Source organism: Oryza glaberrima, chromosome 3, assembly GCF_000147395.1.
Source record: "Oryza glaberrima chromosome 3, OglaRS2, whole genome shotgun sequence".
Taxonomy (NCBI): domain Eukaryota; kingdom Viridiplantae; phylum Streptophyta; class Magnoliopsida; order Poales; family Poaceae; genus Oryza; species Oryza glaberrima.
In genome coordinates, this window is record NC_068328.1 from 6,406,862 (window position 1) to 6,477,441 (window position 70,580).

A 70,580-nucleotide genomic window follows, 5' to 3' on the forward strand; every position below is an offset into this window, starting at 1 on the left:
CGGGCGAGCGGGCGGTCGACCCGGACTGCGGCACTCTCATGGCGGCGCGGTGGCAGTGGCGGGGCGTGGCGGAGACGCGGACGATGACTAGAGGCGGCGGCGAGGCAGGGCCGTGGCGGAAAGGCAGGTGGCGAGGCGCGCCGACCCAGCTCCGGCCACGGCCGCCACCGTGCGTGCCGCCATGAGCGCCCTGTCTGCGCCGACTGCCTGCGCCTGCCGCACCGCCCATCCCGCGCCGCCGACCAGCTCCTGCCCCTACGTGCCGCCCCATGAGAGAGAGAGTGTGTGTGTGAAGAGATAAAGGAAGAGGGGAAGAGGAGAATTACAGGTGGGTCCCATATTTTTTTAATAAATAAAATACTGACTGGATTACCACGCATACGCAATGTAGGATAAAACCGCTCATGGATTAGGTTGAGGGGGTAATTCGTCCGGTATTAAAAGTTCAGGGTAAGCAATGTCTGGTTTTTAGGTTTATGGGGGTAATTCGGTCGCCGCGATAGTTTAGGAGGTAATTTTTTTATTTTGAGACAATGGAGTAAAGCACTTGCACTGTAAATGCGTAGCAGAGCACCGCCACATGCCACGACGAAAACCACTCAACCGTCCCCGGCCAGATCAACACGAAGCCATCAGTCGCGTAGGGAGCGTATCAACGTTTGGTCAGGGACGACATTGCCTTTTTAAAACATCGTGTCACTTATACATTACGCCAAACACAATTTAAACCCCCCCAAAAGCAACAACATTATCAAACGCTGGATCCCGGCCGGGCGCGTTAAACGAACCAAAAAATGTACACCGTGTGTGTCGAGGGAGAAAAATGTCAGCTGCTCATCATCATCATCGCCACATCGACCTGTCCAAGTCATCGGCTCCGACCTTCTCCGACATGAGCAACGGCCGCGTGTTGTTTGGCGACGTCCGGTGCGTCGCCCTCGGCGACCGGTGCTCCTGCAAGATGCAGCTGCCTTTAGCTCGCAATCAAGTGGAGTATATGACTTGCGCCATTAGCGCATCTGAAGCAGCTCTTCGAACATAAAGTTAGAGAGATGTAGGGCCTGCTTAGCGATCTTAAAATTCTGAGAAACAGCTGATTGAAAGCCAGTTTCTAAGAATCTGGAAAAGCTGGGTTTCTCAGCTTCTAGCTTCTAGTTCATTTTCTGTATTCTACAACTACAACTTCTCATAATCTGGATCAAAAGCTGGATTGTCTGAGAAAACTTTTGATTCTGCGAGAAGCCACCGTAGCTAGAAGCTCCCCAAACATGCTCATAAATCGTTAACAGGTGGGTTCACCCCATGAACCCACAGACACGTCTCTTTTACGTATGTTAGAGGAGCCCCGTCACTCACACGTGGACACACTTACCGTGCGGAAGGGGAACTCGTCGCCTTCGAGCATGTGCACGATCTGCCCCATCTTGGGCCGCTTGTGCGCGTCGGAGTCGATGCAACGGAGGCACACCAGCAGCACCCTGTTCAGCGCCCTCGCCCCCGGCGGATCCTCGATCCGCGGGTCGACCAGCTGCTCCACCCGCCTGCTCCCCACCATCCCCTTGAACCACTCCACCAAGTTCACCTGCACGGCGCGCTCCAACACAATATATGTCAGCCACCTACAAATGCCAGATTGACTGACGCACCCCCATCTGCTGTGACATAGATCGATCACCTCGCCGACAGACTTGCTGTAGTCCACGGGTCTCTTCCCGGAGATGAGCTCCATCAGCAGCACGCCGAAGCTGTAGATGTCGCTGCTCTCGTTCAGCATGCCCGTCGAAGCGTACTCAGGCGCGACATAGCTAGCGAAGTATACAAAAAATTGCAGATCAACAACGGAGCGGCGGTGAGACAGTGAGCGTGTGTCACGACGTGTGCGTGTACATACCCGAACGTGCCCATGACACGGGTGGTCACGTAGCTGGATCCGGAGCCGAGCACCTTGGCCATCCCGAAGTCGGACACCTTGGGGTTCCACTTCTTGTCCAGGAGGATGTTGCTCGACTTGATGTCTCGGTGCACAACTTTGGGCTCCAGGCCTTCGTGCAGGTACGCTATTCTGCAATGGACAATATCAGCATCCACAATGTCAGATCAGTCACCTGCCGATACGGAAGAGCGAGAGATGGAAATTCAGGGCAAATCGACACCGGTCATCACCCTTTGGCCGTTCCGACGGCGATCTTCATCCGAATGTCCCATGTCAGCGGGCTGACCGGGCCAACGTCGCCGTGCAGCCACTGCTCCAGGTTGCCGTTCTCGACGAACTCGTACACGAGCATCCTGTGAGCACGGAGTGATGATGGCATTGATTATTTGCATCGCTGCATTGTCCCCCGTTTTCACTTCTGCTGAATTATTAATGCTCAGAACTCATCGAGGATTCAGAGCTGGTGGCATCACTTACCGTTTGGGCCCTTCCGCGCAGTAACCAACGAGACCAACCAGATGCTTGTGCCTCACCTTGCCGATCGCCTCTACCTCCACCTTGAATTCCTTCTCTGCTTGACCCCTGAAAAGGACAGTTTAATTCCAGATCAGCAGGCATCCCTAATTTCTTCAGACATGATTATCCGTACGTGATATAATAAACCTATAATTCATCAACTTCTCTTGCTGCTCATTATAAACCATTTGCATAGAAATCTCACTGATCCATTTCACATTTGGCGTTGGCAGAGAAAAAACAAACATACTGTTGCTGTCCCTGAGCCAATCCTCGTGCGTGCACTTGATTTACTTGAAAGCTAAACTCAAACTGCGTCAAAGCTAATAACCCTATAAATTTTCTTGCCTATGTCTAGGATCAGAAAAGGAAAAGCATGGTCATCGGCTCATCGCTTTGGCTTTCTCTTGCTTTATCTTTTCTTGAAAGAAAGGATAGATCGGTGCATATGACTGCCAACGAGCTCTACCAACTAAGTAGATGGATATATACTATCCATCACACAAAAGCACAAAAAGAGCCACCAACTGATATCACAGGCACATGAATCGGAAAAAAATGAAGCAGAGAACTAGAAAGGAAGAAAAGAAAAAATAACTATTCTTTGCAACATTGACTTAAAAGTAGCAGTATTTCTCTATGGACATTAATCTGAACAGAATTGACTGGTTCACATGAGCTTCTTGATTTAGTACAATGTAAGAAATTCATCAATAATTCGCAGAAACCTAGGACATCGGTACTACCATAGTCATACTTATATATAATGCAAGTTCAGGGTGCAAGAACCTCTGCATTGCTTACTATATATTTCTGCAAGAAAAAATAGGTTCTCTAATGACTTTTGTCTGGCCAGTCAAAATGACAACTGAAGATTATGAACCACACTTATTTAAGAAAGCTTTCAAAGGCCCGGCAAAAAAAAGAAGAAAGCTTTCAAAGGCCTGGCAAAAAAAAAAAAAGAAAGAAAGAAAGAAAAAAAAGAAAGGGATAATATGGAAAGAATGCAACAATCGGGTTTTCAATCAGCAACAAAGGGCTTGGATCGACATTGCGAGAGGAATGGTGGAAGAAGCAGCGCTCTGGCGTCAAACAAACCCAGTAAGTCTAGCCCTGCTATTCAGAAGGATGCTTGGTCGCGAGAATTTAGTGTGAGAGATAGGACTATGAATTTTTGTTCCTGTTTCGGTCCCCTGCTGCTCTTTTCTTTCATGTAAATAACTATTTATTTCACTTAATACAAAAGAAATGCTCCTTGCGTATTCCCCCCCCCCCACCCCCACCCCCCCCCCCCCCCCCCCTAAAAAAAAGAAAGAAAGCTCGCAAAGACCTACCCTTTGTTTTTGGCAAAGACAAAAAAGAGTTTCTCTACAATATTTACTGGGTGTACTTTTGAAATAAAAATAAAATAAATTCTGCATCAGTTAGTTGTTTCATACTTCCCAGGAATAAAACCGCACTAGATCTATTAGTTGACAATTTGCCACCGAACAACGGTAGGTTGCTAATCAGTCCATCAGCTGCTTTCATAAGTTGCGCGATTACACTTTTTACTAGAAAACAATCATCCACTCAAGCACCGTCCATCCGGTAGTTTGAGCCTTGAAATTTCCCCAGGTTTTTCCAGAGTATTTGAACTAGGACATTTGCTGAATAGTAATCAATAAATAATTCTTTCAGGGGAATAGGTCCGTAAAATTCTGTTGCATTTTGACAAACTACATATGTCATGGATGCGTTCCATTGGCTGCTAAAATTCGGAGGCAGGCTTTACAAACTTCATGAAAACCCTCCCATAGAGAAATTAATAGTACACATGACAATGATGCATTGCTATTAACTCTAGGACAGATTTTGCGTTTAAGCTAATATAAGTCGACATGTATGCATATCTTCCCAATGATATGACCATAATAACTGGCATACTTAAAGCCATATCAACAACACAACTACAACCACCACCCCACTTATTGTGACAAATTAACAACAAATGCAATTAATCAAGAAAAGCATCAAGTACACCAAACTAGACCAAAATCCAAATATGATGCCGAATACAACAAACTTGTACGCATTCATATATTTAAACTAGTGAAAAAATCTCTAATAAAATAAGGTAACAAGGGTGCAAAAAAAAAATTACTGCTACTGCTTAGGTTGATTTTCTTTTACAGTTGCCATCTTTTTATCTGGAATGACTGGAAATTATAATGCCCGTTTTGACCGTGCCAACTACAGTACAAAAGGTGAACAGTAACAACGACGAACAAAAAAAAACAAAAACTGTGAGTACTCACTTGTGATCGAGCAAGTTCTTGACAGCGACCACCTCGCCGCCGGCGAGCACGCCGCGGTAGACTGTGCCGTAGCCTCCCTCGCCGACCACGTTCTCCTCGCTGAAGCCGCCGGTCGCCGCCTCCAGCTCCTCCAGGTCGTACCACCGCCCCCAGCCCATGTCCATCGCCGCGGCGCAGCTGATCCTCTCCGGCTTCCGCCTCACCGGCGACTCCAGGTAGCTGGCCGCGGCCGACGAGCTGGCCACGTCGGAGGAGCTCGTGCCGGTGCCGGTGCCCGCCCCGGCCTCCGCGTGGTCCTTCTCCTTGGGAGCGGACGACGACGACGCCTGGCGGAGCGAGCCGGAGGAGGGCGCGTGCTCGACGCGCGACATCGACAGGTGCTTCGCACCCCGCCGCCGCCGCGCGCAGAGCCTGGCGGTGCCGGCCGCCACGAGGACGACGACGAGGACCAGCGCTGCCGCCCCCGCCGCCACCAAGGCGGACGTGGACAGTCCGAAGAAGGTCGTCGTCCTCGCGCCGCCGGAGCCGGTGCCGCCGTCGACGTCGGAGCCTACTGCGGTCGGCGGCGGCGGTGGTCCGGCGGCGTCCATCGTCGGCGGTGGGTCCGGCCTGTCACGACGAGGGAGTGGAGGGTGGTGGTGGCGAGGTGGAGGAGAGGCGGAATGGGAGCGTGGCTGCGTGCTTGCAGCTTGCGTTATATGGGAGCCCTTTGTTTTTGCGCCTCGCTAACGTTGCTGGACTCGGTGTACCGTGGTCCCGACCCACGCACGGGCGCCTCCGGTGGTCGGCGTCCACACGACGAGGCCGCGGCGTGTATTTTCTCCTCCCCGTATGCCGTTCGACGGGACGCGTGTGGTTTTTGTTTTGGTGCGCCATGCGTGAAACGGTCGTTGGGTGGGTGGGCCCACCCGGCCAAAGAGCGGGACCCACCTGGGAAGCGGGGCCCCGTGACTCTTTGCTCAGCCCATCGCCACAATCCGTGTGCCGCGCGGCGTGAGTCCCATCGGCCATCGCTCCTCTCCTCCATGCCTGAAGCCATTTATACGTGTACAGACTACAGATACTCTGTTCATCCATCTATTTACAGATTGCAACCTGAGATCTAAAATCACGCGGTTACATTTTGAATTGATTTATGCATCACCTCCCTCAGTTTCCGATCACGATCAGTTTGTTTGCTGCAGACTGCTAACCGCTACACGGTCACTTCAGATCTTCATTCTTCAGTGTTCATTCACATGGACGACACCATCTTACGGCGACGGAGAACACGGCAAAAAGCTACTACCGACAGTATCCGACGGGAGAGAGGCCATCTCAACAAACCGACGGCCCGCCATTCCTGTGTCCATTGCACACCTCACTATCGATCGATCCCTTCATCAGGTTGTCAATTCGCTACAATCTCGAATTCTCGATCGACAGTGTAATAATCTTTTCAGCCGTCAGAGTCTGAGAGAAACTTTGGGGCCCAAAATAATTAAGAAGCGCTTAATCCCACTTCGACCGAAGATCAACTACCGAATTAACTATAGTGGATCTTACGAAATTCAGAGATTCAGATAGTGACCTGCAGGCTACAGTGAATGATCAAAGCTTGGATCATCTCTTTGGCGTGAGCGCGGTGGAGTAATAATGTTTTTTTTTCTCATCAGCAACGTTCTGGAGGTTCTTAGTTAGGTTAAGCATGGCTGCCTTGGAAAGCGACGAGGCCAAAGAGATGAACCGAACGGAATTGGCTTGGCTTGGAAAGCAAGTGTGGAAAAGAACAATAAAAGATGGAGGTGTGTGCCCATGCATATGCCCGTGACTTAATTTAGCTCAAATTGGAATTAGGGACCGAATTTAAAATCTAGGCAATCATGTAGTAGAAGTCTGATCATATAAAATTTTAGAACGTTGGTGCATGAACTTCTTCAATGCTGAGCGCCACGCCTGTCTTGTGGCCTTGTGGCTGTCTCCACCGAACTTGTACATTGAAATGTTTTTGTTTAAGCACAGTGTCCTTTTTTGGATGAAGCATAGTGTCCTTTAAGAAACATTGGAAAACAATATCTTTACCTGCAACATCCATCCCCGCAAAAAAAAGTTATACCCTTCGTCTCAAAATATAATATTAATTAGACACAATTTAGTACTCCCTCCGTTTTAAAATGTAAGCCATTCTAGCATTTCCTATATTCATTTTTACAGAGGGAGTACTACGAATCTAAATATCTAATAGATTTTTTAAGCAGATTTATTGAAGCGATTTTCAGCATGTACCTCTTCTCTTAGAAATAGGGTACTTGAATTGTTATAGTTTGGAACGGGGAAGTTTCATCCCGCAAAAGAAAATGTTGCAATTTTCATTACCATTTTATGAATGTAATGCAGAGTTCCACTGTTGTGTTCTGTTCAGGAAAGAATGAGAAAAACAGTCCAGGTTATGGATTATTGTTTTTCTTTTACCACTGGTCACGAATTAGTTACTACAGTAACTTACTACTCCACCGATGAAACTGTTCTCAAGCTCTTATTTCGCCATAAGTTCCGTGCTGTGCAATATCAGTAATCAAAGCATTGATTGACAGCTCACGTATTTCAGTATTTGTATAAAGTGACTTCTGAACAGACATCCGAACTAGAAGTACTATACACTGAACAATTTGGCAAGCGTTTTTCTTTTTCTTTTTGAAGGTACCACTTTATGCTTGCTATTTTTACCTTTATAAATATATATAGAGGGGGAAGCAAATGTACAGTACAATATTCAGCTAAGGCTGTGTTTAGATTTAGGGTGTAAAGTTTTGGCGTGTCATATCCGATATACGGACACACGTTTGAAGTATTAAACGTAGTCTAATAACAAACAAATTATAGAATCCGCATGTAAACCGCAAGACGAATTTATTAAGTTAAGCATAATTAATCCATCATTAGCAAATGTTTACTGTAGCACTATATTGTCAAATCATGACGCAATTAGGCTTAAAAGATTCGTCTCGCAATTTACACGCAATATGTGTAATTAGTTATTTCTTTCGTCTATATTTAATACTTCATGCATGTGTCAAACATTAGATGTGATAGGGTGTAAAATTTTGCCAGGGGATGTAAACAGGGCCAAAGGCTGAGAAGAAGATGAGAAAAAAAATAGAGGCAAGCAACATCTGCAAAATGTTCTAGGGTGGGACTGCAGCAATAAATTTTGCTAATGAATCGCATCATCCTGTCCTAATTTGGCAGATGGTTAATTATCAGCAAAAAATAAAAAACGTTATCCGAAATTCGTAGTGCTCCCCACGTCAAATATCAAACAGTCAAACTCATATAGTCGATTAGTCGTTCTCCAATAGGTTTAATATATTTTGCCTGTCTTATTCCTTAAGAAACAGTTTTTGGTTTCCTTTGCCCGGTAGGCGCCTGTAGGAGCCTAGGAGGGTAATAGGGCGATGATGTGCAGTCTTTAATTTTCAGCAGTTGTTCTGGACAGTAGCAACGAAACCTTTACAGCAAGGAATTTTAAGCAAGCAATACTCGTCATATTCATATCCTTCATCCGTACCCTTGTCATCAAATACTATTTTTTATAAACTTTTACAGCCTTTTTCTTAAATAAGTTTAAATATTTAAAAATATATTATATTATCAACATACTTAATCCATCTCAAAATAAACTAAAATAATACAGGATGTGATACATACTAGTACTATAATATATTTCTGTCTAGATCGAGTATTAGGCTGTGTTATATTCTGTGGTAGTAGGTTTGTTTATTTTAGAATGAAAATAACACTTAACATGGTGGTGTTTGAATCTCCTGAAGATGAAGATAAAGATTAAGTGTTTCACGCAAAACGAGGTGATAATGGCGTGTGATTAATTATTTCAAACTTGAAAATGGATTAATCTAATATTTTAGAACAACTTTCATATGGAAAGTTTTTTGCACAAAACGCACCGATTAGCAGTTTGAAAAGCGTGTCACTTTAATCCAAAATTTCATCCACCATTTTCATAGGATTCGAACGGGGCCTTAAATATAACTATATTTGAGTTCATCGAAACAGTGTAATTCAGAAGTTTTAATTGTCAGAAATGAAACCTGAATGGTCACGGCATACATTGCCCGGGGGTCCATGATCTACTGGTTTGTCAGTCTCCTCCCCTGGCCGACTCAGGAACAGAAAAGAATAACCTTGCGGCTAGCTATCGGTTACGTTACTCTATGCCAACTTCATGGCTGTGTCTAGATCCAAAGTTCAGTCTTTTTTCATCACATCAACCTGTCATACATACATAATTTTTTAGTCACATCATTTTCAATTTTAACTAAAATACAAACTTTATGCTGAACTAAACACAACCCATATATGAGTATTTACCGGCTTTTTATTAGAAAAATTGAGAGGCTGATGCATGGGGCCATGGCAGTTACATTCAGGTAGTAGTGGTTCTCTTTTACCTTTTTGCGAGGACATTCAGGTAGGTTGATGCATTAACATCCACATAATGCTAGTCACGACAAATAACAGTATTAACTAGTATTAAGTGGCTATGTAGTCTCTACTACACGGCAAAAAAAAATTACTGGCCATGGTGATTTTGTATCAAGTATATGATCACGAACCATATGCTAAAACCTCATAGTACAAACCAAGACGCGCCAACTGCCAAATGCAGTCACAAAACTCGGAATTGTTCAGGTTGGTGTTGGTGTTGTTGGTGGCGTACATCTGGGCCGGGAAATGAAGGCATCGGTTTGTGTCAGCCCTTCCTTTCGTTCCTGTGAAGATTCATAGATGCTGAGCAGTGCAGGAGAAAGTAACGCAAATCTTCCAATTCAGGTTAGCTTTCTTTTCCAGTTTTTTTTTTGGTGATCTAAATTAGCGGTCCTCTTTGTCATGACGTCGACTCTCTACTGTGGATCGAGAAATCTCTCCAAACCAAGACGATCTTGTATGCGTTTCTGAGGCCGTGAGCTCTCGTGAGAAAACCCCGATTAATTAAAGGCCAACCAGATTGTTGCTAATTTATTGCCTTTGTTATGCACCAAAAGAAATCCATATACTGTATCGATACGTCGACACTTGCATATCCTGGCACTAAATTTTGTTGTTTCTGCTCGATTATTACATACAGCCAAGGTCATTTTCGCCCCAGGTTGCAGGATCTTGGACCAAGATCAACGACCCTAAATCAAAATGGAGCTATCTATCGTCATACAGATACAGTAACACATGCTACTAGCTTTGTCGGCCATGGCGCACACATCGCACATGTGAAACCTAACCAAGAACACGCGCGTACCCCCGGCATGGATGCAACCGTGCAGGGGATGCACAGTGTGTAATCAATACGTGCACTAAAGGCAACCCCCCCCCCCTCCCCTTCCCCTCCACACCCCAAACACACACACTCGATACTGTGCTGTGGTTGGGAGCTTTAGCTGATTAAAAGCCAGTTTTTAAAAAACTGAAAAAGTTGGATTTTTCAGTTTTTGACTTCTAATTTATTTTTTCATCTTATCATAATCTAAATGAAAACTGAACTGTTTAGAAAAACTTCTGATTCTAAAAGAAGTTGCAGTTGTCAGAAGCTCCTCAAACAGACCCTTAATAGCCTTAGATTTTCTAAACAATCTAGCTTTTTTACCAAGATTGGAAGAATCAAAAGTTATAAAACTGTAAAAATAAACTAACCAAAAGCTGAATAGATAAGCTTTTTCATATTCACATTGTCTCGTAAAATCTCATTGAATTTTCAGCTATCCAAATAAGGACTGAAATGACCGTGCGTGGACTCGCAATTAAGCAGAGGCGGCCATGCATGGCCTCTGCCTCTCTTTATCTCTGATCTCTGATCCCTGGTCGTTGGCGGAGAGATCATGTCACCACTACTTTAGCCCAGCTACTCGCTGTGATGCGAAATGGGAGCTAACACGTACAGCCCCCGAATTAAATTACACCAAGGTGAGGTGCCTGCCTGCTCATCGCTCGATCGATCGATCGAACAATGTACCCAGCTAGTAGTACATACTGTACGTACTAGCTCGGATCATGTGCAGAAAAGTAAGGACAATTATACCGTTGTAGTTGTACGTGCATTGTCATCGCACAGGGATGTTCTGTTGTCAAGTCAGATTGTTTGATCGTTCGGATTTCTTTCTTCCTGTTTGGTCAGCTAAGGTTTGCACAGCAACACAGTAGTCAGTAGATAAGCACCGAAAGGGTCTCTTGCTTTGGTTTTGGCTTTGTTGCTGCCTTGGCTGTGTAGTAGCTTCAGGGTAAAGGCAGCAGCTGCAACCTGCAAGAGATTCTTGGCATCTTTAGTTCTTTACCCTTTGATTCGTTGTGGGCATCTTCAGTTTTGCAGTGGCCTTGTTCTGGGAGCAGGCAGACATGGATCAGGATGCATCCAAAACGATCAGATTTTGGCATTATCATGCATGTTTAATTTGGCGGTCAGCCGTCCGCATCGGCAAACCAATCTTGCCCGAACAAGAATAAAAACAGAAGAATGAAGAAGCGATTAAAAATACGCACACGCCGGCAAATCTATAAATTTTCAATAATCCATAGCTTCAAACCATCACAGCATCGATCGGTTGGTGTCCGTGTCTTTGGGATGCTGTGCATATCCAACAAGAATGCACACACCCCCAACGAACTCCCAAAACGAGTAACCTCCTTGAGAGATGACACGATACCCACCCCCCCAATATATCTGCAAATTATGAGGGGCTTGAACCGAATCAATGTTGAGCTTGACGTCTCAAGTTCCGACGTCTCAAGTTCCCCAGCCTTCAGTGCTTTGATTGGATCTGGACAGTGAGCAATGAGAAAAATTCCTAAAGTTATTGGGCATCTCCAATCCCCTTGGCCTCGGGCACCTATATATGCTCACCCGTACGACAGGAACAGCTGCGTAAATTGAACACTTAACCGCTGGTTGAATCGTACTGCCACGATTTAATTGCGTGTGTGCTAGCTCGTCTCTCTGCACAATTGTACTGGCAGTTGCTGGGAGGAAATCCTGGGATCCACAGGTCAAAAGCCCATTGCTGTTGAAAGGTCAGTTTCAGATATTCCTTACCAGGGTTCAGAACTCACAGATTGAAGCTTGTGACTGTGGGTGTCAGTACATTTTGGCAGTGTCATTTTATTGTTCAATTTGGGGAATTTTTCTAGGGTTAGCCTACTCAGCTCACCCCTTCCTCATCTATTCTATTAGCATAACACTTTACAGATAGGTCCTTGGTACAATACATATTTACACCAACACTCCCTCTCAAGATGGGCAAAAGATATCAATCATACCCATCTTGTTACATATTGATTGAATCTCACTAGGACCTAACCCCTTTGTTAGACAATCAGCTAGTTGTTCACATGACTTAATATACTCCAACCTAAGCACCCCGCTATCAATCTTCTCCTTAATGAAGAACCTATCAATCTCCACATGTTTAGTGCGATCATGCTGAACAGGGTTGTTTGCAATGCTGATAGCTGATTTATTGTCACAATGAAGCATCACAATGTCACTTCTTAGCACTCGCAATTCAGTCAACAAGCTCCTCATCCACAACATCTCACTCAAGCTCAAAGCCATAGCTCTGTATTCTGCTTCTGCGGTAGACCGAGCCACCACTGCCTGCTTCTTGCTTCGTCAAGAAACAAGATTACCACCAACAAACACACAATAACCTGATGTAGATCTTCTATCATCCATACTACTCGCCCAATCAGCATCACAATATCCTTCCACATTTAGATGCCCATTCTTCCTAAACCACAATCCCTTTCCAGGAGTCCCTTTCAGATATCTGAGAATCTTATGAACAACATCCAAGTGACCAGTTCGAGGATCATGCATATACCTACTCACAACACTAACCGCATAGGAAATATCAGGTCTTGTATGGCAAAGATAGATCAAGCGTCCCACCAGTCTTTGGTATGCTTCCTTATCAACGGGATCACCTGATTGAGCACACAATTGGTGATTCCTATCAATAGGCGTAGTACTTGCACGACACCCAAGCATTCCTGTATCTGTCAACAGATCCAAAACATACTTCCTCTGAGAGAGAACAATCCCCTTTGATGAACGAGCAATTTCAATTCCAAGGAAGTAGCGAAGAGGACCAAGATCCTTCACCTCACATGCCTTTCCCAGCCTTTCCTTTAGACACCTGATTTCTTCTACATCATCACCAGTGATCACTATATCATCAACATACACAGCCAAGATGGTGATGTGTGTCCCCCTATGTTTGTAAAAGACAGTGTGATCTCCATTACATTGAGAATACCCCATATCACACACAGCATGCCTGAACCTATCAAACCATGCACGTGGAGACTGCTTCAACCCATACAAGGATTTCTTGAGTTTACATACTTTTCCAACTGTCTGGCTATTCCCAAATCCTGGAGGGATCTCCATGTAGACCTCCTCATGTAAATCACCATGGAGAAATGCATTTTTCACATCAAGCTGATGAAGGGGCCACCCAAAGTTCACCGCACAAGATACCAAAGCTCTCACTGTACCCATTTTTGCCACCGGTGCAAATGTCTCATCATAGTTAATTCCATATGTTTGACTGTAGCCTTTTGCGACTAACCTTGCTTTATACCTATCCACCTTCCCTTCAGGGGTTTGCTTCACTATAAAGACCCACTTACATCCCACTGCCCTTTTTTCTGGTGGAAGTTTTACAAGCTCCCAAGTCTTATTCTTCACAAGGGCATTCAACTCTTCTTTCATTGCATCTTTCCACTTTGGATCCTGCTTTGCACACTTCCAATCCTTTGGTATAGGCACTGTCTGTAATGATGCAATAAATGTTTTGTATGCTGGTGAAACATGAGAATATGTGATATAGTTTGCAATGTCATGCATAGAACTAAGATGCTCAAAACCAAGACGTATAGGAGGTCTACTAGCATTGGATCTAGTCTCTCTACGTTGTGCAAGAGGTAATTCTACATGTTCAAGAGTTGGAGAAGTATTACCAATTGTCTCAAGAGAAGCCAAGGAGGCTGGAGGAGAGAGACTCTGGGAGGATTCAGGGACTGGACATTTTGGGTGTGGTAACTCTTCAATTTGACTTTGCACTAACCCTTTTCTTTTCTCCCCCTGACTATCAAACCGCCTCCTTTGGTAAACTAGCACATCCTTTTGTTTCACCCTTTCGGCTCCCTCCATAGGACATGGAATTGTCCCAACAACTACTTCTCCCTCTTCTCCATCCTCTTCATGAGGGACCATTTCTCTATCCTCATCTTGTGTATCTTCAATGACTTCCACTACTTCTTTACTCGCATCATCAATAGAGCATGGTATTGATCCAATCACTACTGCCTCTCCATTCTTGTCACCAACATTTTTTTCATGTATGTCACCTCTCTCTCTCTCCCCCTCTCGACTATCAACCTCCATGACAGTCGAGAATTCCTCAAGAAATTGGTCAAGATCTCCTTTACTTTTATAATAGGGCTCAAACTCACGAAATGTCACATCCATACTCACAAACAGTCTTCTCCCAATGGGATCCCAACATTTATACCCCTTCTGACTCGAAGCATAGCCAACAAACACACACTTTACTGCATGAGGATCTAACTTGCCAACAGAAGGTCGGTGATCTCGCACAAAACAAACACAGCCAAACACCTTTGGAGGAACCTTGAACTCTCGCTTACCCAATAACAGTTCGGCAGGAGACTTCATACCAAGTATTCTGGAAGGCATGCGATTGATAAGATATGCTGCTGTCATCACAGCCTCACTCCATAGATACTTTGGTACATTCATCTGGAACATCAGAGATCTTGCCACTTCTAGCAAATGCCGATTCTTTCTCTCAGCTACACCATTTTGAGGAGGGGTGCCAGGACAAGTAGTCTGGTGAATAATCCCCTCATCTGAGACATATGACACAAATTCATTATTGATATATTCTGTTCCATTATCAGTCCGAATAATCTTAACTTTTGCATCAAACTGAGTTGTCACTAATTTATGAAAGTCCTGGAAGCAACGAAGGACCTCACTTTTGTGTTTAAGCATATAAATCCAAGTCATACGAGTGTGACAATCAATAAAGGTGACAAACCACTTGAAACCACTCACAGAAGTAACTGGGCATGGTCCCCAAACATCAGAATGTATTAATATGAAGGGCTCACATTTACGAAGACCAATTCCAACATATGTAGAGCGAGTATGTTTGCCAAGCTCACAAGCATCACACACCAATCTATGCTTATCCACTCTACTAAAGAGGTCTGGATACAACTTACTCAAAATCTCAAAAGATGGATGTCCTAACTGACAGTGAAGCAAACTGATCTCCTTCTCAACATCTCCAACCACCGCAGCTAGTCCCAGTTCCTCATGATTGATGTACCACAAACCATCACGCCTGACTCCAGTCCCAATCCTCCTCCCAGTCCCCTTCTCCTGGAACAGACAAGAATTCTCATCAAATACAACAATGCACTTGAGTTGATCAATAGCCGAGCTAATTGAGAGAAGGTTAACTGGAAAGGAAGGAACATGCAGAACAGAAGACAAGTTCATTGATGATGTGCACTCTACCGACCCTATACCATGAATAGGCTTGGATGTACCATCAGCGATTTGGATAGTTTCAGAGTGGATATAAGGGGTGTATGATGTGAAAGTATTATGCAATCCTGTGACATGCTTTGATGCTCCTGAGTCTATGATCCAATCTATAGGATGTCTATATGTAGATGCAAGTGCCTGTGCCTGAGTACCTTCGCCCACTTGGGCGTAGTTGGCGAAGTTACCAAAGTGAGTGGTGGTGTTAGAGCTCTTATTGGTCTTGTTCTTCTGCCATTCCTCCCATTGTGTCACTTGTTCACCTATTAGGGTAACAGCTTTCCCATCCTCCATAGCTGCATTGGCCTGAGGAACACCTCTGCCCCTACCACGACCTCCAACACGACCTCCACGATCACCTCCTCTACCACCACGATTTCCCCCACAACCACCATGGTCTCCTCCAAATCCACCACGAGTTCCACCATGCCCTCCTCGAATCGATCCCCTACCACCAATGTTCCGGGAAGTGGGACAATTGTAGCTCACATGACCCACTTGCCCACAATTGTAGCATTCCCTATTATCAGCTGCAATGTATGCTGATCTTATAGGATTTGTACCTCTCATCAACCTCAATCTCATCTCTTCCTGCACCATTGCTGAAATGGCCTCTTCCATAGTGGGCAATGTAGCTTGGTGGAACATAGCTGCTCTCCTATCCTCAAACTCCTTGTTCAACTCCTTCAAGAAATGAATGACTCTTCGCCTCTGCAGCCATTTATTTCCAATCACAATGTCATCCTCATGTTTCAATTGCAGGGGATCATAGTGATCAAGATCTGCCCATAACTGTTGCAGCTCGCTAGCGTACTCTTGGACTGTTCTCCCCTCTTGCTTCAAATTCTCCACTTTGTTCTGAGCCTCAACCATCATCATTACATTTCCCTCTCCTGAATACATGTTGCTCAGCGTCTTCCATACAACTGCAGCATTCTGGATAGCTTCTATCATCCTGCCAATAGAAGGAGCCACCGAGGTCATCAACCAAGATACCACAGTGGAATTTGTAGTATTCCATGTCCTCCATGCTTGGCTCTCCTTATCAAAAGGTTCTTCACAACTCTCTAGTAAAAAATGATCCACCCCTTTTGCTCTCAACATCAGTTGGGCTCTCCTACACCAACTCAAATAATTTTTGCTCCCCTCCAACCTCAACTCATTTGGCATCAATTCTAGTTTCACTTCAGACACTCCAGCCGCATTCCTAGGACCTATCATGCCCATCTTCAGCAAATCCTCTAGCAAACATTTCATATCACCTTTAGTAACAAGCAAGGAAGTATCCACAACCTCCTTTCCCTCCCCAGAAGACATTTTTTTTCTTCCCTTAGCTTCTTCTTTACCACATTAACAGAGATACAACAAGGACCAGACTTCAATCCCCCATGGAAGATCAAATATTAGCCAAATCAACTAATAGGAGCAACAACACTACTCCTCAGTTTCTCACCAAAACAGAACAGCAGCAATAGCACTACTTCTCAGTTTTCAGCACAGCAGCAAGTACTCAGTTTCTTCCCTAAATCAGCACAGCAGCAGCAAATACAGCAGCAACAGCAAGCCAAGCGCCCACTTCACCTTCTCAAGTAGCAGCAGCACCAACACCTCACCACCAGCAGCAACAACCTGCTCCTCTGCCACACGCCGTCACCAGCTAGCCCTCCGCACGCGTCGTCGCCGTTGGTGCTCCCTGCCGTCGACACCGTCGCTTCCTCACTCCACATCCCGCCTTAGCAGTGCTGCCGTCCTGCGCCGGCACAGTGCCGCTTCCTGCCGCGGCCACCAACCGTCTCCGCCGCGTGCGGCCACGCTGGCCTCGCGCGTGCGTCGTCGCGCCGCGCCAACCTCGCCTCGGCCCGCGCCGCTGCGACCTCGCCAGCTAGGGTTCAACCTCCCCAGTCGCCGGCGACCCGCTCTGATACCATATTGTTCAATTTGGGGAATTTTTCTAGGGTTAGCCTACTCAGCTCACCCCTTCCTCATCTATTCTATTAGCATAACACTTTACAGATAGGTCCTTGGTACAATACATATTTACACCAACACATTTGATTAGTACTAACACTCATATAATCAATTCATGATGTACAGGTCTCTGCTTACTGTAGGTAGTACAAAATTGAAGCGTGTAACTTTTCTTTCTTTTTGTAACTTTGCTATTAGCTGCATATTCTTATCATGTAGTAACACTCGGAAAAGAACAGGGAGATTGTAGCTAAGAAAATGAAAAGCATAGCAATGTTCTGATTGAGATATACCTTACCTGACACTGTGAAGTGTAAACACCTCCTTTTATTTCTCTTTGAGATGGCAACACTTGCTCTCGATGTGCACTGTATTACTGTAAGTCTGTAACTCACGCCTCAAAGCGAAGCTTGCGCTATTGCGCAGGAGTAGCAGTGGTCTTTGTCACAAGGTAAAGCATAGCATCTGAACATTTACATGTACACATGCCAACTTGCGTGGTAAGATTCACGGGACGAGTAGATGGGAAGCATTTCGCTGATCGAGCTGCAGAAATCTACCCGCGCAATTTGCTTGAGCAGATCAATCCTCTGAAATGGGCTTCCAAATGGAAGAGATGGGCTCGAACAGAATGTAGATTCGGCCTCTGTTCCGGTCTAACCCCAGTCTCGGTTGCGACGTAATTTATGTTCATATTTGCAACTGAATTTCGTTGAACAGTCACCAAACCAACAGAAAATACATTCAAATTTCCCCAAGAAATACATTCAAATACGGCTAGCTCCAGCCCTGCACCGGCCACCGCCTGTCGGGGTCCGGCCGCCACGACGACGACGACGACCGCCTCCGCTCCTTGGTCGTCGTCACCCCCGCCTCCTCGTCTCCGGGGCACCTGCACCTCCCAGGCCTCTGGACGGCGCGGGTGAGCGCCCCCCAGAACAGCCTGGCCGCGCGGGGAGGGCACGCCGGCGGCGACGACGACGACGACCACGCGCCGCCGCCGTCGTCGTCGTGGAACGCCGTGCCATACACGCTCGGAAGTCGCTCGTATCCGGACAGCATGGATATCTTCTCCACCCCGCCGGCCTCGGCGGCGACCAGGTACGACGACGACGACGACGCCGACGCCGCCGTGGGCGCCGCCCTCCATGCGATGGGCGCCATGATCCGGCGGAGCAACGCCGCGGCGGGCGCTCTCTCCTCCGCCGCCGCCTCCTCCTCGTCCTCGACGCGCGTTGCCATCCACGATGACGGTGCTGTACAACTTGAACGATGCGTGATGGTTTTATATTCGTTGGCGCGCGGCAACTGATGCGGCTGTCATGCGTGAACACAGAGATTGAGGGAGGCCACTAATACGAACTCTCCGTCACTGCATGTGGGCCCGCTTGACCGCTGAGGAAAAGTCTAAATTTGCCACTACAAATTTATTATAGTTTTCAATGCTAGCAAAACTGTTTTCAATTTGCCGACAGCTCGACGGCATGGGCTGCGTAACTGGGCAGTTTCGGCCCACAAAGAGTCGTATGGGCTAGTTTCAGTGTGCAGTCTCCTCGATTATGTGGCTTACTACGTGGTATTTATGTGGCAGTTTCCTCGAAGGCGGCCGCGCCGCCGCCGGAGTACGGAGGTGCCGCTCTCCTCCGACTCTGCCGGCGAGCTCAAGGCCGTCGAGCTACCCTCCTCCCTCAAGGTGCTCCAGGAGCGGTTGCTTCCCCCGCGGCGCCGACGTCTTCCCCCACCTTTGCTCGCCTGCAGCTCAGTACTGGAGAGCCTCGCGCGCTCGCACTCAACAGGTGGAGAGAGAGAGGAAGAGAACAGGGGAGAGAGATGACGTGGCATTCTGACATGTGGGACCTACGCTGACTCAGCTGTCACGTAGGATAAAACCGGGGTTAAAACCACTGAAAGACCTATTGTGACTGGTTTTGATTAGTTAAGAGACGTCAGATATCTGGTTTTGTGGTTGGGGGATGATTTTGTAACTCGACGACAAGTCGAGGGACCTTCGGTGTACTTTTCCTTCGTATTAGTGTCCGAATACGAGCCCAATAACATGGCGCGCCTCCCCCCTTGCCGTCCGCAAACAACGATGGGCCGTGTCTTGTCCCATCCGTATTGTGTCGCTACCATTGCTAGCGACGGCATCGCCCGATCCATACCAAATTACCAATTCGGACGAGTTTTCCGGTGGAGCCCCTTGAGTTTCCCGCTATTCCTGTTGGGTCCCTCCCCAGCGATGTCACTATCAGACCGCCATGGCCGCCGGCCGGCGATGCCCGCCACAATCTTCAAGAATAGCCGCATCAAGTAATAACCGTGCGGAATAGACTTGTGCAATCTTCAAATGAAATTAGTCTAACAACATAGGGCTCTAGACTAGATGCATTAGTGATCAATGACATCGATTGATCGATCTGGGTAGATATGAAAGGGTCTCAATTTGACAATGCCTGATCATATAAGTATAAACCAGTGAACCAACAGTGCCAAAGATAGTACATCTCATCTATCTACGACGGTAGTAACAACTATACTAACAAGGATATACACACACACACACTGGACTAGTCCATCTCCAACAGAGGGATATCTGAATTTTGAGATGGACAGTGATCTTGATGCAATGTTGATGTTCAGAACAGACTCGAGATCAGCCGGCTTCTCAGGCTCCTCGACGTAGAGTGGTACGAACGGGCCAGGAGGCCGGCGCCGATGCCGATGCCGAGGCAGATGCCTACGCTGATGCCGACGCCGACTCTGACGCCGGCGGTGAACCACGAGAAATCGCCGTCGTCGTCTTCCTCGCCTGCAGGCTTCACGTAGAAGCCGTCGTAGTCGGCGTCGCCGGCGTCCTGCTCCGGCTTGTAGCACCTGTACTCCGACACCTACATTGACGGTGCAGCTCAAGCATTTCAGTTCAAGAAATCGACGATGATAAAATAAACGGAGATTCATCGGAGAGAAAGAAAATGCTGGGATTTTTTTACCTCGGTTTCATGCTTCGGAGGCAGCGTTTCTTTGGAGTCCTCCGCCGGCTCGCCGTGCTCCGGGATGGGCTCCATGAAGGCCTTGACGTGGCGCCGCCTCCTGAACCGCAGCTGCATCGCCCTCGTGAAGACGACCGGCGCGCCGCGGGCCAGGCCGGCGACGTACACCTCCACCACCGGCGGCTTCGCCTCCTTGCTACCGCGCCTCACGAGGCCCGACCCGCGCTGCGCCGCGACCTGGCACTTCATCACCCAGCCGCCGCCGCCAGCGCCGGCGTCGCGCGTGTCCAGGATCCCGACGACGAGCCGCTCGCCTCCGCACTGGACGTCGAACCGCGCGCTCCCGGACACCCTGACGTCCGCCGTGCTGACGAAGGTGCAGGAGTCGCCGCCCTCCGTGGCGGCGGCGCCGACGCCGTCGGCGCGGTCCAGGCGGAGCGACACGTGGCCGTTGCTGGCGACGCTGCCGCCGCTCACCTCGAGCACGGTGTCCGGGGTGAGCGGGGCGTGGGTGACGGTCACAGAATCCAGCATGGACTCGTTCACCTCGCACCTGCTCACCCTCAGGAAGAACACCTTGAGGCTCAGCCAAGACGACGGCTCCGGCGGCGTGGCCATGGCGACTGCTGATCCGGGAATTTTCCCCATGTTTCCAAGATTCTTGGAACCGAGTTGCTCACATCAGAGCATGGAATGGATGGGATATTTGAGCGGTCAGGATGTGAGTGTCCTTGGGTATTCCATCTGCAACAATCAAAAACTAAAGAAAAGGTGTTAAAATGGAAGGATTTTAGGCATCTGTGATGAACTGCACCATATGACAAATTTTTCAGCCGAGCACAACTGTGCAAGTCATTGACACTGATACTGCTCATGTATTATGAATTCTACATAGGACATGACGGATGAAAATGAAAACCTATGACCTATTCATACAAAACATAGGAGCAGAAGATAGATTCTTGGACGAACACCTTGCTAAATTCTGAATATGAAATACATACAGATACCAGATACTTCTCAAGAACTACGATGAATTCTGCATACAGGACATAAATGGAAGAATTTTTTTCCCCAATGATAAGAATCATAACTAGAAATTCTTTAACAAAAGCAAATCAAACTCGCAAACAACTCAAGAACTTATTAGGATGCAGTGTTAAGGTTCCTTTTAGAAATCCCCTTTGATTTTCTAAACTAAGGATGAAGTACTGCTGAATAATTTGATAGTTCTTTCATACTCCTGCATAAGATGGAACGGGGAAGAAGAGGATGATAAAATCATAATGTAATCATAATCATGATCCCCACTTGCACAGAGTATAAGATTTTGGGGAATCAGAGAACAAGAAATTTGATTCCCAGTTTCTGACTTAACACTGAACACCTGAAGCATCTCCCAAACAAGGAATCCTGCGTAGTGTTTCCATGAACAGTATCGAAGAGCACAGAGCTAAGCAAGGACATAATTCCTTACCAGATTGAGCTCCTAGGCTCGAAGATGCCTGGCTCCCCCTTCCCCTCTTCACTTATGCACACAGTATGCTAAGGAAGAGACGAACAGTGGACTAGTAGTCCTGAAAAGAGGCTTTCCTCTCAATTATACGAATTTATTTCTCCAAGGAATTGAGCCCCGTAAATCCCTCAACTGACACCTCACACATTGCACACGAAAGTCCAAAAAACACCTCTTCATGCATGACTGCATAATTCCGTTTGGTACTTTTGGCAGCCCAGAAGAAAAAAAAAATAAAGTTGCCATTCGAAAAAGTAAAAGGAAATAATAAAATATATAGTTGTCCATGAAGGAAAATGGAAATTGCTTTTGCTGGCAATTTTTTATTTAATTTCTCAATGTGTAACTGTGAACAAATGCCCATATGTAACTGATTGGGGCCTTTTAACGTGCGTTCAATTGCCCAATCTAAATAGTGGCAAAACATCGAATCCAACATCTCAGCTATTATTTAGCTTCACATACGTATTTCGTTTACAGCCACCTATGCACACACAAAGGACATGAAACCACTTGTGTATTTTGTTGTTTCTCTGTTTTTTTGTGGTTTGTGTTTCTGACATGTCGATATCATTTTTGCAAAGTGGCTGAAAATGTATCCAGTAGCATTCATGTTACAAACTACAAAGACATGAATTTAGGTGGCTGGTAACAAACGAAGTATAGCCTAGTGTTCAAGATCTTGAACTTGGTAATGGTAGTCTTACTAGTCTCCATCAACTGTTTCCTGCCACATATAACAATTTTGTTGATAGTGATATGTAAGATCTCCGCCATATCTCGTGAAACAAAAAATCTATTACTGCTTCTGATTCTCCAATAAGCAAAATGAGACTGTAAACATCCATCGGTCTGCTCTTTAGTTTATCATCCGTAACTAAAAATCTATCTATTATATTACTAAGACAGCTCGAAAAAAAGATACCACGTTCACCGTGGGAGCTAAAAATTCCCATATTAATCGGAGAAAAAGAGAAAAAATCTATACCATTATATTGTAATGGATTAAATTAAAGGGTGTAGATTTATCAGAAAAAAATTCTCTCAGTATGAATCAAACTCTATTCGATACAAATAGGAAAGTAACTCTGATCTTTGATGTACATCACAAATATGCATGCATGCATGTCTGATTCCTTATTGTATTTGGCTAGGATGTTGTCCGATTGGGGGAAAGAAAAAAAATTGAATACCATATGGATTCCAAATAGAAAAAAGTAAATCAAACGGATGGCTTCGATACATACGTAGATTTGGATTTTGAAGTGAAAAGGGAATTGAACTATCACTAGATCTGTCCACTGCTAACCCAATTTAATTGATGCATTCAGACTTGCAGCCAAATAAAATTCAGAAGCTAGCATATCATAAAACTGGCCGCAGATGGAAAAAAAAAACACCACATCTAGACTACCAATACAATTATTCTTCAATATATGTTGTGTTTAGTTCCACACTAAAATTGAAAGTTTGAAGAAATTGGAACGATGTGACGGAAAAGTTGGAAATTTGTGTGTGTAGGAAAGTTTGATGTGATGGAAAAGTTGGAAGTTTGTGTGTGTAGGAAAGTTTAATGTGACAGAAAAGTTGGAAGTTTGAAGAAAAAAGTTGGAATGTAAACAGGGCCATATTTAGTCCTTACTCCCTCCATCCTATTTTAAGCGCAAACATGAGTTTTCGTGTCCAACTTTGATCATCCTATTTTAAGTGCAAACATGAGTTTTCAAAAAATATTAAAAAAATAAGTCAAACATAAAATACTATTCATATTTTATTATCTCTTTCAAAGGAGACACCATGTTCGCTGTGGAGACTAGAAATTTCCACATTAATCGAAGAAAAAGAAAATGAGAGTCTAAGTAGAAATACAATTTAAAAATAACTGAAATTCGGGATTAAAAATAAGCACTATTGAAAGAAGAGTACATATAAGAACTCGATACGAGATTAATTAATATTCAAAATAAAAAAATAAAATAAAATCCAAAATTAGCAAAAAAGAAAAGAAGAGTTCAAGTAGAAAAAAAATTTAAAAATAATTGAAATTCAGAATTAAAATTAAACAATATTGAAAGAAGAGTCGATATAAAAACCCAATAAGAGATTAATTAAAATTAGGAATAAAAGTAAATTAAAATTGGAAATTAGAAAAATAAAAGAAAAGAAGAGTTCAAGTAGAAATATAATTTAAAATTAACTTAAATTCGAAATTAAAAATAAGGAATATTGAAAGAAGAGTCCATATAAGAATCTAATACGAGATTAATTAAATTCAGTATAAAATAAAATAAAATCCGAAATTAGACAAATTAAAAAGAAAGTTCAAGTACGAATACAATTTTGAAACAACTTGATTTGAAAATAAAAATAAAAATATTAAAATAACACAATACAATATTAATTAAAATTCGATATACAAATAAAATAAATTCCGAAATTAGAAAAAGAAAAATAAGACAACTTATAAATAACTAAAATTGGTGATAAAAAATAAAGACTATTGAAAAAAAAGATCATCTAAAACATATAACGAGATTAATTAAGTAACAGATCTATAAAGGAGTAGAGTGGTGGCATTTGATGGGACATCTAAAACTATTAATAAAACACCAAATAGAATCCTAATGACGATTAAAACGATTAACGACGGGCAGGCCGTGAAGCAACCGGTCAAGGCGGTTGGCGGGACTTCTAGAAAGTAAAAAAAAAAAAACTCCAATGATAATCATATTCTATTTTTAAAATCTCAATGACAATAAAAAGGACAGGTAGCGGACGAGTCGTACATGAGTACAGTGGCAGAGCTGTCGACGGTTGGCGGGACTTTTAGAAAGTAAAAAAAATGAATTTCAGCGATAGTTATGTTTGAATTTTTAGAATCCCAATGATAATAAAGAGTTGGTGCTGGACGAGCCTTATAGGAGTATAGTGTCAACGTTTGATCAGACTTCTAAAAATTATAGAAAAATGAAACCCAGCGAGACAATATACTCTTAAAACTACAAGGTGAGTAAACCCCAATGATAATCATGTTCAATTTTAAAATCTCAATGACAATAAAGAAGGGATGCAGCGGGCGATCCGTTGAGGAGTGCATGCAGCGGGCGAGCCGTAGAGGAGTGCAGTGGCAAAGCCGCTGATGGTTTGGCAAGACTTCTAGAAAGTAAAAAAAACTGAACACAAACGATAATTATGTTCGATTTTTAAAATCTCAATGACAATAAAGAGAAGAGGAAGTGGACGGACCGTAGAGAAGTATAATAGCAGCGTTTAACGAGACTTCTAGAAATTATAAAAACAAAACCCAACGAGATAATAAACTCTAAAAACTATACAATCCAACTTTTATAGATTCCAAGAAAAATGAATAGAAACCGTGGTAGATCGAGCAAGCAAATAAAAAATGAGATGACATAAGTAAGGGATAACAACTGGTGTGACTTTTAGAACTATAAAATTAGAAAACACGGGGATGATAAGGTTTGGTTTTTTAAAATCTTAAGACAACGAGATAGCTATTTAATAAATTTGAAGTAAAATCTGATTAAAAATATATAATTTTGTATGTGTGCTAGCCGCGCAATTACGCGGGTCACCCAGCTAGTTAAACTTTAAAGCTTACACTACAATTAATTTTGATAATTCTCCCTCGCAAAAAAATGATAATTCTTTTTATCTCAGTTTATTTTCCAAGTAGTTTTTAAGTAAAAAAAATATAAAAGTTTTACACATTTTTTTCCTAATAAGCGCCATGACTCGTAATCAACAAATGATGAAATTGCTAACACCTAGATGGCCATGTTCTATACATTGTTCAATGTGTTGGACCAAATCAAAATAGATGAAATCTTGTACTAGGAAAATACAAACTAAAATTATTTAACATCGAAGGTAGTCTTTGGCATATATTACAAAACAATAAAAAAAATTGGTTAACGAAACAATACGCGCATATATTACAAAACAATAAAAAAATAAAATTGGTTAACGAAACAATACGCGCCAGGTAGGGGTCGAACCTACGACCTTCTGCTTAGGAAACAGACGCTCTATCCACTGAGCTACAGGCGCTCAGTGTTTGAGCATTGAAACAAATTTTAAATGAAGCGTTAACCTATCATTGCCCCCACAATTTCCCCTTCCTTGTACACACGCGACGCGAGCGGCGAGCTGTTACGATCTAAAGAGAAGCTCTCCGCTTCGCCGGCGCCGCTCCCCCCACCCCCGCGCGCGGAAGATTGTCCTCGTGGCGGAGCGCGTGCTGCGGCTGTTGTGCTGCACAGCCGCCGGGCACCACATTTGCAGCAGCGCCGCCTCCGCCGCACTCGTCCATCGCCGGAGCTTCCGCTAGGGTTTCGGCGAGCCGGGGGGAGGGGGGGGGGGGGGGGTGAGGTGGGCCGTCCGCCGCCGCCTCCGCGGAGTTCCTGCCTGATGACTGGATCACGCAGGTTTACTGACTAAAAACCGTCTGTTTTACTGACTTTGTTTGGTTTGCTGGTGTAATTTCTTCTCTTTATCTGTTGATGTTTTTCATGTTTTCTGTTCTTGCGTATCTACATATTTGTATTCTGTACATCATTGTAGATAAATCTCACATTTGTATTCGCTCAAATCTAAAAATGTACATGCACATAATCTTGATACCCAAACTTTGTAGGAAGACTCCGTCTGTTTTGGGCTTTTCTCTAAAGCCGGGTAATGAAATTTGCCTGAGATAAAAAAAAAAAAAAACTTTGTAGGAAGATTTTGTATGCTATGCAATCTTACTACCGTTAAATGTATTCATTCAAAACACAATAAAGGAAATGGCTTTCATTACACCATCAAGCCAAACAAAGTTTAGGATTGCTTGAATCTGATTCCATTAACAGTTTTATTTGATTCAGTTACCATTTGCGTTTACAGACTCTAACCAAACACCACCCGACTGATTTCGCTCGCCTCTTCCTCATCCCCATCAGTCATGATCCAGGCCGTGATGGTGATGAGCACGCAGGGCAAGCCGCGCCTCCTCAAGTTCTACAGCTACCAGGTTTCGATTCTACCCCGTTCACCCAACCCTCCAATCTTCGCCCACCCGACAAGTGCTGGGTCAATTTCCCCACCCAAGACCAATAGCAGCTTACGTGATTGACGAAATGCTTTTGACCACTTTGCTCTCCTCTTCTATCTATTCTCTGCTTCATGGATTGGTTATTGGATGCAGCCCCCCGAGAAGCATCAGGACCTCGTCCGCGGCGTCTTCCAGTGTATGTATCACCCACAGTCTACTTTCCTGCTCTTCACCTTTTGTATACGATTATACGTAGTATGCTTGATTTGTGAAGCACGTTTTGCAGTGTTGTCTGCAAGGCCGGACAGTGTCAGCAATTTCGTCAAGGTTGATGCAATCTTTGGACCGGTAATGAACCCTCTCCAAGACTGATCTTGTAATAAATCTTGCTAAAATACAAGCATATGCTGGAACTGACATAGGAATTTTTGAAAGCTCCTTGCTCTAATGTCAGTTGATTTCTCTCGTTTGTTATGTAACCTGCCACTATCTTAGACTTTTAGTCAATCTGTATGCAATTGCAAACACTTTCTGCAAAAAAAAAAAAGTAAAGGAAAAAAAACTGACGTCTGTACAAGTTCATGCTTCCTCATGAAATTTACTGTTTGTCTGTTTCTCTTCTATATGTCAGTCAAACTGTAGCAAGGAAACAAACAACTTTTTTAGCGATTTGTATATGATAGCATGATGGTCAACCTTTTCTTTTGCACTTTCAGGGAGCGAAATTGGTCTACAAACATTTGGCCACATTGTACTTTGTTTTTGTCTTTGATAGCTCTGAAAATGAACTTGCGGTGCTTGATCTTGTACAAGGTAATCTGGTGCCTTATTGATGAAACTGTTTATTAGTTACTGCAATTGTTTGACTCATGTGACATGCCAACAAGGCAACAACCATACAGTCATGGTTTACACTCGCATGCCAAAAATAATTGTTATGTTCATGTTCGATCTTACTACATGCTTGTTCAGTTGTTTGACCTGCCTTATTTTACATGTTTATTGTAATGTCACTTGCGCTTCTTTATATCAATTCCTCTTTTAGATTCAAACTCATAGCTGATGACTGTGGCACTTATTTCAGTTTCAGTGTTCATACATTACTATTTACTAGTATTTAGCACTCTCTCAATAATTGATGGTTTGCTACTCCTCAAATCCCAACCCCAAACATGCACTGTTTGTTCGTCCAATGCTGGGTAGCTGCTGAACTACTCAGCTCTTTTCACTTCTGTTAAGTTCACTTTAACTCCCCGTTTTATCAGCCATGATTGCAGCAGATCAATTAATCTGTAGAAAACTTTATCTTGTGCACAGTTTTTGTTGAAACATTGGACAGATGCTTCAAGAATGTGTGTGAGCTTGACATCGTATTTAACTTCAACAAGGTAAAGTGATTCTCATGTTTTGATCCTTTTACTTTGAATATGCTCCATTGAGGCTGAGCTTGAAGAATATAAAAGGGTCAAGTTCATAAAACATGCTTATGGTCCTTTACAAGAGAGGACCAATATTGTTTTGCTAGTAAGTTAGTTTGTTTTGTTAGTACACAAATGGTAAATAAAAAGTAACACTGGAAATTTTGTTGCGGAGAGAGAGAGAGAGAGAGAGCTAGGGGCTAAGCCCACACCTTTGGTAATGCTGCCCTCAGTCGTCAATACCAAACATTACAACAATTCATCTCAACTGTCTTTGCTCGTGTCATAGTGATGATTGTTTTTTTTTAACGGAAGTGTCATAGTGATGATTGTTACTGCTTAAAGGTAATCACTATTTTTATTAGGCTAATTGAAATATCAAATGCAGCTGCATACAATTTTAGATGAAATGATACTTGGGGGACAAGTGATTGAAACAAGTTCAGAGCAAATAATGAGATCTGTCGAAGAGATTGCAAGGTTCTTACTTCCTGCTGCCTTCCCCTTGCACATGTTGCGTGCATGTTTACATGTAATCCTAACAGTATTCGTTTCTTGACGCAGGCTGGAGAAACAGTCAAACACAACCAGCCTCATACCGAAGTCGATTTCAGAGCGTTTCAGCCGTTGAGCCGTGAGAGCTTCACTCATGTTATGGACAGAAACTTTGAATGCGTGAGCAGAAGAAATCAGATTGCATTTTTCTCCAGTCGCGTTGCGATTCTCTCAAGTCGCGAGCATCTACCATTTGACATGAACATGAGAGCTTGTAGCCATCGTGAATATCTCTGTGTATCCCGCATGAAATTGAATATGTGACCTGAAACGTGAATTCTTCAGTACTATCTGGTTTGCTTGCCGATTGCCAGTTGAGGCATCGTGTCTCCTAGACAAGAAAAATCATACTAGCCTGTTTCTCCTTCGGCTGATGATATCTGTGCTGTTTTTGATACAATGTTGTTCTTGGAAAATTGCGAAGGCCGTTGTGTTTTCTTCTGAATTCGATGTCTGATGCATTTATCGTTTCTCCAACAAGAGTTGGATGAAGATGAAGATGAAGATTTTGGTGACACGCATTTCAAACTGCTAAACGGTGTACTAAACGGTCTGTTTCATGCAAAAACTTTATATATGAAAGTTATTCTAAAATATTAGATTAATCCATTTTTCAAGTTCGTAATAATTAAAACTTAATCACACGTTATTACTACCTCGTTTTACATGAAACACTTTATCTTCATCTTCATTTTCAAGAGATTCAAACACCACTATTGTCTTTTGTTCTCAGAGCTCCATTGGTTGACTTAATAAACCAAAATAAAAGTTAAAATTTGAATTTTTAAAGTTGATTTTAAGATGTTTTCAACGCAATTTCTCTTTAGCGTTGGCTTTTAAGTCACTACGAACAAACATATAAAAGTTTTACCTATAATTTTTTTATTTCCTAATAAACTGTTTTGATTTATTAGGGAATATTGTCAACCAATGAAACTGAAAAATTCTACGGGTTGTTTCGCTAGACAGTTTTATCACCAGGACGAGGTAGACAATTTTATCACCGGGACGAATTGAGTCGTACTGCCTCTGTCCCTTAAATAACTAATTTAGTATTGAATATAACATATTATTCTACTGTAAATTTTGATTAGGTTGGGTTTCGATGTGACCGAGGGACGAGGCTTGAGTACGTACCGCGTGAGTATTTCCCTCTTTTCTTTTCTTTTTTTTCTCGTCCTCTCGCCTCTCGCTCTCTCCGACGAAACCCCAAAATTTTCTGAGGGAAGCAAGCGGCGGCGCACGGAGTCCCCTCCCTCCCCAATCTGCAACGAACTCGAAGGGCCGCGGCGGCGGCGTACGCCGGTGAATCAGGTTCCCGCGGCGGAGCCGTGCTCCACCCCCGCGCTCCCATGAGCGATCTCCGCGAACTCGGCATGCGGCGGGAGCCGTCGAGGGCTGAGGTGGTGGGGCGTGCCAAGGACGACGGGGACTTCGACGCGCTCCGCCGCGCCATCATCCGCAAGGTCAAGGACAACGTAAGCTCCCATCATACGCTCCCCACTTTCCCCCTCGTATACCGCAGGATTTGCTGTAAGGGGTCGCTCTAGATTGAAACCCTCGCTGAGAATTGCGTTGATCCTGCGTTTGGTATGGGGTCACTGACAGTATAGCCGCGATTGGGTGGATTCGATTTTCCTGAAGTCATCCATGGGGACAGTGGATTTAGCATAGATCATCCTGCATTATCTCAACTTCAGGCGAACTGCAATGTGCCTTCTTGTGTTAAGTTTGACATTGGGTGTGAATGTATATGCTCTGAGCAGGTCTGTTCTCATGAATTACCAGAACTACGTGATTCAAGTTTTATCAGGAATGTAACCAATCGTATGTTGCTGTAGCAACGCATTTAGAACTTGATAATATATTCGGAGGAAATTTGGAACTTAAGAAAATTTTGCAGCTTCTGTTTGTGTGCTTTACTTCATTACTACATTGTTTGGTAACCTTGCATATCTTATACAGTCATCTATTGACATGAATGTGAGTAGGGTTGCGCCTTTGTTCGTCATAAATGAGTCATATTGATTACCAGCTTATTCATATCATCGGAAATTGTGTTTCAGGTCCATATATTCTTACATTGTCCAATGAAACCATTGCGTCCTTAATAGTCATTTTACTTTGTCCATGTGAGTAGTAAAGTTGGAAATTTTCTTGTAGTAGCATTGTGTTTTCTAGTTTTGGTGTTGGGAATTGGGAAGCATACACAATTACACATTGTTGAGATATCTTTCTATTATACTGGTGGGTTAACCAAGGCGTTGCTGCAGGAATTTGAACCGACTAATTGTGTAAAAAAACAAGGAAATTTGCAAGTATTGGTTAAAGATGGTGTGGCCGTTGGGCTGTCAGACATCTAATGGCTGAAACAATTATGATGACCTGGCTCAATGTGAGGGCTTCTTCATAGCCATAAGGCCATTCCCAACCCAAGACACTAGTCATAGTTTTCATAAACTCTACATCATCAAGAAACTAGTACTAGATTTCAATGCAAACACCACTTTTTCATACTTAAATTTAATGCTACTTATCTCACATGATGTCTTGGATGTTGTGTAGAAACCATGTCTCATGCAAGACCTGGTTTTCTTCTCTTTCCTCATTTATTCACTTGGCACATCATCTTTCATCCTAGGTGGTAGCTTATTTAATGCTATGGACATCATCCTAGTCATTGGGTTGGGAATGGCCTAAGTTAACTGCAATTAGTGGATTGTACTTATATAGATAGTAAGGATTATAATAGATAAATAAAAGATAAATGTGTTGTAGGGCTGTGTCAAAAGGGATACAGTGAATGGATTGAAGAACCAAGCGCCCCATAACCCCATTGAAGGTTGAAGATAGTCTCATTTTATGCCATAAATTTGTCATGCCTTCATTGTTATTTATGTGGAAGAGGTAACTAGTACCCAAGACGTTTGTAGCACCCCACCGCTGTGACTGTAAACGTGTTCCTATGATATATACTAATATCCCACAACTGTAAACTTGTAAATGCATCCCATGACTGCAAAAAAGAGTTGTATCCTAGAGTATAGAATTTGTTTTTTATAATAGTCTTGGCTTCATACTGATTTGCCTGCAAACAAGGCTGAAAGTTTAGTACGTATCACTCTGATTTACATACTATGGCCCAATAGCATACAGGTATGAGCCAGATAAGTCCTAATGTTGTGTAGTTCCATAAGTTTGTGTGTATTATATGTACAGCCAGCATACATGGTTAACCAAGCTTAGTGTGCCTCACTCTGATTTGCATACTGTGGCCTAGCAGCACACATACTGTGAGCCAGATAAGTTTTAAATGCTGTGTTTCTATAAGTTTATGTGTATTATATGTACATCCAGCATACATGGTTAATCAAGCTTAGCATGTTTCACTCTGATTTACTGCTGGCCTAGCAGAAGCACACATCTGAAGACCAGATAAGACCTTAATGCTGTGTAGTTGTATAAGTTGGCTGCAATTTATTTTCATGCAGGAGGTGCTACGCAGCAACATAATTGCAGAGGTGAAGCAGTCAGTGGTAATAAATGAAGATGGCTCTGAAAAGTTAAAGCTGAAAGATCTTTCTGATGCGATTTACCAAGATATCGGGTAAGCTGAACAACTACATTTTAGTTTTTCTTTATTGTTGTTTTTTACTACACCGGACTAGATATCAATAATGTGATATGTTATTGTGATGTGCTTTCGAACCAGGAGCAAAATAATGGGTCAAATCTCAGACGAGATATGGGGTGTCATCCTATCAAATGAAATTGATATCCGAGGAACTTCTGAAACTGTCTACAATAGAATGATGAACCCTGAGCAGCAGCAGGACCCTCCTTCAAAGAAACTGAAGAGGAATGCCAAAGAGGAGCAAGTGTCCCCAGCAAAAGCATCAACTTCTGTTGCAGTCCAGCTGGAAGATGATGATCCAGAGGAACCACCAGGATTTGGTTTCAGTGATCATCAGCGCAGCAACATCATGGCAACTCAGCAGCAGCAGTCGTCAAATACTGAGAATCATAACCAAGTGAAACCAAATGAAGGTGAGCCCAACGCCGTTAGCTGCCCTGGGGATGATGATGAGGAGGATCCTGATGTGCCTCCTGGGTTTGGTTAACATCCTGCAATCTTCTATTGTGGTGTGATCTGTGATGTTTCTTGTCAACACTAAGAAAAATGATTTAGTTTACATTTGCTGCTCGAGGGGTTCATTTGAATATTGAATCATGAAACCGATATGATTGGGATGAGTTCATGTTGCTCCTAGCTTCAGCCTCTTATTTATGAGGGAACAAATGGGCATTTAAGCGATCAGTACCTCACTGGATTCTTTCTGAGCGTGATCTTCAGTTTGTGCTTCCTGTGACTCTGACACTCTGTATCAGGTTCGCCTATTGTTGAAAGCCTGCAAAGAGAGTTTATATAGCCCATGGGCTATGCTGAGGCTGAGCTTCCAGGATGCATTTGAGGCCCATCAACTCCTGGGCAATGAGAATTCAAGGATTCAGATTTCAGACATCAGAATCTCCATCCTGAAACTGGGAAATTTTTAAATATTTCAGAATTGGCAGGGAGCTTGCAGCAACATAGCCTTACATATGACAGAATCATATGGCATGGTTCCTCCAGTACAGTACAGGCATAATATACTAGTATACAATTAAGATTGCCCTGTCTGCTAAAGCTGGCCTAAGTGATGGTTTTGGTGACGTCAATTGGTCAAAGCATTGCTGCACTTAACAAGGAAAAATGGTGACCCTGTCGACATGGATCATAATTAAAGTATGAACCACATCACATATCAGTATGTCCTGGGCATCATACGGCGGCTTGGAACAAAATTATAAAAAGACAATGGCAAGTTCTTTTTTTCCCTGGATGGTTTGAACAATACATCGAGTGCGAATCAACAGGACTACAGCTATATAGCAGAAATGGTCCATTCAAAATTTGAAACAAGTCCGTCGCAGTACAATTTTGCAGGCGTTCGATTGTTTGAACTCAACTCAATTCTACATGTTCATCCATGAAACAGCAGCGAACCAAAACCCATGTCTCATCAGAGATGAAAATTTCAGAGCTCACTCGAATACAGCACGATCAAATGCATCATTGATCCTCATCTTCTGCTACTTGCTACAACGACAAACAGTACACCCTCGACTGGTCAGGGAGGATGCCTACGAATAATCAAGCAGGAGACAGGGCTTCCTGTGCGTGACGTGGCTCTCGTTTAGACCCTTGTGATGGCCTAGCTAGCTAGCTAGATCTATGCATGGATTGGAAGCTGGCCATTGGAAGAGCATGAGCTCTCCAGTCTTGATGCAATCAGCTTGGAATCAGGGAACACCGGAACACTGGATGGAGTAGGTACATGGTCATATGCTGCTACTATAACATATTGTAGGCTAGTACTACTGCTAGTTCTTCCTCTTTTTTTTTTTTTGTGTGTGTGTGTAACTTTGGCCGCTCAGAAACGCCTTGAGACATTATTCCTTCCTACTCCCTCCGTCCTAAAAAAAGGCAAACCTTGAATTTTCATGTCCAACTTTGATTGTCCGTCTCATATGAAATTTTTTTATAATTCTTATTTTCATTGTTGTTAGATGATAAAACATGATTAATATTTTATGCGTGATTTGTCTTTTTAATTTTTTTCATAATTTTTTCAAATAAGACGGACGGTCAAACGTTGGGCACAGAAACCAGGGTTTGTCTTTTTTTTTTTTTGGGATGGAGGGAGTACTTGCTACTGCATGTTTATTCCCCAAGGACACATCTGTTACAGCATTCTATTTTTTTTATGTATGTATGTAACATGCCATTCTATCAAAGTGAGTGACCTCCACTTGCCCTTGTCCTAACCTTTTCGAGCTCTTCTTTTTACTTGCTTGCTGTCTTCCTCTTCTCTGCACCAACAGCTAATTTTGCTCCCTCGCCCATGACCTGAAGAATCAGATCAAATCGATCACCCTTTCTTTTCTTTTACATCACTGACTAAAGGTATTCCCTATGGTTATACTACTATACTTTATACTATTATGTGTGCATAGGACAAGTAATTATATTAGTAAAACTATGAACTAGTAGCTTTCTTTTGTGGACTGACATCATGTGCATGCAATTCATTAACCTATCAGTTGTTATGCCGTCTACGCAACAATTTTGTAAGCAGGTTATCACCACGAATAGAAGAACATACTGTACTTTTTTGTACTGCATGCATGCATGTTGAATTCAAAGTTGCTGGATTTATATTCCACCATCATGCATGAGCTGACATTGCTACCAATTTTTCCTGTTTCTCCAGGGAAATGGAGCTGAAAGCTGCTTGTCAAACCTCAAATTATAGTACCTTGTTGCGTATGTGTGCAAGCGACGACAGGGGCATCGAGTGTGTATTGCAAGATAGCCTGCGGCAACGCTCATGGCATTGGCATTTCACCGTTGCCTGGATCATTGCATCTGCTGCATCGTCTTGGACGGGTCCTGATCACAAGTCAGGAAGCAGCCAATGGATGAACGAGAACACTGTCGATGATCACCTCTTGGACCAAGCAGAAATGCCCGGAGCTTCGTCTCCGAGATGGATGATTTCGACGTAAACTATGTTGTGTCCGTACGTGTGTCTAGCATTGCAATGGACAAGAAGAGAGTATATATGTATAGGTACATGTGTCTCTCTCTGTCTTTAGTCTCTAGCTATAGTTCTTTACACATCGGTGAAGACTGAAGAACCACTCTTTCCTGAACATCATGCTATGTCTGTTCACCAGCTGTTCATGTTAGCGACGGCTGTCCCCGCGTGATTATGTATGTGTATATAATGTAGGTGATGTTTTTCCCTTGTCAATTAGCTGCCGGTTTGTACGTTCGTACAATCGTACTACATGACGGAATGAGCAAGCCATTAATTTGTTCTTACTTTCGTGCATCCACGCAACGGAACTGTATTCCATGAGAGGCGATTCAGTTTGATACGGGGCCCGTTTGATTCGTTTTTAGTACTAATCTTGCAAGCGATGTCCTCTTGTTTACTGTAATTTTTCTTTATGCAAGCTTCAGAGGGAAAGCATTGAACTGAAGCCATGGCCTTTGGCTGGGTAAGAATGGCTACTGATTGATTGATTCAGACAAAGTTTTCTTGCAGATATCTTCCAAGAAGAAAGATTGCGATGTGTGTACCGTGGACGTGAAATAATTGGCCGGGTTGGGCCTTACAACTTTGCTTGATGGCAGAAAATGTGGCATACGAATGCATTCATATGACTGCACAGACGCGAAAAACAGGTCCCTCGGAGAACATATAAAAATAGTAGCGCCAATGTAGTACACTGCTATAATTCTTTAAGCTGCTGTGAGATCGAGGACTCAATGGACTTATGCTGTCCATTTTGGAATTATTTGATTCGGAATCTCAAAACAGTAGCAGTACAACGACTACTCACTTTTCATTTTTTTCTGAAGGTAACAGTATGATGAATGGATCGATCGACCGAATAGTAGCAGTAGGAGAAGAGATAAACAGGGCATGTAAAGCAGTCCACAGTAGCTAGTTCTATTCCCCCAGACTCCGTTAACTTTTCCTTTCAAAATGTTGTGTGAATTATCAGACTTCGGACAGTGTGATTTGAAGTATATTCTCTCTGGAAACTTATCATAAACCTGGAGCTGCAGCCACTGATGCACGAGCTTCTAGCTAAGGTTTCTGGGCTAATGTGAAGAGAGATGAGAGAGCCTATTGCCCCTACATTCCAATGACAGGTGAGCCCCACTAACATGAGGGCCCACGGTTCATCCTCCAGCCAAAGTTCGTGAGAAAGCTACTCCCCAGTACTCGATCAAGACTGCATTTGTTTATACTAATCAAACAGATAAGCCACATGACCAGCAAAAAAAGGTGCCTGCCTGCTTAGAACAAAGACGGACACTGATTGGGGTATTTGTTTGGAAGTTTGGGAAGGTATGAAGTCATGGAATGTCTGATGTCCTTGTCTCCTTCATGCCAAGACACCAGCCAATTTCACATCAGCACCTAAAAAAGTGACCCTGCTAGCCAGCCAGGCCACTCCTTGCCTGGTACACAAGCAAGTGCACAGGTAGGAGTAATAAAATAAACAAATTGCCCAACTAATTGCAAGTAAACAAATCGCAGGAAAGGGAAAGGTGTTGCAGGTAAACAGGGAAAAGAGGAAGACCGGGAGAGAGAAATTAAACATAGCATCGGATATATAGTACCATCTCATGGACCCCATGGAATTGCACCTGCATGCATTATTGAGGCATATGCACATGGAAGATGGCACCCATTAGCCATGCACAGGGAGAGATGCAGTCATGCAGCACAACAAACACATCTCTCGTACATCACCAAGAAGAAAATCTGGGCAGTTACACTGTGACCCGGGCCGGTGTCCATCTCTGTTAAGTACATTTGCCTTGCACGCTGTGCACAGTCCGTGTGCCTCACTTGTTCCATTTTATTGTTCATGCCATGCATGCTAAGCTCAGGCCTGCAGCTAGCTAGCTAGCTGCTGCTGCTGGTACAGTCGCCATCCTTGCGTCTCTGTCTCTGGTGGTGTGGCATGTCTAGCCAGTGCAGTAATCCTTACATGTATGTGCTTAATTTGGACGCTATCAGTTGGCCGTTTCAGGGGATGGACGTCGTCGGTGTGGCCATGACCAGGCTCTTATCTCGTTTTGGGATTTAGTTTTTGGCTAAGATTATTGTTACTGCAGGCGTACAGGTTGAAAGGTACTAAGCTAGTAACATTCATGCGTTGCATGTGCGAGTGTGCGTATATGTGCGCCTTGTGTCGAGTGACAATGAGAAGAGGATGATAGGGCGGTTAACCGAACACTCTTGGTAGGAACGAATGATGTGTTTACTACGCGAAGATCGAGCAATATTCCTTGAGCGTATACAGGGCAGGTTTGGTTTATGGCCAAAATTGATCTACCAACTTTTGTCAATGTAAAATTTTGGCAAGTTTTTGTTTTTTTGCAACAGATTAATTATATTGACCCGGCTTTGAAAGAAAGCCCAACAGACAAAAAGAGTCTTATAAAAAATAACAAACAATGTCTGAATTTTGGCAAGTTTTAGCATGACTAATTTTGACAAGGCAATATTGTGTTTAGATTAAAGCCAAAATAGCTTAAGTTTACTATTAAAATGACATATTTTTCTAAGCATGTCAAATTTAGCATCAAACAAAATGATACTAAACACTATTAAAATTACCAATATTGGTAATTAAGGCTAAATTTAGGCCACAAAGCACAAACCAAACCAGCCCATACCGTTTTGTCGTTTGACTTTGTTTAGTCATATTGTGCTATAGGATCACATTTTAGTTTCATTAATTGTACAGAAGCTTGAGGAAACAGTTGCCAACTAAAGTCGAGCTAGATCAGTGCGTAGAGTTGTAATCACTAATCAGTGAAAATTACCTGTAGGTTTGGCTGATTTACTGCAAGAGTTCTACTACCTGTAGTATTTACTTGGATGTGGATCAGATCATCAGCGTTTGATCACTGCCTTTGACTCTTCGATGACATGAAAAAGGCTATCGAAATGACAAAAGGTAGCAACGGACCAATGAGTCGCCAAGAACGCATGCAGTGACAAACTTATTGGTTGAAACCGAAAGCCTGATCTAGCTAGGGCAATTTACAGTGCCTCAGTGGCCAAGGTTAATCGCTCATCGACAACAGAAGTAGGAAACTAGGAAGTTTAAGGCAAATAGGCAATCATCCAGTCACCCCGTACCAATAAACGCACAGTCCTGCTAAAGTAGCAGTAGTGCTAGTTTTTTCAAACAAACTTTTCTGAAGCACAACTATTAGGCTGCGTTCGAGCGCAGGAGAAAGAGAGAAAGATAGTTTTGTTTTCCGCACGCACGCTTCCCGAACTACTAAACGGTGTGTTTTTTTGCAAAATATTTCTATAGGAAAGTTGCTTTAAATAATCATATTAATCCATTTTTAAAGTTTAAAATAATTAATACTCAATTAATCATATGCTAATGGCTCACCTCGTTTTACATATCTTTCCAATCTCCTCAATCCCCTCCTTCTCAAACACACCCTAAAGCTATCGATCGATCGATGGGGTCACAAAGAAGGCAGACACATGGAGGAGAGATATACTAATAGTAGTACTATCAGGAAGCACCAGCGGTGTGGTGATGAAGTCATGGACTGGTGGGTGCATGACTCAATTAGGGGTAGGTAGAAAAAGACTGAGACCGAAAATTCGGTCATCAATTCGATCCTAGGCAGTGAAAAACCGAAATTTGTTCTCTCAATTCGGTTAGTCTCCTCGGTTAACCGAATAGACCGAATTAGCAAAAATATCTAAATGCAACCTAAAACCCACTAAGTTTAATAGGGTTAAACTCTAATTTTCACATCCCTACTTCTTTTAGGCATGCAACCTAATAAGAGTCTTTACTGATACGTGCTTACGAAATTTTTTGTGATTTTTGTGTTGAAATTTTTCATTATTTGTTTGCATATATGAAAATATTGTTGAATTTCGGTCAGGACCGAGACCGAGACCGAAAAGACGGAGACCGAATTTATCGGTTCTGACATTTTGCCTTGAAATTCGGTCTTTACTTTCCAAAGAGTGAAATGACCAAAAGATCGAAGACCGAGACCGAAATTTTCGGTCAGACCGAATATCCACTCCTAGACTCAACCCACTAGGGTTCAAATCCTCGTGAATATTACGTACATGCATATGGACTTCCAACAAGATTTTTTTGTGCGGCCTCCGTCTCATTTTAAGCGCATATGAGTTTCAATGTCCAATTTTAATCGTTTGTTTTATTTTTAAGAAAAAACATCAAGTACTATTCATGTTTTATTATCATATAATACAATAGAAATATTAATAAAAAAGTTTTAAATAAGACGAACAATTAAAGTTAAATATGAAAACTCATGGTGGTGTTTAAAATGGGCCGGAGGGAGTACTATATATTGACGTGGCCACTCTGGGACGTCACGGTCACAAACTCACACTGATGATCTGGAGCGTTTCGAAAATGGGTCCAAGACAAACAGGCTTTGCCACTAGCCACCTGGAAGAGCGGAGCAGAACAGAAAGATGGTATACTAGCGCCCATGGCCTGCGCGCGCGTGGAGCGTGTGGTCCACGCCACCGCGGACCGCACAGTAACACACGAGACGCGCACAGCGACACATACGTAATACACGCATCCGAGTGTGGCTCCCGCTGAGCGGCAACCACGAGACGGTGCATCGTGCGCCGATGCAAGCAGCACGCTGCGTGCGTCGCTGCCGTGGTCGATATATCTCTCCTCTTTCGGCCAGACGCACGCACGAGACTGGAGGGAAAGGCCATCGGGACGATCGAGCCGTGCGCGCTTTTACGTGCTGGTATGCAGGCAGCAGCGCCCGCGGGTCGGCGGGTGCGGCAGCGGCTGGATCAGAGTGAATTCGACGAGGGATCACTGCGGTGGTGGGTGCTCGCCGGCGCGCGCGTGGCATGCATGCTTCGCTTTCGCTGTTGTGTACTCGTGCGCATCATTGGTCGCGCGCTCTGGGGCTCCCGGGCCCCGGCCACCGATACATGCGGTGTTAAGACACTAAAGTTTTAGAGAATTTTTACGGTCCAGCAGGTACTTGGTACCTGCCGGTACATGCAATTTGAGCCATCGATTTCGTTTGATCCAACGGGTGAGAAAGAGTTGTACCTAGTAGTACTGTCCACGTGATTTTATAGAGCATAGAGAGGTACTCCCTCCATTCTATAATATAAGTCACAACCATTTTTTTAGATGTTCCATATTATAAGGCATGCATGCATGTAGAGAATTAACTATAATCACTTCTCCAATAAAATATTACTTTTTTAGATCCTTCACTCTCATGCTTTCTAATTCTATTGGATGCATGCATTGTATTTATTAGGATGATCCAAACTACAAGATAATAATAATTATTTCTTAGTCTTTGGGTTAGGGTGGTTATGCCTTATATTTTGGAATGGATGGAGTACTAAAGAAGCAAGGGTAGTTAAGTAATTTCGCGTGTATCTTCTTCATCTTCCTCCTGTCTTTTCTCTCTCCAAAAGATGCTGCATGCCTGCATCGATCGATGGCTCTCACCAGGGATGGACAGGCTAGCCGGAGTGGAGGTGGAGGAGGCCGACAAGCCTCCGTGCACCACTTCCCCCAAGCTCGCTAGTGACATACGCCTACCGCGGCCCTTCCCCTAATCTCGCTGCTGGATTCAAGCACATCGGCAACCGACGCAGGTCCTCGTCGCCTTCGCCGCTGCGTAGCAGCCTTCGACGCAGGCGCCGCCGTCCAACACCACCGGTGCCGACCACCCCTCCTGCTCCTCGTTACCTCGCCGCCGTGCAGACACCGCCGGCGCCCAACGCGCTGCCGTCCAACACCCCGCCGCCGACGCCCCTGGCACCACCGGCGCCGACCACCCCTCGTCACGCTCCTACCATGTCCTTGCTCTTGGTTTGGACTTGCTCAGTTGCTCTTGGAGTCTTCGTTGACACAGTCACTCAGTCAGAGAGAAGGAGCATCACGATCACGAGCTGCTTAGCGTGTGAGATTTTCAATCTTACCCTTCATGAATGAACGGTCGGATTTAAATTGGTACCTGAAGGTACTGGTACCTCGAGGTACAATATGCTGGACTGGAGCAATGCTCAAAGTTTTAACGTGTCACATCAGATATTATATAGGATATCGTATAGGGTGTTCGGACACTAACAAAAAAAAAACAATTACAGAATCCGTTCGTAAACCACGAGATGAATTTATTAAGCCTAATTAATCCATCATTAGCAAATGTTTACTGTAGCACTACATTATCAAATCATGGAGCAATTAGGCTTAAAAGATTCATCTCGCAAATTAGTCGCAATCTCTGTAATTAGTTATTTTTTTAGCCTATATTTAATACTTCATTTAAGTGTCTAAACATTCGATGTGACAATGTCTAAACATTCGATGTGACAAGATGTAAAATTTTTGCATGGGAAGTACACAGGGCCTGGTGGTAGTAATAGTAGTACGTGTAGATCATGGGCTCGGTCTGGCGTACGAACGGAGACTCGATCGCCGATGGATCCGTGGTGGCCAACACCCAATAGCACGGAGTCGGTCGTGAGGAGAAAGGTGTTACAAAAGCTGCATACAGTAGATTCGACTGTTCAGGTGAGCTCTCAAGAAAACAGCCTCATGCAATGTGTGGTGATGGGATGGGACGGCCTGTTAAATTTAGCCAGGGAGCTTAACATTCGCCAGGAACGGCCCCATGGGGCCGTAACGGCTTGGTCTCGCCAGCTTTCCCAAAGAATCGGTAACTTTTCGACTTTTCGAACATGGGGACCCACTTCATAGAACCATCTAGGACCCATTTGAATCGCAGGTTAGAAAAAATGGAGGAATAGTAAAAAAAAAGGATTCTGACAGGAATTGAAGTGTAAAACAGAGGATTGCAAAACACAGGAAAAACACAGAAATGGTCGTTTGATTGGAGCGCAGGAAAAACGCAGGAATCGGATGAAAGAGGTAGACTCAAAAGAAATTTTCCAAGAGGTTGGAGCTCTTGCTAAATTTCCTCCAAAATCCATATACAATGTGCCATTCCATAGGAATTTCATAGGATTTGAAAAGCTTCAATCCTTTGAATCAAAGGATTCAAAGGGGCCCTTAAATCCTATATACAAAACATAAGAAGAATATTCGTGTAGTTCATTTTTGTTACATTAATTAAAAACCTATACATATATACACGTTCATGAAAATACCACCTTAATACTTAATACATGATCAAGAGACCACCATGAGTAAATTCTTATCGTGTACTAAACTTCAATTTTTTAACATGTAATGTGCCATTCCATAGGAATTTCATAGGATTTGAAAAGCTTCAATCCTTTGAATCAAAGGATTCAAAGGGGCCCTTAAATCCTATATACAAAACATAAGAAGAATATTCGTGTAGTTCGTTTTTGTTACATTAATTAAAGACCTATACATATATACACGTTCATGAAAATACCACCTTAATACTTAATACATGATCAAGAGACCACCACGAGTAAATTCTTATCATGTACTAAACTTCAATTTTTTAACATTATGGGCACGTGGATATCAGAATTTTAACCCTTTTAAGTGAAATAATCCACTCCACCACAACTTTGATACTTCCTCAAGATGAAGTAATTATACATCATCTTGTAAACGTATGCATATGGTGTTAGAATAGGGTGTGGCTAATGGGCGGGTGACTGCTCCAGGCGATCACCCCCCCCCCCCATCCCCCTATACGCTACTCTCTTCCATCCTCCTCCCCTTCATCTCTTCCTACTACACCATAAATTTTTAAAAAATAAAAAAGCAAAGCTGAAAAATTTATGTATAGAAATACTATATATATAAAAAATATTTGAATTCAAATTCAAATTTGAAACGGGTATGTAAACTCTTGTCTTATAAACTTTGGGTCTATAAACTTTATGTGTATAAACTTTAGATGTATAGAAATACTATATATAAAAAATATTTGAATTCAAATTTAAATTTGAATCGGACATATAAACTTTTGATTTATAAACTTTGGGTCTCTAAATTTTAGATGTGTAAACTTGAGGTGTATAAACTTTAGGTGCATAAATTTACTAAAATAGGAAAGTAATGCGGTGCCAGAAAAGAAAACCACGTGGAGGAGGGGGGCGACTAGGGGCGATTGATAGCCCATTAGAGTTTCGGTTAGAATATACTCCCTCTCCGTTCTAAAAAAAAGACGAATCCTAGCGTTCCTCATTATTAAAAAAAGTATTCCTCATTATTAAAAAAAGTAGTAGTATTGGTGATAGATAGGTAGAGAGTATAAAGGAAAGTGTTCCTCATTATTAAAAAAAGTGTTCCTCATTATTAAAGAAAGTAGTAGTATTGGTGATAGATAGGCAGAGGGTATTTAAGGTATAAAATTTCTCGTTTAATGTGCTGAAAGTCAGTAGGATAGAAGAAGTTGATTTTTTTTGGACAAAATTCTAACTCTAAAAGTTGAGTTTTTTTGGGACAGATGGAGTACTATGCATGCGTAAACGTACGCCATGTAGAAAAATCTAATTATTATTTTATATTATTTTCTAATATATTACATCGACTTCTCATGGGTATATATAGGAGTATATAAAGGATAGAGACTTGAAGCATAATACAAGTAAGAGTAGATTTATCTCTAGAATATTTTATCTCTAGAATTATATCTCTAAAATATATATCTTATCACTATATTTGTATTTGACCTGTACCTCTAACACGCCAAAGTCTTAGACACGGACGAATTTAGGATACTCTTACTCCAACGCTAGCTAGCTGTACCGTTCGCCTCAGGTGCTGTGCTGCGGTGCTTCACGCCTATTCACGGTCACGGCGACGTCGTACGCGCTGCCTAGCTAGCTAGGGCTGGCAGACAGCGAAACGACTCGACTACACGAGGGGAGAACACACACAGATGGCAAAGCCACGCGATGCGGCTAGCTAGCGCCACAGGCACAAGCCCCCGTCCGGTCCGGTCCATCGATCCATTCATCTTTTCCTTGCCGCTTCTCTTCCGCGTCAGGACTACAAGAATCTCATCGCCATCACGGTCCTTTTCACCCTTTACCCGTACGTGCATGTTTGCCCCTTCTCCCCATGTGATGATAATTAACTTGGCGAGCCGACGACTCATTGCATACATGCATGTTGATCCCATATCACATCGTCTTACATGCATGGCCTCTCCGGGCTGGGCATACGTCCACGGGTACGAGTAGACCTTTGCATTGCATAAGCTTCGATAATTTTGCCACTTTGCTAGTATATACGTACATCCTTGGTTTGCAAACACTTACTCCTAGGTCAATCTGATTTGTAAGAAAAACGTAAGAATTTTAATCTTATAAAATTATTTCTACGAAGGTTTTTTAAACAAATAAGGATATGATTAATCATATCCTATCATTCTAAATTCCTTTAGAATGAACAATCCTATAGAAATTTTAAATGAACAATCATTTAAAATTATATAAAACTGCATATATTCGATTGGATGTAAATGCCGGGTAAAAATACTCCTCTCTAAGCAAAGTGTGGCATGACACGAGAGTATGCCATGAACTGGTAGGATAAATATATATGGCATGATTTGCAAAATGTAATAATAATAATAATAATAATAATAATAATAATAATAATAATTAAATGACATGTCCTTAGTCTAGTGTACACAACTAATCTCGATGGAATATACAACGGCTAGCCGTGAGTTCCACCGGGATGCATTTCAAGTTGGCATGAAGACTGTGACATGTGGATATCTATAACTTAAAATTTGATACCCTCTCCTCTTAGATAGTTTTTATATTTATACAATTATATTCTATTTTCTAAATAGAACTCAATGATCTTAAATATGAGACATAGGTGAAAAAGTTTGTCTTTGAATCAGATTACGCAGTCTTTTTCTAGCGAGAGGATTGTCGTATCTTTTCGTGTAAAGTATCCCGATGAAACATCCCGAGTCAAATTTAGATTTAGTGGTGAGAAAAATATATAGTACCCGTTATTAATAAAAAATGGTATTGGTGGTTAGTTATAATCGAGTAAGAACTATTTATTTATTAAGGGATAAAACATCTTGATTCGTGGACCGAGAGTAAATATGAAGGTAGGAATCAATATATATTGGAATAATTTTTTTAGATGAACATAGTATACTTAGAAGTATAATTTAAATGTTAGAGATAATTATATTTGAAAAGAAAATCTTACAGATACTCCTTCGTCCCACGATAAATTCATTTTTCACCCATCCCACCCGTACCAACAAAAAATAAAAGGACTAGAACCTATAAATCTCAATATAATTATTCCCTAATTTATCTACTCTCAATGTACTTCCTCCGTCTCATAATACTTGTCTTTCTAGGTCGTTTAGCATAAATTAAGATTTGAGAAGTAAAGAATATATTACCTCTTATTTGAATAGAAACAAGAGATTTGGTGGGGACAGAATGGGTGAAAATTTGAATTGGAGGATGTGACAGATAATACTAACAAGAGGCAAGTATTATGGGATAAAATTTGAACTCCAAAAAGATAACTATTTTGGAGCGGAGGGAGTAATTATTTTCTACTTTATAAACTCCTATACAATAATTATTTTAAATATGAATTTTCTTTAGAATAAATAGTACTAGCCAAAAATAAACTTATGATGAGGCAGAGAGAGTACTCTATATTGAAAAACGAGGGATGTACATCGTAGTCGAGAAAAGATAATGAACAGTGGATCAAAAGGGATGAGCCGATAGATGCTCAGATTTCCACGACAAAATGATCGAGAAGATTCTCCTAGTGGCTTCGCCGATTACAACCATGGTGTGACCTGTGACAATTGACAAATGATCTGACCATACACACTCACACAGCACGGACATCTCTCCCCAATCCCCGCAGGATAGCAACAGCGGCAGCGCGCACTCTCGCGCCTCGCGGTCACGGCCATCACAGCAGCCTCGCCAATCTCTGCATGCAGCGAAAGCTCCCGACTACGTGTTGAGTCAGTAGTCACAGCCAGCCAAGCCAAGTCCATCGCCCACGCCAAACCGCACTCTGATCAGTCCCACTTCCACCACGCACGCTATTTTTATCAGAAGGTACTAAAATGAGCATGGGAGCTCTCGATCGATTCTCATTCATCCCTGCGTGAACGCTAGCTCCAACAGTATCATTAGGCCGCAGCAATCTGCAGCATATCCTATGATGCGCGGCACAGTGCCGAAGGCATGGCAGGGCTCCAAAATCAAACGAACCACTTACACTGTCACAAAAAGCTTTGCTTGGGTGATGACAGCAAGGTGGTGGGCAATGGCGCCGTGCATGCATTGTCCTGGCCGGCTCGCTGCCCCGCCTGCCATCTTCAGGCGAGAGGAGCATGGCAGTGCATCAGTGTACTACCGCGATGGAATTGACCACTCACGTGCACGCACTCCCCAGTCGCCGCTCTGCCCGTACTACGTCTCCGCGCGCGCCGCGCTTGCTGCTTGCTGCTGGAGCCAGGAACGCCTGAGCACCGCGCGGCAGGAGCAAAACCGTGCGTGTCCTATCCCCTTCCCAACCCGAACCACGACGACGAGCTGGGAGTGCCTGCGTGTGCATGTCGCCCATCGGCACAGCACGCTGGGGATACAGCAGCGACCAAAGGTACGTACGTCTCCACGGGTGATCTGTATTGCGACATTTTTTAGCAGGGGTAGGGACAGCACCATACGGGTGTACTAGTAGTATTGACCAGTGCTTCCAGTAGCGGCCAGGGATGACAGTATGACGCACTGGCCAATAGGCCATGTGTGTCCGTGTTTTTTTTGTTGCGAGATCGATACGATCTCAATCCAATTGGTTGGAGAGGCATATACTGGACTGGAGTAGGAGTAGTTGCTTTGTACACGAGAGGAGACAGATTACATACTACTAGTAGTAGATTTTATCAACCACCATTATGTAACAATATAATCTTAATCTAGCTAACAATACTACAGCAAATATTGGAGATTTGCCTCTACTTGGACTCGGACCCGGACACCAGCAAAGTCCAGGACACCAGCACAGTCCAGGAGTACGCCAAGACGTACAGGGGATGATGCTACGGAGTACCGGTACAACGGGGACATGCACGCACGCTTCTAGATGCTAAGGAGATCCTGCTGTGGCGGGGACTCGCGTGATCCGTCCTGCTGCTGCATCTCCGCGCTCCGGTCTTGCTCTTTCCCCGACCCGTGCGACGGCGCGTCCATGGCCGTCGCCGCCGCCGCCGCCGCCGTACCGGGCAGGTCGGTCAAGATCTGCACGACCTCCCGCATCGTCGGCCGCTCGACGCTCTGCTCGGCGACGCACAGCATGGCGACGTAGAAGACGTGCGTCAGCTCGTGGAGGGGCACCGTCGAGAGCCGTGGGTCAGCGATCTTCGTGACGCCCTCCTTGCTCGACCCGGTCACCATCCGCACCCAGTGCACGATGTCCACGCCGTCGCCGAACTCCCCCACCGGCTTCCGCCCAGCGATGAGCTCCAGTAGCACGACCCCGAAGCTGTACACGTCGCTCTTCTCGTCCACCTTGAGCGTGTAGGCGTACTCTGCGGATGCACAGGGCAAACACACAGCTCAGACCACATAAGATCGCAGGCCATCAATTCCCAATGATGATTCATTAAAACGACAAAGTGACGAGAGGCACAACATCCAGCATATGTACAACTCGATAGTGTGGGGGCACAGTAAAAAACAAATCAGAGCATACCAAAACCAACCATTTTCTTCCAAATTTCAATGTGATAGTGAGTTTGAAAAATATGAAGGCCCCATTGTAACATTTGCCATGAGCAGGACAGGACTAGTACTAGCAATTTTTGGGCCTTTTCTGCACTTTGTGATGCATGATTTTTTCAACACTGGAAATGATGGTGGATAGTAGTACTAGTAGCAACCGGGTACAGTCAACAGAATGAGCTGAAAATTTGTAGGGGGCAGAGGGGGTACACTCATACATACCGGGAGCAATGTAGCCGTAGGAGCCGGCGATCGCGGACATGCACTCGGAGCCACCGGCATTGCCGCGGAGGAACTTGGCGAGGCCGAAGTCGGCGACGTGCGCCTCGAACTCGGCGTCGAGGAGGATGTTGTTGGACTTGACGTCGCGGTGCAGGATCGGCGGCGAGCAGTCGTGGTGCAGGTAGCAGAGGCCCTTGGCGGCCTCCACGGCGATCTTGTACCGCGTCGCCCACTGCAGGTGGCCGCCCTTCTTGCCGTGGAGCACCTCGCCGAGGCTGCCGTTCGGCATGTACTCGTACACCAGCAGGTTCGTCTCCCGGTTGGCGGCGAACCCGAGCAGGCGCACGATGTGTCGGTGCCGGATGCGCCCCAGCGTCTGTATCTCCGCCGAGAAGCCGTAGTCGTCGTGCGCCGCGCCGGAGCGCCCCATGGCCGGGAGCCGCTTCACGGCCACCACCGCGCCGCCGGGCATCGCGCCCTTGTACACGATCCCTGACCCGCCCTTGCCGATCACGTTCTCCTCCTTGAGGCAGTCCAGCACGTCGTCCACGGCGAAGTCGAGGCGCTGGAACGCCGTGAGCCGCCACGCGCGCGCCTCGGCGGACCGCTTCAGCGACCGCGCCTTCAGCACCGCCGCGCCGGCGAACACGATGGACAGCGCGAGGAGGCCGAGCACGAGGAGCAGCTTCGACGCCGACGAGAGGGAGCCGAAGGTCGACGTCGTGGCGACGCCGTGGGAGCGGCACGGGGAGAGGAAGGCGCCGCAGAGGCCTGGGTTACCGGCGAACGACGTGGCGTTGAAGTAGGCGAACTGGCCGGTCGCCGGGACCTCGCCGGAGAGATTGTTGTCGGAGAAGTCGACGGCTGTTAGGCTCTGCATTCCGGCGATAGCAGGTGGAATCTCCCCGTCGAGCGCGTTGTGGGACAGATTGAGATAGTTGAGGATTCGTAGCCCGGCGAGCGCCGGCGGGATTCTGCCGGAGAGCCTGTTGCCAGAGAGGTCGAGGAAGGTGAGCAGCCGGCATCCGGCGATCGCCGGAGGTATCTCCCCGGAGATCAGGTTCCCAGATAAGTCCGCCTTTGAAAGCTGTTGCAGCTTCCCAATCTCACGAGGGAGTTCGCCGGACAACCGGTTCCCGGCGACCAGCAACTTCTGCAGCCCGACGAGGCCACCGATCCCCACCGGCACCGGACCGGACAACCGATTGTTATACAAGCTCAGCTCTCCTATTGATGGTGACACCACGCCGGCGTCCAGCCGGAGCTCGCCGGAGAGCAAATTATCGTGCAGCTCGATCTGCGTCAGGTTCTGCAATGTAAACATCTTCGCCGGTATCGTCCCGTTCAGATAATTCTCTCCAAGACGAAGCCTCGTCAACGACGGGCACCCGGCGAGCCCGTCGGGAATGCTGCCGAACAGTGAGTTCCCCAGCGCAATGAACGTCTCCAGCCGCTTGCCGGCGCAGAGCTCTGTTGGTAGAACGCCGGTTAGCCTGTTCGTGCTCACATCGACGATCCTCAGCCTGGTGGCTGCCACGCCGAGCTGAGCCGGCACTCCACCGGTGAAGTTGTTCTCCCACAGCTGCAGCACCTCGAGGTTCGGCAGGTCGCCGACAAACTCGGGAATCTCGCCGGCGAGGCGATTCCGGAAGAGGTTCAGCAGCGTCAGGTTCTTGAGCGACGCGAAGCTCGCGGGGATCTCCCCGACGAACAGGTTGTTCGACAGGTCGAGCGATTTCAGCGCCCCCATTGCGCCAATCTCCGGCGGCAGCCGCCCGGAGAGAGCGTTGATCTGAAGAAACAGAGTGTCGAGCGACGTCAGGTTCGCCACCTCCGGCGGGACCACACCGGAGATCCCGCAGTTCGCCATGTCGAGCCGCACGAGCTCCTTCAGCCTCCCGAGCTCCGGCGGTATCCCGCCGGTGAAGCTGTTGAAGTAGCCGAGGTACAGTTCCCTGAGCGTCGTCAGGTTGCCGAGCTCCGGCGGTATCTCCCCGGTGAGCTCATTGCCGGAGAGAGCCAGGTACTTGATCCGGCTCCACTGCCCGTACGACCTGGGGATGCTGCCGGAGAAGAAATTGCCGCCGAGGTGGAGGTGAACAAGGTTGGTGAGGTTGGGGAGCGCGGCCGGGAGAGCGCCGGTAAGGTTGTTGTTGTAGAAATCGAGAACGCGAAGGTTCTTGAGGCTGGCGATGAGGCCCTCCGGGAAGGTGGAGTTGAGGATGTTGTTGGAGAGGTTGAGTGACTGGAGGTGCGAGAGGGAGGAGAGCGCCGCGGCGGGGATCGGGCCGGAGAGGTTGAGGCCGGAGAGGTCGAGCGAGAGGACGCGGGAGCCGTCGGCGTCGCAGGAGAGGCGCGGCCACGAGCAGAACGCGGTGTCGTGCGTCCAGTGCGTGGAGAGGTAGCCCGAGGGATCACCGAGCGCGGCGGAGAGGTTGAGGAGTGCGGCCGCTTCAGGGGAGGCGGGGGACGAGACTGTGTCGGCCGCGGCGCCATGGGTGGCGGTGGCGAGGAGGAGGAGGAGGAGGAGGAGGAGAAGGGTGGAGGTGGCGGCGGCGGCCATGGAGCCAGCCAGTGCCGTGGATGAGGCGGTGGCGGTGGCGGAGTGGGTGTCCGAGTTTCGGTGGGCGGCGTGGGATATATGGGCGTGTTCTTTCTGTTTCGGTTGTTAGACTTAATCTTGTTGTTTACTGTGTGAGTTATTCCGTAGTGTACGTGTGTGCATAAGTTAGTTTGATTAGAGTGCATGCCGGCGGCCCGTAGGTGCACGTTGGCTTGACACTGTGGCCAAGTGAAGCACGGATGCATGGCGTGAAGAGTGGATCAACTAGCAGGTGTTGTGCGTGGTCATCAGATAAGAGCAGTCAAGCAGGATTAATTGGAGAAAATCTATGCGCGTCAGTTAGTGGAGCTCTTCATGCAGTAATATTTGCCTTGCATGAGGGTGAAGACATGGTTGCAGACCGTCTTGGCCGGGTCGTGCAGCCGAACAGGACGGAGTGGTGGTGTATGTAGTGTGGTGCCAAAAAGTGAAATACAAGGGCCTGTTCACTGTTATGCCATTTTTAATCTTACCAAATTTTAATAAAATTGTTAAAAAGTTGCTACATTTAGTTTGTTGCTAAAATTTGACAACTATATAAGAAATCATACCAAAATTTTGGTAAGTTGCGAAAATTTTGGTAACTATATCAAAATTTTGGTATTACCAAAATTTGGTAAGGTTTTTTTTGACATTAAAGTGAACAGCCCCCAAGTGTTTATGTTGTGCGCGCTGGTTTGCAGCGTGAAATACAAGTGTTCATTTTCATTCTCCGTCAGTTCATCATCTCTTTGTGTGTGTTTCACACTTTCGTCAAAAGTGAGAAAGAGAGAGGTGAGTAGCTGAGCCAACATCGGTTTCTCGCGTGGTACAGAAACAACGCATGGGGCACGGGTTCACCGAATCATTGGTGGTACAGGGATGTACAAAAACAAACTCATATTTGTGTACATGTAGGAGGATTTAGTGAAGGCCCAAGGATGATTGTGGCCCAGTATTGCATGTCACCACCTTACTGAATGGAAGAATGAGCTGTACAGGGAAACGAGAAATGCACTGTAGTACCGGAAATGCTAGCCCAGAGCGATCGGGTAGGCCTCCCCCTCCCTCTAACTTTACTTTTTAGCACTGCATTACTTTCCTATTTTAGTAAATTTATGTACATAAAATTTATACACCTCAAGTTTACACATCTAAAGTTTAGAGACCAAAAGTTTATATATCCGATTCAAATTTGAATTTGAATTCAATTGTTTTTTTATATATAGTATTTCTATACATCTAAAGTTTATACACCTAAAGTTTATAGACCTAAAGTTTATATATCCTATTCAAATTTGAATTTGAATTATATCCGATTTAAATTTGAATTTGAATTCAAATATTTTTCATATATAGTACTTCTATACATCTAAAGTTTATATACCCGATTCAAATTTGAATTATATCCGATTCAAATTTGAATTTGAATTCAAATATTTTCTATATATAGTATTTCTATACATCTAAAGTTTATAGACCCAAAGTTTATAAGTCAAAAGGTTACATACCCAATTCAAATTTGAATTTGAATTCAAATTTTTTATAGATAAATTTTCTAGCTTTTTGTTTTTTTAAAATTTTTTTGTGGTGTACTGTAATAGGAAAAGAAGGGGAGGAGGAAGGGGAGAAGGGAGCCCCCCCCCCCCCCCCCCTAGTATATTACAGCACTGGATTTATACCAGATAATTTAACCTCAACTTCATATGTTATCAGCTCAAAGTTTACACTTTACCCAAACCCACTACACCCCAATTTATCCAATCTATTCTGATTAATGTACGACTTTTATTTGTAAAATAAATCTTGTGGGATTTTATTCTAATTTTTGAGAATTACAGTTTGGGCGACCTATATAGCTAAAATTCACTTTAGACCATATCTTTAACTGTTGTTTTCACTTGGATTAGTTAATGTTACATTTTTTTTCCTTTGGACCACGCCAACTCTATTATCTAGCCTTGTCAAACCACTCCTCCAGTAAAGATATGGCTTGCGCATGAGTAATGGAGTTTACTGGCGCACTGGAAGTATGAGACTAATGTGCTTGGGGTCATTGATGTGCTAAAAAATATATATGGGATGGTCTATATTAGAACAAAAATAAATTACCTGGTCCAAAGTGAAAAGTTGAGACAAATAGTGGTCCAAAATTAAAACTGCTATTCACTCTTTATATTCCAAAAAGCTTAAGTCTTAGACTTTTTAGACAACCCGATGCTAGATTATTATATGATGAGCGGTGGCTCTTTAATGGAGCCATGGAGCTAGAGAATATCAAAGCCTTGATTTTTCAAGAAAAAACAAATAAATAAATGCATGTCTCTACTTCTTATATCGATTCCATGGCCAAAGAAAAAATGCTTGTCATAGGCTCACAACAACTTTCTAACGTGGAACCTTACATGGTGGCATAGGTCGATGCTTGTACTAACATTGATTTTGCTCTCTCCCCTCTTCTCTAGCCTCTATCGCAAACGGATATAGAATCTATCATCAATGGTTACTTTTAGGCTTAAAGCTACCATCATATGGGTACACCTTTAAAATTAAGGTTATGCACCGATGATTATTTAGCTCGTAGAGAGAAATCCATTCGGGTGATTGAAGGAAACCTTGTAGGCATTGACTACAAGTAGTTTTTTACGATGAAGAGAGAGAGAGAGCGCCAATAACAAAGGAAAAATGTGGTTCAGAAAAAAAATGAGATTGGCTAAAGTGGAAGCGACTAACCTCTCGGCAATAAATTGAGAAAAATCTAGTGTCGCTTATATGATAGTGTAGCTTTTACCGTTACATATGCCCTCATCAGATAGTTCCAATCGGTGCGATCGTATGGCAATAGAAAAGATAGCTACTATGACTACGAACATGCACATGTGTCGCTATGTACGTATAAAATTCACGAGTGCCTGGCCTCACACATGCTTAAAGAGGAGTGCATCAATTTTAAATGCCTAGCTTAGCAATGTCTTTTGGGGAAATCTACGGCGGCTGATCCACACCAACTAACCAGCCAAAAGGATAACAAGTGTATATGGAGAGATTTTTCCATCGAGGGAAGGGGAAGTGGTACGCTGAATGTAGAGTTTAGCAATGTCTGCAATTAAGAGCTGGCCTGATAATCATATCAACCCTTCCTAAAACCGTTTTTAACACTGACATATAGGGCCCGCGTACTGCACTACTGTGATTCTGCGATTTCAGGAAAACCGTGCAATATCTGCAGTACAGTAGATGCAAAGGATAAACTACGCAGCTTTCCGTATCATGGAAGAACGCGGAGCAAAACACTAGTAGCGCCTGTTCTGGAAGTGGGTTCCACCGGTCAGCTACAGTACATCAAACATGGTAAACTAGTGCACGGCACTGGTGAACCGGATTTTTTGCCGGTGGGCTTGGGTAGGAGAAGCACGGTACCGTAGGCGTTTTTTTCTGTCTTGTCCTATACCGCGCTACCAGCAATCCAGCACGGCACGCAGATCGTCCGTGCTGTAAAAAGAAAAAGAGAGAGAGAAAAGTTGGAGAAAACTTTCTCCTCACGCTCCGGCTGCGGTTCTCATCCCAGCCAAAGCTAAGCAACGTCTTTGTTTAATTTAACCCACGCGACGGCAAAAAAAAAAAGAAGAAAAAACCGGACGTGAAGTGCTGCGCAAGCATGGGGTTACGACCGTGCGCGCAACAACAAACAAACAGCCGGGCCAGCCTCACGAGCAATCGGACCCACGGATCGAGCAAACCCCGGATTCTGGGATCACGATGTCGCTGTGTCGCACCCGCGCGGCACACAGTGAACTCCTGAACCTGTGAACCGCGCACTCGCGTATATTCGCACTGTACTGGCAGCGTCGTGGTCGTCACCTTCGCTCGCTCGCTCGATCGAAGCGGGACATCCATGATGCGTAAATTGGCAGGTCGGTGTGTGTGTGGGGGCTGTGGAAGCGAGCAAGCTGGAACAGCGGGCAGCCGGGAGACGAGGCGATTCTATTCATGGTGGATCATGATGCGGTGGCCATGATTCGGCCCCCCAAAACGGTGCGAAATCTTTGTCGCCGATCAGTGCCGCGACCGACCGCTCATTCGGCGCGGCCGCCGAGGAGGAAGCGTGGTGCGGCGATGTGGGGATGGGTTGGGCTCTACAAAAATTAAAGTGGCAGCCCACTACAAGTCTACTTCTGCAGTAGTAGTAGTAGTAGTAGTAGTATAGAACTGCACTGTTGCGTTTTTTCTGAATTATTTTTCTTGCACTTCCCGTTCGTCTCGTTCCAGCGTTCCGCTCCTGCACAGTATCCGTGAAAATCGTAACCTCGTTGCGTGATTTGATGGAGTGCTAACTTAGCTTGAGGCGAGGTGCGTCGTTGAGCACAAAGCAATGCGCGCATTAACAGAGGGCAGGTCTTGCGATCAGAGTATAGTAGTGACTACACTAGTGAAGGTGAGGCGCCTCGTGCAGTCTAGAGATCTTCGTTGTTCCTAGTAAAGTAGCTTATCTTTTTCCTTATTTCGTGCTTAATTTTGTCGTTACTGTAGCAGCGCCTGGTCGATCTCTACTCTGGTAGCCGTAGCTGCTAAATAACCTGGAGTACCTACCACAGCACGTACAACTACTAAAATGGTGACCAGCATGGCCATTTGTCCTCTAATGGAGGAGTACTAGTTAAGTATAGCCAACGTTCCATTAACCAGTATAGGAGTACATATATTGTAAACTTAAGATAAACGACATTGCAATTATTTTGTTCTCTCCGCGCCTAATAGTACCAGCTCAACAATTATAAACGAGCGAACTGCCGAACTTGGTCTAGTTGGTGGGACTAATAACTGGAGTAACTAGCTAGGTAAGAGTATATGACGCGTACCCTGCAGTTTACAAGTACAGACGCAGCCACGATCGATGGACGGTTCGTCAAACACCACTAGCTAGCTACGATATATAAACTCGGGACATCTCGAGTTACTTCCTCCTTGTCTTCCGGGAGTGCTTAGGTTTTGGACGTAGTACGCTTGGAGCAGGAGCACGGACACACACAGGCCCAAAGCCCCAGGACCCCTGATTACCCGGGGGATCATCGACAGGTCAATCGATTGTGCTAAAACCCAGTTGCTAATCTAGAGAAGAAATCTACATGCAAATCGAAGCCGAAGGTCAAACCATATCATTAATTTATTTTTACACCTATGGCGTTATTAATTTGGGTCAAACCTATCGTGCTTTTTTCATTGATCGACAAACTCGGGCTCGCCCATCGAACGTTTTTACCTGCGCATTGGTCTGCAGGGATAGGCTCCTCCGTTCGTGGCACAAAATATTTTCTGCCAAACCGCAACACCGCACGCGCACGGACCGCGCGTATCAAGGAAGCGTAGCGCGATCATTTCAGCACTTGTCGTGGGCCGGAGTGCCGGACGCTCACCTGTCGGAGGGCCGTGTTTGTTTCCTTGTGCAGCGCGTCCATCCTAGATGAGGCCCATATTGCAAGACACGTATGAGGCCCATCTACTGTTTCACCAGATGAGGCCCATATTGCAAGACATGTATGAACTATGAACTGCCCTCATCCAAACCTATGGGTAGGAGTTAAAGGAGTTGTAACTGGGACATAAATATACCACTGATATAAGCATCAAATAATTTGGTAGAAGACAGAGTTGGCTAATTCGGTGGAGAGGTAGGTAACTTGCTGAACATCGGTCAACAACGTCTGTGCTCCTACAGTACTATTATGAATTATAACCCCTTTCATCCTGAAATATAAAATTTAGCACATGACGGCTCATGGTACTCATATTTCTTCTATATTATATTAGGTTGCTATATTTTTAGAACTACTATATCTTTTGATCAATTTCAGAGTTCTACCATATATGCACTTGCCAACGGGGACACATCAATACGTGCTCTTCCACATCAATGGACCACAAAATTCATTTGTGGAGTTCAACATGTCAACCGCTTGTTCTTGTACTTGAGTGGAAACGAGATCCAAATAGATATAGCGGGTGTGGCATTGTGGGTTATCTCGGCCGTTCAAATATAATTTTGATGCAAAACACTAAAGCATAAGACTCATTTTGCACTTAAAAAATCATTTTACCATACACACAATACTTTGTATTTATGGTAAAGGATCTTCATCTGCAGGTAATCACCCATGCATACCATATTTCCTAAAAAAAATGTCTTACTCCAAGGGCCTGCTTGGAAGGCCTGTATTTGGCCCAAAACCGGTATAAGTTACAGGCCCATAATTTTTTTCCAAGGATAAACTCAAAACGCTGCTTGGATGGGCCGTAACCTATTATATTTCCAGGTGTTTTCGGCCCATTCCGACGAAAAGGTAATGTGGGCTAGAGATGTCACATTTTTTGGGGGTAAATATCGAGCTCAATCCACTCAGCCTTCAACTCCGGCCTCAAGTTACGCAACCACATAGAGCGTGTTATTGGAATCCTGAAGATGTGATTTCCAATCCTAGAAGTTGCAACATTTTATCCAATCGCAACCCAAGTGATAATCCTTGCAGTTGCAATAGTCCTCCATAACATAATCAGGAGCCAAAAAGGTGATGATAAGTGGTTAGTTCAGAAGAAACTTGTTCCAGTACATGAGTGGACTTATATGGAGATGATGTAGCACCAATGAATAGTCAAAGACACTTGGGAAATAAGCTAAGGGACAAGATTGCAAAGAATATGTGGGCTGACCACCGAAGAATGAGAGAGCGTAGGGTGCAAAGAAGAGCTTCTTGAATTCTCATAACACTTGAACATCTCAAGCGTAGTGTGATTTTCTTTTCATGTTGAACTTTTTATTATTTGTAATAAAGCAAACATGTTTGGATATGTTCCACATTATTTGAATATATCTTGATGTTTTGAATTATTTTGAATGTGTTGATGTTCTAGATTATTTGAATATGTTATTATATCATGAACAATATCTTCGTTCAACATTTCTTGTGATCTGTTATAGATCAGATGGCTCAAAGAGCAAGGTGAACATTGAAATATGAGAAGGCATTGGTGGATCTACTTATGGAGTACAACGTCTCTCATTATCGAGGGCAAAATAGTTGGTGTATAGAGGGCTTGAATAAAATAGTGATGGATTTCAACAAGTTATTCCAAGAAGCTAAATTTACCGAGAGGCTCAAATACAGGACAAATAAACCCAACCGAAGAAAGACTTCAAAGCAATTAAATCCATTCAAAGTCGTGGTGGCTTTTCTTGGGACCAAAATGTGTCGATGATTAAAACCACATTTGAAAAATGGGAAGCGATCATCGAGGCTAGATTGTACTTATTTTGAATTCAGAATTTAATCTTGTGCATCAGTAATCTTGACCCTTCTATAAATATATAGGAAGATCAGAAGTTGAAGAGGCATGAGAACAAAAGTTTCCCATTGTTTGAGTGCTTGGATCAATTGTATGAAGGTAGGACATACCTTTTTCTCTATTTGATATTTTGATCTTAAAATACTTATTTTATGACATATATTAACTTAGTGTAACATGTCAATATGTTGAAGGATAGGCTTTACCTCTAGTACATCCAACCATGTCAACCTCAAGGGCAAAGATATGGCAACAACAAATAACATAGCTGAGGAGCGCCTTGTTGACAGTCCTTAAATACCAAATTTGACCGTCACTTCATGCATAAAAGCAAATGAAAGAAAATAAAAATGGAATACCTACCAAACTTAGAGGTTGTGGTTATTACTAACCATTTCTACAAGTCTTGGTGAATATTTGTATGCAGGTGAATTATTGAGAAAACACACCCAACATGCGACAAAATACACCTCCAGACAATCAGATACGAGTTAATGGATTTTTTTTTTTTTGGGGGGGGGGGCACAAACCAGAGTAAAATCAACATATTTGAGGCCAACCACTGTGTACCGTCATGAGGGCCCACCGGGCAGTGACCCATGTGAAGGTGGTGCGAGATAGCTTGGCCAAGGTTCGGCCGAACCAGGGGTGGCTCCCCTCGCGCCCAGCTTCCATGTGGCGATGACGGTGGCACAGTTCCCAAGGCAAGAAACCAACATCTAATGATGGTTGGAGGACATATGGAGGCTTGAGAGGAGTTGGAGGAGAATATTCCCTTAAGAATATCTACTCTCTCAAGTCATCTAACGCTATAAATAGCTCCTCCACTCCTCTCTTCCATTTTGCACCAACAAGTAGAGTACAACTCACTTATACTAGCCACCTAGTCGCGCTTCGCATGACTCTGAGTACTTGCATAACCTGTTAGTAAGAGTAGGCATTGAAATGAACTTGTTACTGCCCATTCATATTTATATAACTAGTAATCGTGCACGTGCAATGCACGTTTTCACAATTTACATTCTTTCAATGCAAAATTTCTCAATTGTGTCAAAATATATTCTCGAGAGCCACGTGAAATTAAATAGAAACATAAATTGAGTTTCATTTTCACTTCCATGGTTTCCAATTCATTTATTTCAACACGCCATAAAGATTAAAAAACAATTGAGAGATGTCTATTACAACCTCATTTTGTGAGGCAAGATGCAGAAGTTCATGAGAATATCATGGAGATAAATTTAAGGATAAATTCCTTAATGCCGGATCTATTATCCCACGGTTATTCAAATGACATGGGCAAAAATCCTTATATTCTTAGATGGAGTTAATACAATATAATCCATTTGGAACAATATTTCTCTTTTCCTAAAAAAACATGGCCAAATATTCCTTTAGAACCATCCAATGCATGTGGTGGCACAATTCAATATTAGGAATTGTTGTTTGTGGTAGCAAAATCTCAATCAAAAGAGTAAAAAAAATGCTGCCAATCTCATCCCTTTCCTAAAAGGATTATATTGAGAAGCCTGATCGGACATGATTGCTATCATAATTACTTGCATCACTTTCATATCTTACTTGCCTGCTTGGGTTCTTGTCCAATTCTCATCGTTGATTCATCACCACATCACAACTTGGATTTTAACCCCCTGGTTCATCACTTCATCACCAATGTAATGCTATAGCAAGTGCACCACCAATAACATGTCGAAGGGCAGTTGGCAGTAGAATAAATTGAGGATGACAGCATGGGAAAAGATAAAGCAATAACATGTCAAATGGCAGCTGGCAGTAGAATAAATCGAGGATGACAGCATGGGAAAAGATAAAGCACTCTGGGATCATGGATGGATTGCTTACCGGCTAACTATGTCAACTATAGAAAAGCAAAACAAATAGTAAAATTGGTTGTCTGAAAAAGTGTAGATGTTCAAGATCAAGTATAGGGCCATCTAAGCTGATTAGTCACTACAAGCATTTGGGCATAACCAGTGGCGGAGCCAGCATAAAAATTACCAAAATTAACAATAGTAATTAAGAGACATTTAGGGTTGGGTTAGGATTAGCGGGGGTTAAACCAAAATTACCAAGAGTAACTAAGAGACATTTAGGGTTGGATTAGGATTTTTTTGGGCCTTCTTAGCCTTTTAGGCCTTCTAACAACCTCAAACAAAGTCTATATTAGCCCCTCATCTATAAACATATATTAGCCCCTCATCTATAAACATATGGATTAGAATTTTAGGTGTATTATGGGGGCTATAATGGTATATTAGGGGTAGGGGTCTAAAGAGGCCCCGCCCCCACGCTGTCTCCCCCTAAGCATAACTACAGAGTTTAGTTTTCCAAGATTCCCTAACAAGCACAACAGTAACATATATACAGGAAAGCTTAGAAGACATCAAAACTTGGTCTTGTATACCTAGTTAAAAGTAGTAACAACTATTGGGAGGCAATACCTCTGAGTCCAATTTTGTATTTTTCATTTGCCCAAACCAATCATGTTTAGAAGATTCCTGATGCTTATAGCCCTTCTAAGATGACGATGTTCTGCAAGATGAAACGATAAGTTGAGTTTCTGTTAATGACAACGATACTTTGTTGCCTTGAATCACAAATAATTTATGAAACTTTATGAAACCTTAGAATCACATAGGTGACTCCGAACAGTAGCATAGCCATGACCATTGACCATATTAAAACACTGTTGAAGTGTGTAGCAACAGGAAGAGCAATTGTCAAAGCCTGAAATCATTAATATGTTGAAGTATTATGCTCCTCATGGAAGCACCTCTGCAAGTGAGCATGATACACTATAGAGATAAGCGGTTAAGATGAACTGCCTTTGTAGTCCACGCAAATTTTAATCCTGTAGGTCAGCAATATACATGCATCAGGTAATATTAATTAATACATACACCCAGCACCAGCAGACCATCAAAACAAATATGTGCCTGAAGTAATTATAAGCCTGAAATCATTGTATGAACTGCAGATTGTGAATATATATAAACTTGATGTCCCATCATTATGCATTTGTAGTTGGACAACCATGTATAATATAATTTGGAAGACATGTACTAACAGTAGTGTTCATAACAAAATATTAAGGTATATATAGCTTGCTAAAGTCTATCATAAGTTGATTGGTAATATTTCTTCGTTCATATGAAGAACTTGTTACTGGAGCATATTGTTGCACCTGTATACATGTAAATAGATTGATTATTAAAATGGTAAAGCATGATAATTTAAATATATGAATAGTACATATATAGAAAGGTTGAGTAGTCGTGCAATGATAGGTGTGATTTATAAAAATATAGACATAATGTCCATACTAAAGTGTATGATTTAGAAGGATAGCAGTCAAATATTTTATTCCATTTCCATATTATGTTAGTTGGATAGAAGTATAATAGTTTGATAATTGTGGACAATGAGATGGAATTTGTCTTCCATAAATTCGTAAAGTATAAGTGCTGAACATTATGAAATAAAAGAATGAAAGTAAATAGTTTATTAATAATATATCACCTGACAAGAGGTATAATAGTTTGATAGTTGTTGCTAGGAGGTAGAACCTGTGCTTCATATATTCCAAAAACACCACCTAGTTATAGAATAGATTGAACATAAGATTTATGTTCAGTAGATTAAATACTTTATGATGTATTTCAAAATTATGCTGGTGATTAAATGCTTTAAGAAGTCTAACAACACATATTGATGGTCCTAAAGTTTTACATAATGTGTTCTATATTTTAGCTGTTATACTTTACTACTCCTTGTACAAATTTATAATACAATTACTATAAAAGATCTATAATTTGTCCATAAAGAAATTTGGCATGTAAACGTGGCACTTACCTTAGTAGAAGAACAGATGCATGGTATTCATGATTCATACTAACCAAAAGTATTAGTGATAGAAAGTGGCACCATTCAAAATATTGATTTGAGTTGCAGAGGAATAATGAACATATTATATTCAAACCATCCTTTATTTTCAAAGTATAAAAGGTTTGACGCATTATAATGTGTTAAGTTTAAAAATTTAGAAGGTTATTGTACCTTAGTTGGTAGTTAGGTTTTTGTTGCCCTCCGATCAGATGTAAGAGTTATGTAAACCAGAGAGTTTTCTTCAGTGAAAAAGTTGTGCAATATATATAAATCATATAATAATTTAATGATAAACTATAAGTAGATTTAATTTGGATAGTCTTCTTCTCATTTTTATATGAGAGAATCTCGATGGTTTTTTATCCCTGCCTTTTTCTGTTATAATGTGTTAAGTTTAACACTTTAGAAGGTTATTGTACCTAAGTTGGTAGTTAGGTTTTTGTTGCCCTCCGATCAGATGTAAGAGTTGTGTAAACCAGAGAGTTTTCTTCAGTGAAAAAGTTGTGCAATATATAAATCATATAATAATTTAATGATAAACTATAAGTAGATTTAATTTGGGTAGTCTTCTTCTCATTTTTATATGAGAGAATCTCGATGGTTTTTTATCCCTGCCTTTTTCTGCTATCTTCCGGATGGTTTTTTTTAAATATTTGTTTGACTAAGCTACTTTGACTAACACTGTTATATGACCTTTCATCTGGAACTATCCTGATAGCTGATTGGTGTATTATCCCGATGATCTAACGGTCCACTTTTCTTCCCACTATCATCCTAGGGCTATTGTTATTCAGGTGACGTGGCTCATCCTTGTTGGAGAGAGCTTGTTGCTTTCACATATGTAGATACTTAGGCATTGCTCTAGTAGAGTAGGAATTGAGTGAGGGGAGTTCCGGAGATGTTGTCACTCTCTCCGATCTTGTACCTCGATGAATGCTGCTTTTATAAGTGTATTCATGATCTCCTTTAGTTGTTACTTTTTTATTTAAGTAAGATATATTCTCATTGTTGTGTGTGCATCGCTCTGCTTAGATAGAGTACCTTAGTTTTAGTTCATAGCAAGATAAAGGTAGTAATAAATAGCATAGACACGGTGTTAGGCTGGAGGCTAGGACTCCATGAGTCGTAGAGATAGGTGGCATGTGGTGACAACCCTGTGATGCTAACATTGCCTATGCTAAAACTGAGCTAATGCTCAAATTTAGGCTCCTTAATATGAGATATTTATTTATAGTACATATCAAATATTGCTAATTGGATCTTGGTCCTTCATGAGTTGTTGAAAAATTAAAATGCTAATCGCTTGTAGCCTGACTGAATGATTGTAACTTTCTGCATTCTGCTTCCTTTGCAGTTCATATTTTTTTGCCCGACTTTCATTCACTTTTAACACTAAAATTTGCAGGTTAACAGTTCGTGGGTGAACTGCAATGTGTTGAATAGTCCCACATTGGTTGTGGAAGGGTAAAGGACCTAAGATATAAGTGGGGGGGAGCCCCTCACTTCAATGGCTAGCTTTTGGGGTGGGAAAGGCTCTTTACGATCCTACAATTAGTATCAGAGCCTGGCTAGGTTAACATCTCTGGCCCGATGGACACAGTGTGTGAAGGCCTGATAGACCGTGGGTGCCTGCGGAGTCCGTATACCTGATGGACCGTGGGTGTGGGGCCCGTATACGGTGAAGGGGCAGTGAAGGGCTGAGGGACACCAATGTGTGAAGGGGGAGACTGTTGAATAATCCGACATTGGTTGTGAAAGGGCAAATGACCTAAGATATAAGTGGGGGAGCCCCTCACCTCAATGGCTAGCTTTTGGTTGTGAAAGGACAAAGGACCTAAGATATAAGTGGGGAGCCCCTCACCTCAATGGCTAGCTTTTGGGGTGGGAAATGCCCTTTACGATCCTACACAATGAATATATGAAGATTTCACATCTGCAACACATGGCCATTTTGTAATGAGGAAAGCATGTTGTACTGGTTGAACAAATGGCCAAGCAACACAAACTACAAGAGAACTTGTCATCCTTATAATAGTTCATAACATGAAAATAGTCTTGCTAGAACAATTATTGAACAAATGGCCAAGTGACACAAACTACAAGAGAACTTGTCATCCTTATAATAGTTAAACCGCTGTGTTTCTTTCTTCTCCTATGTATTCGGCAGGAGTTTAGAATTTGGTGCTCAATTCTTGTCATATATACCGAAAGGAAAACTGCTAGTATTCCACGTTATTATTTTGACATGCATGTAGTTTGCAATATATTACTTTGATATGAATGTGTTCTGCAATATAGTACTCTAACATGGATAATGGTGTGTATACCAACATGCCCAGATGCAGCATGTTGTTCAATTCATCAGTTCATGACAGTGCTGAGTTTTCAGGGGTAGCGTTTACCCAAACAAGAAAAAAAAATCGAGGTGTATTTACAATACAGCTGGAAAGATTACAAGAATTATTTTCTTGGGGCACTTGAAAATACAAGTGTAAAGTTTTTACACTTATAATTTTTTTCAATGTTTCCAGGCAGGCCTCTAATCTTACGAATTCTTTACCATTGGATCAAATATAGCGATACACGAAGCTCCCTAATTTCCTCTTTATCTTCTCCACCACCTTCTTCACCTTCTTGATTTGCCGCTAGCCACATGCAGTCAGAGGCACTCCGCGACCCTCTGCCTTGCATCGGCGAGGCCCACTAGCTAGCCCAAGACCTCCACCTCTCCGACTCTATTTTTCTTTTCCCCTAAAGCTAGCCTATCTCCCCCGTGTGGAAACGGATCCCCGGACTTTGTGTAGTTTACAGTTATGGCATTGACATGTGGACCTTACCAATGTATGGCCCACATGTCAGTGTCGCAACTGTAAACTGCATAAAGTTATAAAGTTATAGGGGAGTCTCATTCCCCCCTTATGGTTCCTCCCATTCTACCATTTTCTCTTTCTCTGGCGTTATTTATGCCCCTCCTACCTTCATTGCTTTCCACTGTCCCTAAAGCTCCTAAGGCTGTGTTCTTTGGTCTGTGTTCACAACCCCTCTCCCTTGTATTTCGCATACACGCTTTTCAAACTACTAAACGGTGCGTTTTTTTAAAAAAGTTTCTATCCGAAAGTTGTTTAAAAAATCATATTGATCCAACTTTGAAAAAAAGTTAATACTTAATTAATTACGTGCTAATGGAACATTCCGTTTTCTGTGCGGAGGAGATGGGTTCTTAACCCGAACAAACGAACGCAGCCTAATGCTAGAGAACTCCTCCAACTCCCACTCACCAGAGTTTATGGAGCGGTCAGCCACGCACTAATCATCTAACATGAGATCCGAACAATTTATACGCTACGTACTTCTTCGAATGAATCAATACATCTTTGGTCTCTTCATATAATGCCAATTGTACATTTTTTACGTACATAATACCAGGGGCGGAGACAGCGTGGGGGCGGGGGGTCTTTAGACCCCCCCTACCCCCTAATATACCATTAGAGCCCCCATAATACCCCCTAAAATTATAATCCATATATTCATAGATGAGGGGCTAATATAAACTTTGTTTGAGGTTGTTAAAAGGCTTAAAAGGCTAAAAAGGCCAAAAAAAGTCCTAAAACCAACCCTAAATCTCTCTTAGTTGCTCTTGATCATTTTGGTTTAGCCCCGCTATAATTTTTTCCTGGCTCCGCCACTGCATAATACTTATACTAGTCACTTGTCCTCTGTACACCAGTTTCCTTTTTTTTTTTCTGCCTTCATTTGAAACCTCTGACAGCCACGGTCAGGTTCTTTACAAGCTCAACCGCTGTCGAAAAACCCTCTTCGATCTGCACAAAACTGAAACCTGTCAAAACCAGCTATAACAACAACCATCTAATTACAATTTTACAGCCACATTTACACAAGTGCGAAACCCAAATGATCTAGGAGTAGTAGACAGGTAAAGCTAGCCTTGCCTTTGCAGTGATGGTGATGTTGAGGCAGGAATCCGTGAACGGCACGACGCTGGTGTTTATGATGGACAGTCCCTGCTTCTCGAGCTCGGAGAGGATCATCACCAGCAACCCTCTCCTCTCCTTGCAGCAGATTTTCAGGAGGACGGTGCTGCCATGGATGCTCGCCTCCACGGTCGGGCTGGAGCTGGAGCTGGACCCATCGTCGGTACCGGAGGAGGCGCTGCCGCCATCGTCGTCGTCGACGGTGATGCGGCACTTGCTCTCGAAGGCGGTGGTGGGCTCGGCCGTTCTCCGCGAGCCTTCCTCCAGGGCCTTCACCTTCTCCTCCAGCTGCTTCACGTAGTCGATGGTGCTCCCCAGGAGGGAGATCTTGTCTGTCTGAGAGAGAAATGGACAACCGTGTTAATGCCGCATTTGGCAAGGAATCAATGCACGCCATGATCGGGGCACATGTACACATACCTTCTTGAGGCCGGGGACAATGGTGGCCAACGCCACGAACTGCTGCTGCAGCTTCTCCCGCCGCTTCCGCTCCGCGATGACGTGCTCCTGCGCGTTCGCGGGCGGCCTGCTCCTCCTCTCCGGCGTCTGCTGGAACACGCCGACGCCGTCGTCTTGCTGCCATCCCCTTCCGGAGAAGTCGAGCGTGGTGGTACTACCCTGAACCTGACCGGCGAAGGAGAGGACGTTCGAGGACGAAGGCGACGGCTGCTGCACCTGCTCCTTCTTGGTCGTCGCCACCGCTCCGAACGCCAAGCTTGGCAATGCCGACGAGCCACCGAAGGCCGGGAAGCTGGAGCAGTGAGACGGATGGAACTGGTTTGGCGCCATGGATGCTGGGTAGAACTGATCAAATCGAACTGGTTGCTCGACGAGCGGCGTCCCAGCGAATTGCTCTTGCATCCTGGCGTGCTCTTCTTGATGATACATGTAGGTTAACTCTTCAGGCTCCTGACATTAACAATGCAATAATCATTTCGTCATACGCTTTGCTCGAAGATTTCAGAGCTTACTGGAAGGACTGGATGTACTTGCCGGCTCCGTGAGCCACTGGTTTTGCTCGTCCATCGCCTAATGTTAGCTTGGGCCTTGGTGTCGTCTGAAACTCTGAATCCTGAAGAACTCGAAGGCAAATACACGTACCTCTTGCCCGTTGAATTTGCTTTCGCTGTCTCCTATCTCCTCTTGACTTCCGATCGATCCTCTCGTGATTTATATACAGGCCAACCGGCCGTGTGAACTACTGAAACAGTCTGAAGTCTGAACCTATGGGCATTGCTGTTCCGAATAAGGCGTCCACGTGCTCCTTGTTGCATTCGGGAGATAAGGTGTAGTTGAGGCGAGTACTGAGCACCCAGCAAATATTTGCACGTTTGGCTCTGCACACGCGTTTCAATTTCTTTTTCAGTGCCTTTTCAGGTGTAGTCTGGTTCCATGTTGACATCACGGCATTGATCTCGGGAGATCTGTTGTTATCTTCTGGTATCTTTTTTTTTCTCTCGACCAGAAATATGCGATCTGAAGAAGAGTTCAAACAACTCTTTCTCCCAGAAATATGCGATCTTATAAAAGAATAGTTCAAACAACTCTTCGAGCAGACCTCAGCAAGACCTGTCTGAAGATTCAGTAGGTTCGACGACAGTGACACTTTGTTAGATAGTGTGCTCATCTGACAACGAAACGAAAGCACTCAAAAATTCGATCCTTGCAGCTGAGTTGTGCAATTCGTACATGGATATGTACTGGCTGCATCGAACCAAATCGGATGGTACAGTAGGTAGCTGGATGGTGATGTTTTTGGACGGATGTGTACATTTTTTGTTGGACGTAAGTCCACACTACGCAGTTTGTGAACTTCGTCAGCAGTTTGCATGCTATTACTATATACTTCTACAATTGTTTAGGGATACATGTGAAAATGGTGCTGCATTCTTTATGATGAATCAGCAAGCTTTAGATTACAAAAAGCAAATCCCAAGAAAGAGGGTTCAGATCAAAGTACAAATACGAACAACTGTTCCAGGACAGCTAACCTGAAGAAGAAGAAAAAGAGGACGAATCCACCATTGTTTTAACTCGACCCCATCAATGAGGTTAAGCTACTTATTAAAATATCATATTGCTGCACTAGTGTTTCAAGTGTGTAGCTTGAAATACGGTTTATGGCACATGCCGAAAGCCAGCAAATCTGACCCAGCAGGTGCCACCGATCTCTTCCCAGGTCCAGGTGCTATCTGTTCTCAAGTGGGACAACCCAGTAAATATTGAAAAAAAATACTCCCTCCGTTTTTTAATAGATAACGCCGTTGACTTTTTCTCACATGTTTGACCATTCGTCTTATTCAAAAAATTTACGTAATTATAATTTATTTTGTTATGAGTTGTTTTATCACTCATGATACTTTAAGTGTGATTTATATCTTATATATTTGCATAAATTTTTTGAATAAGACGAATGGTCAAACATGTGAGAAAAAGTCAACGGCGTCATCTATTAAAAAACGGAGGTAGTATTAGCCTGTTTCGTAATATATAGCACCTGGTAAACGAACATGCAGTTGAAATGTATAACGAAACATGGTTCGATATTATTAAATAAGGAAAACGATTACAACATATTTAACGTCCTCTTCATTATTTGGTTAAACCTATTACGACTTTGCTGCAATTTTAGTTAGGCATTTGCTACAACCATATCAAAACGATTTTATTAATAATTTATAACTTTATCCCACTATGTCTCGGCGAGGAGCAGGCGGAGGTCGACCCCGGTGGCAGCCCTAGGGGCAGCAGCGGCCTAGGATAGCATCGATCTGAGCACCGGCGGAAGTCTTTCGGTGAGGAGCAGACGGAGGTCGACCTTGTCGGTGGCGGCAGCCCTAGGGACGGCGGTGGGCTGGGAGTTCGGAAGGTAGAAGAGCATCCCCCGACGACGACGGCGGCCTTATGGGCGGCGGAGGCCTAGTAATCCGGCGAAGTGGAAACCGATCCCGTCGACTTATGTCCGGTTGGCTAAATCTGACTAAACAACGAATTACGACGGACGAAAGTGGGCTAACTGGCAGCGCGTAGCGTTAGCTCACCTGAAACGGATGAAGATGGCACCAATGGAGGTTTGTAGCGACGTCGCACTTGGGGCGGCGGCGACTAGACGACTTCCATTCGTCAAATCTGGTCGTTTCAAGAGAGTATGTCGGGAAGCAAAAAGGCAAGGGCGTGCCTAGGTCGTTAGTTTTTTTTTTTCTTTTTTGGTTGTGTGCTCTTCTCTTTATTGAGGTGTGAGTGTAAGTGTTCTTGTATCCTTTCGGTTTTGTATATCTTTGGTGGATGTAGAGACTGGATTAATAAAAATCCATTATATAAAAAAAATATGTGTCTACAGGTGGGCTCTATTTGGGCTGTGTGAGTTCCAAATGCATGCCTGACAGGTAGGCTTAGATTCATCAAGTGAACAAAATTGCAGTTTTTTTTGGGTAAAACTATCAACAACACACAATGTTATGAGAGATACACTTAATAGTGCAGTGACATGGGGTGTGGTTTCAACCCCAAGGTCCCGTGTTTAATCCCAAATATACTCATAATTTCTTCATAAAGGAGTGTTAGGAGGGTCCCGTGTTCAATTCCGAACATACTCATAATTTCTTCATAAAAGAGTGTTAGGAGGACGTCTCTCCCTTCAAATCTTTTTTTTTACACAGTGTTATGAAATGTACACTATTAGTTTTAATGAATTACAAGATGTAGTTTTAAGAAATTTCCCTTCACACTAATAAATCTAAACCTCTAATGACTTAAATCAGAGAACCTAAAAGTCTTAATTACTAGAGCAGAACAAAAGAAGGATTGGTATATTTTAGCTTGTGATCTACCTTTTCAGAATTACATCATCATCATGGTCTTAACTCATCTAACCACTTCCGAAAGAAAGCAGAAGAGTCTGATTTGATGGATCCTGTACCTCTCTGATGGTGAACATTGCTGCCCGGGGGACTGAACGTGTTTGAAATTCAGATGTTTTTTTTTCTTTTGCTTAGATTCAGTGACTTGAATCTTCCAAAACCACATGGGCTAATCACCAATTAATCGGTTGACTAAATTTATAAACTAACATTGGCCAACTTGATTAATAATTACAAACGGAACCTAGAAAACTTGGTAGTGCTGCCAGCATGATATATAATGCTAGCTAGCACACAACTAGCTAATTTGCAGCAACAACAAATTACTCAACTTGGATCTGATTAGTTACCTAAGCTAATCACATGCCAATGTTATGATTAGCCAATTTATTTTAGCCCAAGGATAACTTAATCAACTTGCAGATAATA

At 43.6% G+C, this 70,580-nt stretch overlaps 6 protein-coding genes and 1 non-coding gene across 8 annotated transcripts; 2 read left to right on the top strand and 5 right to left on the bottom strand.

The window, feature by feature from the left end:
- Window positions 1-643: 643 nt before the first annotated feature.
- LOC127766767 (probable receptor-like serine/threonine-protein kinase At4g34500) lies at window positions 644-5,437 on the bottom strand. The gene is made up of 7 exons (XM_052291905.1): window positions 4,747-5,437; window positions 2,411-2,515; window positions 2,164-2,286; window positions 1,892-2,062; window positions 1,676-1,805; window positions 1,373-1,582; window positions 644-954 (listed from the first exon to the last, which is right to left on the bottom strand). The coding sequence occupies exons 1-7, from the start codon at window positions 5,334-5,336 to the stop codon at window positions 844-846; spliced, it is 1,440 nt and encodes a 479-aa protein (XP_052147865.1). The 5' UTR covers window positions 5,337-5,437; the 3' UTR covers window positions 644-843.
- Window positions 5,438-19,728: 14,291 nt separating this feature from the next.
- LOC127766768 (uncharacterized protein At1g01500-like) lies at window positions 19,729-21,955 on the bottom strand. Of its 2 annotated transcripts, none has more exons than XM_052291907.1 (3): window positions 21,803-21,955; window positions 20,326-21,069; window positions 19,729-20,223 (listed from the first exon to the last, which is right to left on the bottom strand). In XM_052291907.1, exons 2-3 carry the CDS (start codon window positions 20,971-20,973, stop codon window positions 19,972-19,974), a joined length of 900 nt encoding a protein of 299 aa, XP_052147867.1. In that variant the 5' UTR covers window positions 20,974-21,069; window positions 21,803-21,955; the 3' UTR covers window positions 19,729-19,971. The 2 variants fall into 2 exon arrangements, with proteins under 2 accessions (XP_052147867.1, XP_052147866.1); XM_052291906.1 differs by having other exon boundaries at window positions 20,326-21,085; window positions 21,803-21,954.
- A 3,884-nt stretch (window positions 21,956-25,839) lies between these two features.
- TRNAR-CCU (transfer RNA arginine (anticodon CCU)) lies at window positions 25,840-25,912 on the bottom strand. Its single transcript has one exon. It is a non-coding gene; the product is annotated as a tRNA-Arg (tRNA).
- An 86-nt stretch (window positions 25,913-25,998) lies between these two features.
- Window positions 25,999-29,312, top strand: LOC127766770 (AP-3 complex subunit sigma). Its single transcript, XM_052291911.1, has 8 exons — window positions 25,999-26,289; window positions 26,747-26,873; window positions 27,048-27,090; window positions 27,181-27,242; window positions 27,611-27,707; window positions 28,212-28,282; window positions 28,701-28,792; window positions 28,877-29,312. The coding sequence occupies exons 2-8, from the start codon at window positions 26,805-26,807 to the stop codon at window positions 28,941-28,943; spliced, it is 501 nt and encodes a 166-aa protein (XP_052147871.1). The 5' UTR covers window positions 25,999-26,289; window positions 26,747-26,804; the 3' UTR covers window positions 28,944-29,312.
- A 712-nt stretch (window positions 29,313-30,024) lies between these two features.
- On the top strand, window positions 30,025-33,188 carry LOC127766769 (uncharacterized). The gene is made up of 3 exons (XM_052291910.1): window positions 30,025-30,345; window positions 32,359-32,474; window positions 32,580-33,188. The coding sequence occupies exons 1-3, from the start codon at window positions 30,220-30,222 to the stop codon at window positions 32,986-32,988; spliced, it is 651 nt and encodes a 216-aa protein (XP_052147870.1). The 5' UTR covers window positions 30,025-30,219; the 3' UTR covers window positions 32,989-33,188.
- A 14,160-nt stretch (window positions 33,189-47,348) lies between these two features.
- LOC127766765 (leucine-rich repeat receptor-like serine/threonine-protein kinase BAM1) lies at window positions 47,349-51,099 on the bottom strand. The gene is made up of 2 exons (XM_052291904.1): window positions 48,475-51,099; window positions 47,349-48,059 (listed from the first exon to the last, which is right to left on the bottom strand). The coding sequence occupies exons 1-2, from the start codon at window positions 51,035-51,037 to the stop codon at window positions 47,611-47,613; spliced, it is 3,012 nt and encodes a 1,003-aa protein (XP_052147864.1). The 5' UTR covers window positions 51,038-51,099; the 3' UTR covers window positions 47,349-47,610.
- Window positions 51,100-65,970: 14,871 nt separating this feature from the next.
- LOC127768809 (transcription factor bHLH18-like) lies at window positions 65,971-67,191 on the bottom strand. Its single transcript, XM_052294461.1, has 3 exons — window positions 66,712-67,191; window positions 66,250-66,627; window positions 65,971-66,120 (listed from the first exon to the last, which is right to left on the bottom strand). The coding sequence occupies exons 1-3, from the start codon at window positions 67,177-67,179 to the stop codon at window positions 66,049-66,051; spliced, it is 918 nt and encodes a 305-aa protein (XP_052150421.1). The 5' UTR covers window positions 67,180-67,191; the 3' UTR covers window positions 65,971-66,048.
- Between the last annotated feature and the right edge of the window lie 3,389 nt (window positions 67,192-70,580).

Bases quoted from the DNA above. Each gene is read 5' to 3' on its own strand.
- LOC127766767 (XM_052291905.1), bottom strand. From the start codon at position 5,336: ATGGACGCCGCCGGACCACCGCCGCCGCCGACCGCAGTAGGCTCCGAC. The intron at 2,516-4,746 runs GTGAGTACTCAC...TGTCCTTTTCAG, and splicing joins AAGAACTTGCTCGATCACAA to GGGTCAAGCAGAGAAGGAAT. The intron at 955-1,372 runs GTAAGTGTGTCC...TGCATCTTGCAG, and splicing joins ACGAGTTCCCCTTCCGCACG to GAGCACCGGTCGCCGAGGGC.
- LOC127766768 (XM_052291907.1), bottom strand. From the start codon at position 20,973: ATGGGGAAAATTCCCGGATCAGCAGTCGCCATGGCCACGCCGCCGGAG. The intron at 20,224-20,325 runs GTAAAAAAATCC...CCGTCAATGTAG, and splicing joins CTCCGAAGCATGAAACCGAG to GTGTCGGAGTACAGGTGCTA.
- LOC127766770 (XM_052291911.1), top strand. From the start codon at position 26,805: ATGATCCAGGCCGTGATGGTGATGAGCACGCAGGGCAAGCCGCGCCTC. The intron at 27,243-27,610 runs GTAATGAACCCT...TTGCACTTTCAG, and splicing joins TTGATGCAATCTTTGGACCG to GGAGCGAAATTGGTCTACAA. The intron at 28,283-28,700 runs GTAAAGTGATTC...TATCAAATGCAG, and splicing joins TCGTATTTAACTTCAACAAG to CTGCATACAATTTTAGATGA.
- LOC127766769 (XM_052291910.1), top strand. From the start codon at position 30,220: ATGAGCGATCTCCGCGAACTCGGCATGCGGCGGGAGCCGTCGAGGGCT. The intron at 30,346-32,358 runs GTAAGCTCCCAT...ATTTTCATGCAG, and splicing joins TCCGCAAGGTCAAGGACAAC to GAGGTGCTACGCAGCAACAT. The intron at 32,475-32,579 runs GTAAGCTGAACA...CTTTCGAACCAG, and splicing joins GCGATTTACCAAGATATCGG to GAGCAAAATAATGGGTCAAA.
- LOC127766765 (XM_052291904.1), bottom strand. From the start codon at position 51,037: ATGGCCGCCGCCGCCACCTCCACCCTTCTCCTCCTCCTCCTCCTCCTC. The intron at 48,060-48,474 runs GTATGTATGAGT...GTGCATCCGCAG, and splicing joins CTACGGCTACATTGCTCCCG to AGTACGCCTACACGCTCAAG.
- LOC127768809 (XM_052294461.1), bottom strand. From the start codon at position 67,179: ATGTATCATCAAGAAGAGCACGCCAGGATGCAAGAGCAATTCGCTGGG. The intron at 66,628-66,711 runs GTATGTGTACAT...TTTCTCTCTCAG, and splicing joins TTGTCCCCGGCCTCAAGAAG to ACAGACAAGATCTCCCTCCT. The intron at 66,121-66,249 runs GCAAGGCTAGCT...AGTTTTGTGCAG, and splicing joins ACATCACCATCACTGCAAAG to ATCGAAGAGGGTTTTTCGAC.